This window comes from Chiloscyllium punctatum, chromosome 27 (genome assembly GCF_047496795.1).
Source record: "Chiloscyllium punctatum isolate Juve2018m chromosome 27, sChiPun1.3, whole genome shotgun sequence".
NCBI classification, from domain to species: domain Eukaryota; kingdom Metazoa; phylum Chordata; class Chondrichthyes; order Orectolobiformes; family Hemiscylliidae; genus Chiloscyllium; species Chiloscyllium punctatum.
The window spans coordinates 10,436,664-10,497,611 of record NC_092765.1 but is presented as its reverse complement, the minus strand read 5'-3'; the positions used below and the strand labels follow the sequence as shown (position 1 = coordinate 10,497,611).

Here is a 60,948-nt window from a genome sequence, read left to right as displayed (position 1 = left end):
TCAGCATATATCTCTGCTCTAGTCATAGAATCCCTACAGTGTGGAAACAGGCCATTTGGTCCAACAAGACCATACCAACCCTCCAAAGAGTAACCCACCCAGATCCATTCCCCTACCCTACTGTTCTACATTTTCCCTGACTAATGTACCTAACGTACACAGCGCTGAACACTATGGGCAATTTAACATGGCCAATTCACCCAATGCTGTCTAGGGAGCCTCACTGAATTTCATCAGCGCATCTTGTTCATGGCACACACTGCTGCCTTGAGTGTTAATGGTGGTGTGACTGAATGCTGATGGATGCGGTGCCGATCAAGTGGGCTGCTTTGTCCTGGATGGTGTCATGCTCCTTGAGTATTGTTGGAACTGTGCCCATTCAGGCAAGTGGGGAGTACTCCATCACATTCCTGATGTGAACCTTGTGGACAGTGGACAGGCTCTGGGGAGTCAGAAGGATGACCAAGCCCTGACTGATGCCATGGCTAATTTTTGCTGTGTTTTTGGAAAAAGGAGACTTTGTACTCATGAACAAAATGTGCAATATGCCAGAAATTGATTCTTTTCTCTTTAAAGGCCATAAGTCTTCTGCCTCCCCCCCCCCCCCGCCACCTTTCTGAACCCTACTAAACCTGAAAGAATTATCTGTGAAAAGTTCAGAGTGGGAGGCCCATGTGAAGAAAAATACAACAGCAAGATATCACAGTGGCTTTATTGACAGTTCCGTAATTAAATCCATTCTTATAAAATTAACAATTTCTGAAAAACATTCACGATGTGTGTGAAATGCTGCCTGATTTACTCAGTATGTGTTACTCAGTTTGTTTTAATTTCAGATTTCAACATTCATAATATGTTATATTATTGGTAATTATTAGGTTTATGAGAATTACTCCATGTGACAGCCTTTAAACGCCAATCACTGAGCGAATGAAAGATTTCTAGGATGCAGCTAAAAATAGGAAAATGCATTTTATGTGTAGGATTTCAGATGTAAAAGCTGTACTTTATTATCTGTTTGGCTTTTGTTGCTTGACGACCAGGTTGTCATAGTTCCTTTCGCCATGGGAAATTAATGCCTACAGAACATTTCTTTTGAGACTCATGAAATTATTCTGAGCTATTTCTGCAATCATGTAAATGAAATAAATTCTAGTAATGATGGAAGACCATTCATGGCAGAATAATTTCCCCAGCCCAGATGAAATTGGCTAACGGCAAGGGGTTCAATATGTAAAAAACTGTAAGAAATAGGAAGAGAAGGAAGTCATTCAGCCCCTCAAGCCTGCTGTGCCATTCAGTAGGTTCACAGCTGATTCGGTATTCCTAATTTTTCTGTCCTTTACCATTAACCTTTTGGATCCCTGACTGATCAAGAATCTCTATCTTATTTTAAATATACAGAAGGATTCCACTTCCACAGCTCTTTATGGCAAGGAATTCAAAAGACTCACACCCTCAGAGAGTAAATTCCTCATCTAAATCTAACATTGGCACCACTTTATTCTGAGACTGCCTCTCATCCTAAACTCTCCCATGAGAGGCAACATTTACCATGTCAAGCCCCTTAAGACTCCTTTACATTTCAATGAGATCACCCCTCTCATTCGTCTTAACTCTAACAAGAAGAGCTGAAGCGTCTTCAATCCTTTGTAACATTTCCTCAATTCTCGGGATCATCTATATCCAAAAGTCAACCATATTGCTGAGGTTCTGCAATCACAGACCAAGTAAGGAGTGTCCTTTTCTGAAGGACATCAGTGAACCAGATGGATTTTTTCTGATAATTATTACTGGATTCTTAATTCCAGATAATTTATTGAATACAAATTCCAACATCTGCCATGGTAGGGTTCAAGCCTAGAATACGATGTTGGTCTCTGGGTTAATAATCCAATGATTATATCACTAAGCCATTGCCTTACCTTGCTGTTGCTTCTAGTGGGTTAAGGAGGACAAATTCAGAAATAGTTTCTGTATCTGGCGCAGAAAGGGATTTGTTTTTGCCTGAATGCATATTTGTGTGACGTGTGGGTACCTTCAATTAAGATATTGTTGCCTTATCTTGAATGGTTTGCACATAAACAACCTTGCAACAAACTTAGCATCGTCAGTCAAACATCTCAGACATATGTGAACTTAACTACTGTTTGAAAGGGAAAAGGAAGCAAACCATTAATTGATCACCTGTACCAGTGATGACTCCTGCTGACAAGCTGTTATACACCAGGCAAGACCCCCTCAAAATATTTTAAGAAGGTAGCCTAGACCCTAACCTTTTCTTTCTTTAAAGGCAGATGTGAAGTGGGTGTCCCAGGTGTGGTGCAACTGGTCAAACCACTTGGCATAAACTAAACACAATTTATTTAAACACTGCAGTTAAAATACAAGCATAAGAAAGAGGAATTTAGAATAACAACTACTGGAAAACTTAACCAAACACTAGATATGGTACCTATTACTAATTAACTATGCCAGTATAGTAACAGCACATAAACACATCCCTTGGTGAAAAAGTACATTACAACACAGATTCTTACAGGCAGCTTTCCAATCCAGGAGAGTGCCACATCAAGAGAGATTTCAGAGAAAGTCACAGCTTGGAAACATTTACTGAAGCTTCTGATCCTTCTGGGAGCCAAATACCTTGTAACTGCTACACCTAAAGAAAAACTAGAAAGCCTGATCTGGGAGAACTGGACACCCCCTTTTCATTGTACAACTGCTTTAAAAAAGCTAAAGGCCTCTTACATTATTGACTTCGGCTGACTCTCTTGCTACTTCAGCACCTGTACCTTTCCAATCTCTCTTCAAAGAACCAAGGGCAAAACAACCTTTTTAAAGTAGCAGCATTGTCACAATCCAGCTTTAACTCATCCCAAATATAATGGAATGGTTAAAGATTGGCACACAAAGAACCTCCCTGGTAATTGTGGAACTAATTTGATTACAGGTCTATCATTGCAAACATACTTTACATCTATTCAGCCTCAAGTAATTCTCTCAATTTTTGTTTGTCATTGCTTGATCTTCAAAGCATCAAGAAGGACATAATCAAGGTTGGTGTTCTAGGTTCATTAATTGATTTCAATTTCCTTGTTAGCTATAATCTGGTATTACTGGAAAACCTGAAGATATCCAGTTTTTCATTTCAACTTTTTCTTACCATCACTTTTACCAAGATCTTTGAAACATTTATTGTTTTTCAACAGCTTTTGTAAGTTAAAGAACCCAATGTGACTTTTACACAGTGTTATTTGATTTTTTAAAATAATACTTTTATTTATTACCTATAACCTAAAATGTATATTCTCACAGCATTTAATTTGACTAAAGAGGTCAGCAGTGTATGATAAAACCAATAATTTTTGTTTGTTCAAGTATGTTTCCTTTCAGTTCAAGAAAGCCTGGGCTTAGCTTTGCAAGCAGTTTGTTGCAAAGATACTAAAACTTGGTGAATTTTAGTGTCCACCATGTCTGAATGCCAATCGAGAACTACCAAAATACAACAAAAGTTGCCTTACTAACCCTGCAAACCAAACTAGAACTATCAACTGAACAGTTTCCTGTATCTGGAGCCTAAATTCGAAAGTCATTTTTATCAATACTTTTTTTAAATGCCATGTTTTCTATGTCAATTAGATATATGTTAGAAATATTCTTCCTAAAAGAATAAAAAGGTTTAATTTTCATATTATTTCCAAACACATTTCATAAAAATATAAGTTATGATTTCATAATCCAAATAAAAATGAGTCCAAATGAAAATGATGGGATGTAGCTGCAATACAAAACTGAGTGCACTTAATTTTTCAATCACCTTTAATGCAGTTTGAAGTATCCTACAATGTTCTGAAAATTATGAGAAATAAAACTAATGAAAACCTTGAACTTTCAGATATGGATTGATCTGATATACATTTTTACATATTCCATTTCATCTACTTCAGTTATTTATATTTCAGTCCTGCAAACACATGTAAAAGAAAATGAAAGTGCAATGGAAGATGTCCCTTATTTAACATTAAAACATCCAGATGACTCTCAAATACAACAGTGAATGAGCATCCAGTTTTTCCAGTCCGGAGTCCTGTATGTCTGCACAAGACATTCTATAAATTGGATGACAGCAGTAAAAGAGAATATTGTTTAAATATCAACTACTGAGCACCTCCCCCATCCCCACAATTGATATTTAAGTGATAAACCAACAATTAAAAAAATCTTTAGGACAAATAAAGGCTAAGATAATCAGTCGACATGCAACATTACTAAAGACAGCTAAAACTTGGTGAATTCTACAATATACTGTGGCAGAATGCCAAAGCAAGAACTACCAAAACATAATGATAAACTGCCAGTTTGCTAACTCTACAAAACTAAACTAGAACTTATAACTGAACAGTTTCCTGTGTCTGTGACAGTGATAGAGTCTCTAACTCTGGGCCAGAAGGTGAGGATTTGAGTTCCACCTGCCTTGGACATTTCATTTTTTCAAACAGTTTCACCAGAAATAATTTATTTTACAATGTTGAGGAGATAATAAAAAAAACTCAACAGACAAGGTAGAGTTGTCAATCTGTGGCAGTATAGGAATCAATCGCATTAAATCCAGAATATGGTAATAACCTTTCAACTTGAAGGGGATTTTTATGTATTAAAATTGAATTTGTTGAAACTCCATATATTACCTATTAACATTTTAAAAGTAAAGGAAGCCACTGATAGTGGAAGGATATAATATTGAATGCAATAAAAAATGCATGGTCATTCCCCTCCAAAAGGTAAATATTAAACATTTTAACCTTTTGAGGGTAGACGATTTCTTTACCTAGTGGGAAAATATCAGATTGTAGTTTTCATGTTTTATATGAATACTGTGAATTAGTATTTTTGGGAGTTCTTAGATTCTACTTTAAGCCTATTTATTATTTACAATGCATGTACTTTTTATTTTGGCATATAGGAAATTTGATTCTGAGTTATCTTTAAAGAAATCCTTCAATTCTCAAATATTTATTTAAGTTGGTGTACTATATTCTCTTCTGGTTTTTATTTTAATATTGTACGATTGGATTACTCATATAAAGATCTGATCAGACATGTTTTAAGAGTTCCCAATTACTTCCTGACATATTACTGCTGCAGCAGTTCTGATGCTTTACTGTGCAGGGCAGGTTAGACACCACATTCTCCAAGCAGATCTAATGCACACATAATTGGATAAAATTAAAATTATCTCTGTTTGGTGTCTTCTATGGAATTACCTTTGCAAAGCAACAAATATCAAAATTCAAAGGGGAATAGAGAAAGTTCCGGTTTTAAAATCACATTAGTCTTTCTGTTAAGCTGCCCATGATCCACTTGACTTTTGTGTGAAAAACAGATCTTTTCTGGTTACATATAAAATACAAGCTGTGATTTCCAAACATTTAACACGAATTATTTCTGAGGAAGGATGCAGTTTCTCTGCTCACTAAAATCAATGCAGGTATGTTAGATGGGGGAATTATCCTGAACTTTTGATTTTTGTGGCCTTGTTTCATCATTTTCTCTCAGAGGTTACTTGAAGAGTAAGCAGGATTATTTTGGCAAACACAATGTGCCACCAGCTGTCCATTACAGATCATCATCAACAAGCCGCCCCCTGTAGAAAAAGCAAAATGTTATTAAAACATTTATTCTTGTCACTTTTCCAAATATGATATTTCTAATTCACAAATAGTGATAGTCGTTTGAGTTCAATATGCTTCAATAACACACCTCACAACTAATAGTACAGAAAGTAGGCTGTGTTATTTTATAGGATGACACCAAAATTGATGGTGTAATGGACAATAAAGAAGGTAATCTAACATAACAAAGAAATTGTGGGTCAATGGGCAGAAGAGTGCCAGATAGAGTTTAATTTGGATAAATGCAAGGCATTGCACTTTGGTTAAAAAAACACAAGCAAGACTTATAGTGCCTTGGGTGGTGTTGAAATATAGAGAGACCTAGGGGTTCAGGTTCATAATTCTTTAAAGTTTGCAACACATGTTAATGGGTGGTTAAGAAGGCATTTAGTATGCTTGCCTTCATTGCTCAGACCTTTGAGTATAGGAGTTGGGATGTCATGTTGAGGTTGTACGGGACCTTGTTAAGGCCTCTTCTGGAACACTGTATCCAATTCTGGTCACCATGTAAAGGAAGGATTTTATTAACTGGAGAGGGTTCACGAAAGATTTGCCAGAATGGAGGGTTTGAGTTGTAAGGAGAGGCTAGATAGACTAAGACTTTCTTCACTGGTGCGAAGGAGATTGAGGGCTGACCTTACAGAGGTTTATAAAATCATGAGGGGTATAGATAATGTGAATGGTGGGTGTCTTATCCCTAGGTGGGGAATTTCAATACTCTGGAGTGTATTTTTAAAGTGAAAGGAGAAGGATGATTAAAAAAAACATGAGGAGCATCTTTTTTAAACAGAGAGTAGTTTGTGTGTGGAATGAACTTCCAGAGGATGAGGTGTATGCGAGTACAGTTACAATGTTTAAAAAATAATTGGCTAAGTACATGAAAAAGAAATGTTTGGAAGAATATGCACCAAACACAGACAGGTAGGACTAATTTAGTTTAGGATTATGGTCAGCATGGACTTGTTGGACCAAAGGGCCTGTTTCCATGCTGTATGACCACAATGACTCCTTAACACAAACACAGTTTAAGAAGGAGGTAGATATTAAACCATAATACTCAGAAGAGACTGTGAAACTTCTGTTTCTAAGTGATAGCTGGTGAGGTTGCTGATCTCTGCAAATCAGTAGCAGAATACGAGCAAGGTTAATACAACTGCTCTGGCTGATTCTCCTCATAAGTAATTCACACTGGGCCTTTCCTAATGATTTTATCACAATCAAGGAAATCCCATGAAAAGTGGAACTTCGAGTCACTCCGAGATGGATGACAATCAGCCAATCTCCCCCTCCATTCCTCTTTCAGATTTACATTTCTGTTAGGACTTAACAGAGCCTGGCGAAACATCCAGGCGAACCTGGAATTCTTCACACCCACAAGATAAGTTCAAAAGAATACTTTACTAATTAAGGCTTAAATTTAGTGCTTTTTATTGGTTCCATGTTAAATTTCATTTGAGACCTGATTTGGGTTTTTTTTATTTTAGTGGCTCTAAATAAATGCAAGTTGTTGTCAAACACAGAACAGTACAGCACAGTACAGGCCCTTTCGCTCTCGATGTTGTGCTGACCTTTTATCCTACTCTAAAATCAAACTAACCTACATACGCTTCATTTTACTATCATCCATGTGCCTATCCAAAGTTGCTTAAATATCCCTAATGTATCTGACTCTATTACCACTGCTGGCAGTGCATTCCATGCACCCACCATTCTCTGTGTCTGACATCTCCCCTAAACCTTCCTCCAATTAGCTTAAAATTATGCCCCAAAATGAATCAATTTTTCACACTTCTTCAGGTGAACTTCATCTGCCACTTCATAACCCAATTCCGCATCCTGTCAATGTCCCATTGCAACCTACAACAGCCCTCCACACTATCCACAACTCCACCAACCTTTGTGCCATCGGCAAACTTACTATCCCACCCCTCCACTTACTCATCCAAAAGTTATTTATAAAAATCACAAAGAGCAGAGGTCCCAGAACAGATGTCTGTGGAATGTCCCTGAGCTCCAGGCTGAATACTTTTCATCTACAACCATCCTGTGTCTTCTATGGGGCAGCCAATGCTGTAACCAGACAGCCAAATTTCCCTGTATCCCATGCCTCCTTACTTTCTAAATGAGCCTACCTGGGGAATCTTATCAAATGCCTTGCTAAACTTCATGTACACCATGTCCACTCCTCTACCTCCATTAATATATTTGGTCACACCATCAAAGAATTCAATAAGGCTTGTGAGGCATGACCTGTCCCTCACAAAGTCATTCTGGCTATCTCTAATCAAACTATAGTTTTCCAAGTAATAATAACTCCTGTGTCTCAGAATCCTCTCCAATAATTTGTCCACCACAGACAGAAGACTGACTGGTCTGTAACTTCCAGGATAATCCATATTCCCTTTCTTGAACAAGGGAATAACATTTGCCACGCTCCAATCATCCGAGACTACTCCAATGGACAGTGAGGATGCAAAGATCAATGCCAAAGACACAGCACTCTGTTTCCTCACTTCCTGTAGTAACCTTGGTATATCCTGTCTGGCCAGGGGATTTAACTATCTTTATGTTTTTCAAAATTTTCAGCACATCCTCTTTCTTACCATCAACTTGTTTGAGCATATCAGCCTGTTTCACTCTGTCCTCTCAAATGTCAAGGTCCCTCTCAGTAGTGAATATTGAGGCAAAGTATTCATTAAGGACTTTCCCCACTCTGCCTCCAGGCACAAGTTCCCCCCGCTATCCCTGATTGACCCAACCCTCACTCTGGCCATCCTCTTGTTTCTCACATAAGCGTAGAATGCCTTAGGGTTTTCCTTAATCATACCCACTAAAGCTTTTAATGTCCCCTTCTTGCTTTCCTAAGTCCATTCTTCAGTTCCTGACTACCTTGTAACCCTCTCGAGACTTGTCTGATCTTTGCCTTCTCAACTTTAAGTAAGCTTCCTTCTTCCTCTTAACTAGATGTTCGACATCCCTTGTCACTCAGGGTTCCTTCACCTTACCATCCTGTCCTTTCCTCATGGAGACAAACTTATCCAGCACTATCAGCAAGTCCTCCCTATACAAACTCCACATTTCTGTCATGCATTTCCCTGAGAACATCTGTTCCCAATTTAGACACCCAGTTCCTGCCTAATAGCATTATAATTCCCCCTCCCCCAATTAAATACCTTTCCCATACCATCTGCTGATATCCATTTCCATGATTACAGTAAAGGTCAGGGAGTTGTGATCACTATTATCTAAATGCTCTCCCACCGAAAGATTTGACACCTGGCCTGGCTCCAAGTCCAATAAGGCCTCTCCTCTCGTCAGCCTATCTAAATATTACAAGCGGAATCTTTCCTGGACACACTTGACAAAAACTGATCCATTCAAGCTATTTGAACTAAGGCAGTTCCAATCAATATTAGGAAAGTTAAAGTCACCCATGACAACAACTCTTAGTTCTGCACCTTTCCAAAAATGTACCTCCCAGTCTGCTCCTCTGTGTCTCTGTTGCTGTGGGGGGTGGAGGAGATGCCCAATAAAGTGACTGCTCCTTTCCTGTTTCTGACTTCTACCTATACTGAATCTGTCGACAAACCCTCCTTGATGACCTCCCTTCCTGCAGCTGTAATACCATCCCTGATTAGCAATGCCCCCCCCCCCACACCCCCCGACCACCATTGCTTTTGAAATATCTGAACCCTGGAACATCTCACAACTATTCATACCCTTGTGATATCCATGTCTCTGTGATGGGCCACAATATCACAGTTCCAAGTACTGATCCATGCTCTGAGTTCATCACCGTTATTCCTGATACTTCATGCATTTAAAAAAGAGACACACTTCAACCCATCACACAGACTGCAACTTTGCCCTATCAACTGTCTATCCCTTCTCTCAGATTCTCTGCACGCTGTATCTGGCTGTACGTCATACTCCATCCTCAGCTAGAGCTCAGGTTCCCACCCCCTGCCATACTAGTTTAAACTCTCCCGCAGAGCTCTAGCAAGCCTCCAGCCCAAGATATTGATGCCCTCAGCGAGGTTTTAGAAGATTTGTAGTTCAGGTTGAGGTTCTGGATATAGGTTTGCTCACTGAGCTGGAAAGTTCATTTCCAGATGTTTCGTTACCCTACTAGGTAACATCTTCAGTGGGCCTCCAGGCTGTTTTAGTGTGTTGGTGGGTTTGTGGGCGACCATGATGCCAAGGGGCCTGAGTAGTCTGGCAGTCATTTCCAAGATGTCTTTGATGTAGGGGAGAATGACTAGGGTTTCTGGATGGGTTTTGTCTGCTTGTTTGGGTTTGTTGCTGAGAAATCGGCGGACTGTGTTCATTGGGTACCTTTTTTTTTAAATATACCGTATTGATGATTTTCCTCTGCTCTGCGTAGTTCCTCTGTGCTGCAACATGTGGTGGCTCATTGGAATAATGTTCTAATGCAGCTTTGTGTGTGGGTGTTGGGATGATTGCTTCTGTAGTTCAGTATTTGTCCGTACGTATTGTTTTCCATAGACGCTGGTTTGAAGTTTCCCATTGGCTGTTCGTTCTACTGTGACATCTAGGAATGGCAGTTTGTTGTTGTTTTCCTCCTCTTTAATGAATTTTATGCCAGTAAGGGTATTCCTGATGCTCTTGAAGGTTTCCTCTAATTTGTTTCATTTAGTGATGACAAAGGTGTCATCCACGTACTGGACCCAAATCTTGGGTTGGATGGTTGGCAGAGCTGTTTGTTCGAGTCTCTGTATTACTGCCTCTGCTAAGAACCCTGATAACGGAGATCCCATGGGTGTTCCATTGGTTTGTCTGTTAAGTTTTAATGTTGAAGGTGAAATAGGTGGTAAAGCATAGGACCACTAGCTTGATGATACTGTCCTTGCTGATGAAGTTGGTGGTGTTTGGTGTATGTGTCTTTGGGTCTTCTAGTAGTGTAATAAATGTTTCCTTGGCCAGGTTAATGTTGATTGATGTAAACAGGGCTGTTACATCAAAGGACACCATTATTTCATCCTCTTCTATCTTAGTGCCTTTGATAGTCTTCAGGAATTCTTGGGTGGAGTGGATGGAGTGGCGTGAGTCTTCTACTCAGTATTTTAGTCTTTGGTGTCGCTCCTTGGCCAGTCTGTAAGTTGGTGTTCCAGGCAGTGAGACTATGAGTCTGAGCGGGGCTCCTGGTTTGTGAATTTTGGGTAATCCCTAGAAGCGTGGTGTGTTGGATCCGTCTGGCTTCATTTTTTAGAAATCAATCTTATTTATTTCTCCAGATTTCTGAAGTTTTTTTTGTAAATATATTTATTAGCAAATTTTTTAACTTTACAAACATAAAAAATTACTGAAAAATACAATCAATAACAAATATCAGTATAATAAAAGGAAAACAAAACACAATTACAATACAACTACTGTCTACTAACCACCAGGTAAAAACAAGGACTGCAGATGCTGAAAACCAAATACTGGATTAGTGGTGCTGGAAGAGCACAGCAGTTCAGGCAGCATCCAACGAGCAGCAAAATCGACATTTCGGGCAAAAGCCGAAGGGCTTTTGCCCGAAACGTCGATTTCGCTGCTCGTTGGATGCTGCCTGAACTGCTGTGCTCTTCCAGCACCACTAATCCAGTATCTACTAACTACCAGCCTACCCTATAATACAAAACAAACCCTAACACTGTGCAAAGCAACACCAATAAATAAGTAATTAACTAATAGATTAAAAAAAAGCAAAACAAAACAAAAAAAAAACACAAAAAAACAGAACAGCTATACTCAGCACAAAAACTCCCAAACAAAGGAATGGAAGCACTGTATATATATCCGTATTAACTCAGCAAACCCCTTTCAGGGCCCAGGGCTTGACAAAGCTAACCATTCTGGTTAAACAAACGCCCTAGTTAAGATAACTGACAAATCTATATCCAAATAACTCAAGTAGGGCTGCCATGTCTTATAAAAATGGTCTGTTGTGTGGTGCACCATGGTTGTAAAAAAAAAGTCCAAGGGTCGCTGTGATTCGGTTCTCTCGCTGTGGGGTCGGGTCTACTGCCACCTGTTGGTAAGTGTTGGTATCTGTAAGTAGCGCATTCACTTTCATCAATGTCGTCTCTTTGATTTAGAATGACTGTCAAGCATTCTTTGTTTGCAGGTAGGATAACAATGTTTCTATCTTTTTTTCATCTTTTCAGTGCTTTCCTTTCTTGTGTATTAAGTGTGTTACCCTCCTTTTTCTGCTTAATGTTGGTGCAACTACCTGTCTGACAGTTTGCTGGGTTTCTTCTGTGAGTTGGTTGTCTTTTAGTGTTGTTTCTAATGCTGCTAAGAAATCTTTCTTGTCCGCATCCTGGCAGTTGTAATTTAATCCTCTTACTAAGACAGCTTTTTCAGTTAAAAATCACAGAACACCAGGTTATAGTCCAACAGGTTTACTTGAAGCACACTAGTTTTCGGAGTGTCGCTCCTTCATCAGGTGGTAGTGGAGGGCTCAATCCTAACACACAGAATTTATAGCAAAGATGTCTGTGTCGATATGTGCAATCTTCTTGGAGATCCTCTCCACTTTAAGCCGGCGGTTAGGATTGTTAGGATTGAGCCCTCCACTACCACCTGATGAAGGAGCGACGCTCCAAAAGCTAGTGTGCTTCCAATTAAACCTGTTGGACTATAACCTGCTGTTGTGTGATTTTTAACTTGGTACACCCCAGTCCAACACCGGCATCTCCAAATCATGAGCTTTCTCAGTGTCTGTTAAGGGTCGGTCAGACAATCCATGCTTCTGTGTTGTCAGTGTTGCTACTTTGTGTAAGTTTATCTAGTTTTTTTCTGCAGGTCTAGTTTTTTCATTTTCTGTGTTTGTCGCTGTCTAATATCTATGGCTTGCTGTACTCTGTCTGTTCATTCATGGTCTGTTGCAGGAGTGAGTAAAGATTTTTGGGTGTGTTTATGGAGTCTGTTGTGGGCATCATTAATCGTGTGGGCATCATTAATCAGCAAGCAAAACTAATGTCATTTACAAAATACCTTGCAAGAACTGTAACAAACACTACATTGGACAAACAGGCAGAAAACTAGCCACCAGGATTCATGAACATCAACTAGCCACAAAACGACATGACCCTGTCTCATTAATATCCTTACATGCAGATGAGGAAGGACACCACTTCAACTGGGACAACACATCCATCCTAGGACAAGCCAAACAGAGACACGCATGAGAATTCCTAGAAACGTGGCATTCCAACTGGAACTTTATCAACAAACATATTGAGTTAGATCCCATCTACCACCCCCAAAGAAAAAGACCAGGAAATGACTTCACCACAGGAAATGATGTCACCACAGGAAGTGACATCACCAACCAAAAGAAACCCAAACATATAAATACAAAGCAAGAATTATCAACAGTGCTTCGCCCAGAGGCCCACTGAAGATGTTACCTAGTAGGGCGACGAAATGTCTGGAAATGAACCTTTCAGCTCAGCGAGCAAACCTACATCCATATTGGTACCCCTCCAGTTCCGGTGCAACCCATCCTTCTTGTACAGGTCCCATCTTCCCCAGAAGGTATCCCAAGAATCCACATACCTGAAGCCCTCCTTCTTACACCAGCCCTGCAGCCACATGTTCATCTGCATTTGCTCTCTGTTCCTAGCCTCACTAGAATGTGGCACCGATAGCAATCCTGAGATTACTACTCTGCTCATCCTGCCTTTATCTTCCAACCTAACTCCCTATATTCTCTTTTCAGGTCCTCCTCCCTCTCCCTGCCTATGTCATTAGTACCAATGTGTACAGTGACTTTGGCTACTCTCCCTCCCCCTTAAGAATCCTGTAGATTGAATCTGAGACATCCCTGACCCTGACACTCAGGAGGCAACATACCATCTGGGAGTCTTGCTCACAACCACAGAATCTCCTGTCTGTTCCCCTCACAATTGAATGTCCTATCACTATCACTCTCCTATTCTCCCCCCTTTCCTACTGAGCCACCAAGCCAAGCACAGTACCAGAGACCTGGCCACCGAGGCTTTCCTCTATAGGTCCACCCCCCTACCTCACCCAACAGTATTCAAATGATATACTTATTATTGAGGGGAATGGTCACAGGGGATCCCTGCACTGTCTGCCTATTCCCTTTACCTCTCTTGGTGGTCACCCAGCTACCATTATCCTGTAACTTAGGTGTGATGGCCTACCTATAATTCCTCTCCATCACCCCCTCAGCCCCTCGAATGATCCGAAGTTCATCCAGCTCCAGTTCCCTAATGCAGTCTGTGAGGAGCTGGACTTGGGTGCGCTTCTTGCAGGCGAAGTCAGCAGGGACACCATTGGTGACCCTTACCTCCCTCATCCTGCTAGAGGAGATGCAACTGCCTGAGCTTCAATCCCCTCTGCTCAAAGTTGCCAAGAGAGATTGAATAAGTTTAAACAAAAGCCCTATCTTACCTTTAGTTAGAGGAAAAGGGCAGGTCAGCCGCAGCCCGAATATATCAGTTCACGTACCCAGCAATCCCTGTGTCCACTTGCACTCCTGTTGCGCCTTCGCTCTGCCTAGTTATGAATTTAGTATTTAACAGGAAAAATTTACCTTCCTGGCAGCCCCAAGTCCACATTTTCACCGCTCCCATTGTTGTTGCTGCTCCCTTCATATTTGGTGCTTCTTTCAGTTTTAACAGTAAAATTAACAGATCAATTTATGTAAATGTGCACTTCATCTCTTTACAGTTATAAAGAGAAATTCAGCCCCAGAAGCTGACTCACTGCTTATAGGTTGGAAGTTTGGCTAAAGACTCCATCACAGGTTTGTAAAGTTCCAAAGAAAAAGTTGCTTAAACTTACCCAAAGCCAACCACCACTGCCACGCTAAAGGAAACTCAGTCATCACTGCAAATGAAATAAAACCCAGGAGTTACTGAAAAGATGGGACTTGCCAATGTGGGAGACAGATACAAAAGGGCATCAGACCTTGACAGAATGGAAGATCAGCAAAATTACTAATGAAGGCTGGCCTAGAATTAATTATTGGTATTTAAAGTTCAGCACTGGTTCCAACACTACTGAGCTTTTATTGTAAAGAGGGTTTTATTAGAAATAAAATCAGGAAATTTCATTAAACCCCATGTAATTCTTAATGAAGACTGTGTTAGCACAGTAATGTGTACCACAACAGAGTAAAGGTAAAGTCATCATAGGGTTATTCTCTCTCTCAGAGAGAGATGATTGATGCTGGTTTAATCTGAGATCACCACACCTCAGATGAGGGGAGAGTTTGAGAAGAAGAGTCCTTCCTGATAATCTCAGCCAGTACAGGAGTTGAACTCATGCTGTTGGCATCACTCAAACATGCTATCCATCTGACTGAGCTAACCAACACCCACAACACAACGTAGCACATCCTGTTTATTTTAGACAAAGGAGAACTTACATTACACTTTTTCATGGAAGCAAAAAGGTCTTGGAGACAGTCAACCAAAGCTGCATTTCCACAACAACACCCTGACCAATCAGAGCGTACTTGCCTAAGAACTAAGGTTAGAAGAAAGTGAGGAAGAACTAAGATTGATAGCTATACTGCATCACCATGCCAACAATGGCCAAAACAATTAGCATCTTCCTTTTATACTGTATAGAAGATGAGATCCCTTTGTTCCAGTCCATTTCTTATGTCGTGGTTCTGAGATGTACAATTTTAAATTCTATACTATTGAACAATTATTTCATCATGCTTTATCAGAAAGCCAAGTGTGTTTGTCCAGGTTTATTCAGTACTCACCTGCAGAGCTCAGTATGACATGGATGAGTGTAACTGTGATTGAATAGTCCCACACCCACTTCTTAACTATTATTGCAAACAGGATTCCACTGGTGAAATACGTAAGTTCCATAGACAGCAGATTCACTAGGAGAATCAGAACAGAATGCAAATAGACTTTAAAACAAGGCTAATATTAATTATATAGCAGGATTAATAAACACACCAATAGATAAATCAAAGATGCATTACAAATTCTTTACATTTGTTTTTTTTTCTTAAATTACTTGGGTTTTTATTGTTCTTAAAGAATATAAATAAATCATCAGCTTATCTGCTACTGAAAATTTTATCCACGTCTTTGTATATAAGGAGTTCATTGTTCCAAGATTCTTCTGAAGAGTCTCCTATCTTATAATGTCTGTTAAATTGAATTCATCCAGAATGCTAGTACTTGTATCCTAGCTTGACCACATCCCATTTACCCATCACTCTTTGCTTGCTGATGTACACTGGCTTCCATCCAGAAATGCTTCCAAAATTAAAATGTACATCTTTGTTGTCAAATCCTTCCATGGCCTCTGTTATCATCATCTCTGTGACCTCTTTCAGCACCAGAACCCTCCAAGTTGCCTGCACATCACCATCCTGCATGTCCCCAGTGTAAATTACTCCAACACTGGCCGCTATGCCTTCAGCTGTATAGCCCTAGAGCCCTGGAATTCTTTTCATAACAAGAGATTTAAATATATGGATGGCTTGCTTGCTGAGCTGGAAGGTTCATTTTCAGACGTTTCGTCACCATACTAGGTAACATCTTCAGTGAGCCTCCGGCTGAAGCACTGGTGGTATAGTCCACTTTCTGTTTATGTATTTGTGTTTCCTTGGGTCGGTGACGTCACTTCCTGTGCGGACATCATTTCCTGTGGTGATGTCATTTTCTGTACTTTTTCTCAGAGGGGTGGTAAATGGGATCCAAGTCAATGTGTTTGTTGATAGAGTTCTGGTTGGAATGCCATACTTCTAGGAATTCTCATTCGTGTTTCTGTTTGGCTTGTCCTAGGATGGATGCATTGTACTCAGCCCACAAACCCACCAGCATGCTAAAACAGCAGCTAATGAACTTGAAAGACCCTATACAGACAACAAGCAAAACTAATGTCATTTACAAAATACCATGCAAGAACTGCAACAAACACTACATTGGACAAACAGGCAGAAAACTAACCACCAGGATACATGAACATCAACTAGCCACAAAAAGACATGACCCACTCTCACTAGTATCCTTACATACGGATGAGGAAGGACACCACTTCGACTGGGACGACACATCCATCCTCGGACAAGTCAAACAGACACATGCATGGGAATTCCTAGAAGCATGCTATTCCAACTGGAACTCTATCAACAAACACATTAACTTGGATCCCGTTTACCACCCCCTGAGAAAAACCGGAAATGACATCAGCATAGGAAATGATATATCACCATAGGAGATGACATCACCAACCCAAGGAAACCCAAACACATAAATAGAAAGTGGACTATACCACAAGTGCTTCATCCAGAGCTCACTGAAGATATTACCTAGTATGGTGACAAAATGTCAGAAAATGAAGTTTCCAGCTCAGCGAGCAAACCTACATCCAGAATCTCAATCTGAGCTACAAATCAAAACTCGTTAACATGGATGGTCCAAATATCATTATGCAGAGCTTCTTTATTCCCCTGACACCAGGAAGGGAAATTAAGGGCAAACTTGGGACTAATTACACTATATACATGGAATGACTCTGTGGATTACATTGGGATAAGAAATTGCTTGGTCTGACTTCTCTTCCTTTTATGATCCTTCTCCCCGACCCCATAAAGAATCCATTCATCTACTCTAGCTGTTCCACTTGCTGTGGAAGTCTCAGAGAACTGTTCAGTCCCTTCATTCAGTGCCTCCATCATAACACCACTTGCTGCCAGAGGTCATGTTATACACTTCCCTACCTGAGACTTGCTGTCCCAGCAACTACACACAGCTCACGGTGACCATATGCTAAGCAGTTGTGCGATGAACAGATTCAATTGAGCTATGAGGCAAAAATGTTTGACTCCATATTAATATAAGCATTGTCTTCATGATCATTGATCTGGCCAAATGGTAAGAGTTGGAGTGAGACTGAGCTTTTACTGCAGAAGACATTCTCAGTTTCTTATCTATAACCACCTTCCAAAGGATCCAGGCTTTGTGGAGGACCACCCATGTTAGGGATCCAGGTTAATTGGGGCCTTGTGTGTTGTATGGTTGGCATAGTTTATTGCTTCAGTCCCTCCCCCCTAGCAGGTCCTCCCTATGCCATTTCCAAGGCAGGATTAGGTCTTCCCACAATGAATGCACCCCTGGATTCACAACACAAGTCTGTCCAGGATTCCTCATCATTATCTAACTGCCCTCGAACAATCACTCACTGACATTTCAGATTCTGCAATACCATTGAAGGAGCAACTTGCCTCCACATCAGACACCTGGATTTAAGCAACTCCCCTTGGTAAACCATTTATTCCCACCCCCAGCACACAATCAGCCAAGCTCCAGGTTCAACAGTATAGGCATGGCCACCTGTGTATACAGACTTGCTGATTCTGTGCAGTTCAGTATCCAACACTTTCTGAATCCTGTTCTAGTCCCTGATGTTCAGACTTTGGAGGAATACCCACATTTTGTTCATGGAAATGGCCATCCCCATCAGAAGATGTGATGAGCTGAAGGAGATGGTCTACAGGAAGCTTTGCACCTTGTCCAAAGAAAACAAAACATGAAGGTTAGCCTCTGGGTGACTGCAGAGTCTATAACCAGCTCCAGGAGGTACACACACCAATTTTGTTTACTCTCAGGCAGCAAGGTATTCAGAGGTCATGCATAGTATGGTTAAATCTTTCCTACTATCTATTACCCTCTAGATGATTGCCATTGTCCTTTTAAAGCTCCTTCAGAACTTTGCTCTCAAAGTTGCTCCCCTGCTCATGTGATGGAACACCGAAATGAACAAACCCATCACGCTCTAACACTCTGGCTATAGTTAGATATTTTGGTCATGGGTGGTAAAAGCCTGTGTGAACTTGGTGAAGACACTCATCAGAATGAGAACATGTTCTGTTCTGTTACAGGCATGGTGGCACAGTGGCTAGCACTGCTGCCTCATAGCACCAGAGACCTGGGTTCAATTCCTGCCTCAGGCAACTGTCTGTGTGGAGTTTGCACATTCTCCCAGTGTCTGCGTGGGTTTCCTCCAGGTGCTCTGATTTTCTCCCACAGTCCAAATATGTGCAGGTTAGGTGAATTGCCTGTAGTGTTAGGTGAAGGAGTAAATGTAGAGGAATGGGTTTGGGTGGGTTGCTCTTTGGAGGATCGGTGTGGACTTGTTGGGCCGAAGGGCCTGTTTCCACACTCTAAGTAATCTAATCTAATCTGGAGTCCAGGACCATAAACTCCATTGCAAATGCTTCTAGAGGTCTCTTGGTATCTCGGGATTCCACATTGAGGTGAAGCTGCTTTCCAGCTTTGACTAAAGTACACCTCTCACAATTGTGACAGTATTAGTCCTCGGGCAGTAATCCTCAGTCAGTGCAGTCATCTTCATACATCACATGCTGTCTTGCTTGATCATGAACTGCTAACAACACTAGGCTGAGACTGTTGGGAAGGATGGGTTGCTTAACTTCTCTGTTTTTGTCCATTCTCCTCCCTGATCCTCTTCCACCTTCTCAACAGTTTCTATCATAACTTGAATTTCTCATTAGCTGGCATTGGGTTGGAGGATATGCAATCTACTGATCAATCAGCTTTTTCATTAGATTACTCCGAAGAGCAACCCACCCAGACCCATTCCCCTACATTCACCCCTTCACCTAACACTACAGGCCAATTCACCTAACCTGCATATTTTTTGGACTGTGCCGCCGTGCTGCTGGAGCAATCTGAAGTCCTCTCTCAAGGTACATGGCAGAAGGTGAAACCACGACTAGGTCTATCTGTCTTAAAGTGTACCAGGTGCACTCTGTCGAAATTTAATTCAAATGTCTAAGTGAGTTAGGAGCATGGCATTAGCCACATCCCCCTCATGGTGTCTTCTAAGGACATCAACATTTGTATTACGTTTACTTGACTTGGACTGGATCTGGAATCAAAACTGTGGAAGTTCAGTGGCCCATTGGGTGTGTACTAAACCTAATTTGGCAGTCATTTGAAAATAGAATAATGGGTTGTTGTTAAACTCTTCAAACCCTGCCCCAATCTGAATGTCTCTAAATTTCTGGAAAATAGCCTACCTCAAGGGTCATCGAGAATGTTCCATTCCTCTCAGTTAGCTTGAGACTCTGACTGACATCAGTGATAGCCCACTCTTGTCTGCCCTTGAACCTGTGACAGCACTGCCCCGAGGCCAAGGAAACTTCATCAGTTCGTACTCTGAAAGGAAGGGGAAATCTGCGTGACTGAGGACAGGTGATGTGACAAGCTTCTGCTCGAGGGTGGAGCGTCCACATACTGGAGTTCATGTGAGGGTCCATGAAGTATCAAACCTTGAACAGCCTTTCTCAACCACTCCTGCAGTGTCTGATCTCTTCAGCAAATATGGAGTGGAGCAGCCAAATGTGCAGGGCCTTTCACAAACCTCATATAGAATGCCACCTGACCAAGGTACCCACATAGTTTCCTCCCTGTCTTAGGCCAGGGCCACTCCTCTGCCGCTTGGAAGTAATGCCCCCTTCAATACAAAGTGTCCAGTATCCTGCACTTTCAGCTGGAAAAGTTGGCATTTGACTTTCAAAGTTAAACTGTGATAGTAGATAAGATAGTGACTAGTTTGCAAGCATCTCCTTGACTGTTGAAGTTGAAGTGTTGAGCCACGGGGTGGTTGGGTTGGTTGATCCGGGTGTCCCAGAGGTGTTCTCTGAAACGTTCTGCAAGTAGGACTTCAACTCCCTCACCCACTCCACCAAGGACATGCAGGTCCTTGGACTCCTCCATCGCCAGACCATAGCAACACGATGGCTGGAGGAAGAGTGCCTCATCTTCCGCCTAGGAACCCTCCAACCACAAGGGATGAACTCAGATTTCTCCAGTTTCCTCATTTCCCCTCCCCCCACCTTGTCTCAATCCCAACCCTTGAACTCAGCACCACCTTCCTAACCTGCAATCTTCTTCCTGACCTCTCCACCCCCACCCCCACTCCGGCCTATCACCCTCACCTTAACCTCCTTCCACCTATCGCATTCCCAACACCTCTCTCCCAAGTCCCTCCTCCCTACCTTTTATCTTAGCCTGCTTGGCACACTTTGCTCATTCCTGAAGAAGGGCTCATGCCCGAAACGTCGATTCTCCTGCTCCTTGGATGCTGCCTGACCTGCTGCGCTTTTGCAGCAACACATTTTCAGCGCATTACAGAATCTAAACAATATAAAACTTCTGCAGTTGATTCTGGATTTCCAGCGATTGGGTGGGATCCAATAGTAAGGTATCTTTACTGGATAGCCATCTTGAATCATAATCCCGTAACGTGCCAGGTTATCATAGCCAATCTCATTGTCACCTTTGCTGAATGTTGCCCCGTATTTCCTGAGAGTGGAAACAGACTACCTTATCTGGGTTTCCAACTCACCAATTTCCATCTTTGAAATGAGGTTTGAGATATCTCCTCCAGTCTATCCACTATCTGCAACAGTGGAAGCTTAAGGATATTTATGGTGTTCCCGGCTGTATGTAAAATTTTATTTTACTGAAATTGCACAATTAGCATGGGTACCCTCCCCTTTTCTCTCACAGTGACAGAGGCAGCTCCCAGAGTGAAACTAAGTGAGAAAACTGCTGCATGTGATATCTAACATTCTAGCAAGGCCTGATGCTGACCAGTTTGAGACAGCTGGAATGAGCCTTCAAGAACAGGGATGGTGTGAGCAGGTTTAAAAAAAAGCCCAATTCTCAGTGACTCAAACAGTTCTGCCCACCATTGCTGTCAAACCCAGAGACCCCATTCAGTACAGTGGCCTTCTCTTCTCACCTGATGTTTAACTAGTGGAGCGTCCCACTGGAAGCCAGGTGGGGGCAAGGTTCCTTCAGGAAGAGATTTAAGTGAAGTGATTGGAACTTGGCCCACAGTGTGCATGAAATTTGTCAATGGAGAAGCAATAGTGACCAGAAATATAACAAAAGGTTTGAACACACTTGGACAGCTCAAAGATCATGAAGCAAGGATTCTTTAACTCACTGGCACTAGGTCATTACAAACAGGAAGGGAAATTAAGAATAAACAATAAATTATTGACAATTATGAAATTACAGTGTGGGTTACTTTCTGTTGTGGAATTCCTTTGTCTGACTCCTCTTCATTCCCATCAGCCCACTTTCTAAAGACACACTTCCTTTTCCAGCAAGAGTCTATTCATCTATTCTAGCTTCCCTTGCTCTGCAGCACTACTTGCCAGTAGAGGTCTCAGAGAACATTTCAGTTCCCTCACTCAATTCCCACTATCACCATCACCACCACTGCTCAAGATCCCACGGTACTCAAACTCTCCCCATTCTACCTTCAGTCCTTCTTTAAGACACTCTTCAAATCCTGTCTCTTTGACCAACATTTTGGTCACCTGTCCTAAAAACACCTTATCTGGTTCAGTGTCTTGTTTTGTCTAATAATTCTTCTGAGAAGGTACTTGAAATGTTTCCTATATTAAAGTACTATTTAAATGCCAATTGTTCCCTTGCTATCAATTTAATGTTGTGGAATGGAATGTCTTCCTGATATGAATACACACTGTCAACATTGGATATCTGCAGTAAAGCACAGTTGAGGAATTAAGCCCCGAGCTTGTAGTTTTCATTCGCAGATAGCGCCTTTTACCAGTGTCCCACGCTGTTCTACTCCACTTACATTCCAACTTATTCTATTTGTTTGGCAATGTCAAAAACACCAATCATGTGGTATTTTTATATTACCCATGAAAGATTTGGTTTTGATTTGATTTATTGTTGTCACATGTTCCTAAGTACAGTGAAAAGTTTTGTTTTGCAAGCATCTAATACTATTTAAAATAATTTATAAATCAGTTTCAATAATGGTTTACACAAGCAAATTCCTAGAAAACTATGTTGAGATGTAAATTGTGGGATCAATAATTTAATTTATAATAAGGCTAGGTTTCCAGTTTATGAGTTAGTAACATGAATATTTTCTGTGTCTGAAGTTAATAATTAACTTTTCATTTCTGTGGCCATGGTAATTACCTGAAAACAATTTTTGAGGCATGGCTTTAGAGTGAATGGGTTTGTGCACGTCACTGATGGATTTTTTTTAATCTTAGATTTATATGTGACCAAGCAAGGTAGATAATGGAGCCCTAAGGTTTGTTGGAAGCTTTGGGAATTTAGGTTTTTTTAATTCATTCACAGGACATTGCCATCAGTGGTATGCCTAACATTTATTGCCCATCTCTAATAAGCCAGAGGGTAGTTAAGAGTCAATCAAATTGCTGTAGGTCTGGAGTCACATATAGACAGTTGTCCTTCCCTAAAAAACATGAGTGAACCAGATGAGGTTTTCTGACAATCAGCAATGTTTTAATGGTCATCTTTAGACTTTTAATATTACACTAACCTTCACTGAATTTAAATTCTACCATCTGCCATGTGGGATTCATAGAACCAAGGTTCATCAAACCATTACCTGTGATTCTGGATTAACAATGTAGTGATAATACCACTAATAGCGTCATCTCTTTTCCCCTATATGTTTAAGCTTAAGGAAGATACCCTTAGCTTAAAGAGGGAGACCTTTGGTTTCAGTTTTACATTGCATTTTGGAGAGTCCTGTGAAGTCATTGGAACAGGATGACTGTAAAAAAAAACTCAAGCTCCTGCGAAGGGAAGGATTACAGTGAAGTAGGTTACCTTAGAGTGAAGCATTATTGTTAGTTCCAGACTAGCGGTGTTAAAGAGGTTCCTTAAAGCTGAGTATATTTAAGCTCAGCTGTACAATAGATCCAGGAAGAAGCTACCTGCAGGTCCAGTCTGAAAATTAGATGCAGAGACTCTGGTAAAATTACAAGTTGTGTTTTGGGTACTGTTCCAGGACAGGCCAGGCAGCAACAGGAAGTGGAGAAGTCAATGTTTTGGGTGTAACCCTTCATCAGGACTCAGTCTGTTACACCTGAAACACTGACTTCTCCACCTCCTGATGCTGCCTGGCCTGCTGTGTTCTTCCAGCTTCCTGCCTGTGTATTTTGGATTCCAACATTGTTGCAGTTTTTTTGTCTCCTCTCAAAGCAAAATCTGCAGCATTACATGGTTTTTGTTTCAGCAAGTGGCCACTTTGATAAAACCAAAACAAATCAAAACATAATCTCTCACACTATGTTTCCTTCTGGCATCTGACTTTGCCAGTAATAATATCAGCTGGGATCATAGCAATCACTCCCTGCCTATGTGTATACGAGTTGCTTAAAAATCCCAGGGTAAAGCTATTGTGTTGTGAAATAATCAAACTATTAAAGCTTCAAGTATGAATAGAAAACAAAGACAAACAATTGTTATAAATGCACAGCATCATCAGCATTTGTAAACAAAAAAGATAAGTTGCTGTTTGGAATATTTTTTAATTGTTAGTCTGAACACTGTGTCCAGTTTTATCAGATGGTCTATTTCTGGTATTTACTTGTCTTTCCTCAACGGATGCTAATGAACAGATCCACTTGTATTTTCAACACTTTGATTCAATTTCTGATTATTTTCAAAGATTTTCTTTTCCCTCATAAAAGATTGTTGAATTATGTTTAAAATTATTTTTTTCAAAGTTCATAGTCTATTTTTGACGTCTCTGCAGGCTAAGTGAAAAGCATAATTGCTGAGATTAATCAGCCATCAGCACAAATAATCCTTTTAAATTGACAGTTTCAGAAATGGAGTTTTGAAAAGAAAATTTTCAAAGATACAGCTGGACAGCATTTTGGCACTTTCTTTAAAGGTAACACACAGCAGAATTAACATGGTCACCACCCGGAAATTATGTAGTAGCTTAACCAAATTAGAAACATTTTTTTGTTATTCTTGTCACAGCATGTAATCTAAAATAATTCACTGAACAAATTATCCAGCAAAATTAATAAACTCCTTTTAAAAAAAAATCAGCTGGTCAATTCGTGTTGAATCTATGTAGAGAGAGAAAAACAAAATTAATAACCCAGAGGCTTTGGTCAGGCAGCTTTAGCCCTTGCTGATTGCAAAGGTGCACCGTTTCCTTTCTCACCAGAGCACTAAGTGGTCTTTAATTGGCAGCTTCAGACCTGCAGTTAAGGTTGAGTGCTAGGGCACTTTTCTACTGGTAAAATTCACACGACACTGGGATGTTATTTTACATATCCCATATTCACATTCAATTCGGTATTTCAGTACTCACCTAGATATTTAGAGTTAGATTTTGCTGCTTGAGTTTTAAAGTCAAATGGAATCAACCCATCAAATGAATTAAGTCTGCAAAAATAATTAACAGAAACAATCATCAGCAGGGACAATCAAACCAAATATTTACAGATTCATCATAGAATCATACAGTGCCGAAGAGGCCCTTTGGCTCATTGAATCAACACCGACAAAAAAAACATTAAATTTGTATTAGTCCCACTTTCCAGCACTTGGCCCATAGCTTTGAATGTTGTGACATTTCAAGTGCTCGTTCAATATTTTTTAAATTTATGAGGTTTTTCACTTCAACTACCCTCCCAGGCAGACCCCCCACCGCCCTCTGGGTGAAAACTTCCATCCATTCCCCTCGAAACCTCCTGCCATTCACCTTAAAATTATGCCTGCTTTTTATTGACCATACGCTAAGGGAAACAAATGTTTTCTATCTAGTCTATCCATGCCCCACGTAACCTTATACATTTCAATCAAATAGCTTCCTCAGCATTTGCTGTTCTAAAGAAAACAACCCAAGCCTATCCAGCGTCACTTCATAGCTGAAATGTTCCATCCCAGACAATATCCTGGTGAATCTCCTCTGCACTCCCTCCAATGCAATCACATTCTTCCAATAGTGACCAGAACTCAAGCTGTAGTCTGACAAAACTCCTGTACAGTTTTGACATAATCTCCTGGTCCTTATAATCAAAGCAATGATTGATAAAGGCAGGTGAAGATTAGAGTGGTGCTGGAAAAGCACAGCAGGTCAGGCAGCATCCGAGGAGCAGGAAAATCAACATTTTTAGCAAAAGCCCTTCATCAGGAAATGATGAGGGGCTTTCCTGATGAAGGGCTTTTGCCAGAAATGTTGATTTTCCTGCTCCTCGGATGCTGCCTGACCTGCTGTGCTTTACTAGCACCACTCTAACCTTGACTCTGATATCTCCAGCATTTGCTGTACTCACTTTCGCCTAATAAAGGCAGGTGTCTAGTATGCCTTCTTAACTACCATGTTAATCTAGCCTGTCACCTTTAGGAATCTGTGGACAAGTACCTCAAGCTGTTCATCACAGTTTCCTAGTGTCCTACCATTCATTGATTAGAGTCATAGAGATGCACACCATGGAAACAGACCTTTTGGTTCAACTTATCCATGCCAACCAGATAGCCTAAAAAAGTCTATTCCCATTTGCAAGCATTTGGCCAATATCCTCCTCCACCCATCCTATTCATAATTCCATCCAAATGCCTTTTAAATGTTGTAATTATTCAAGCCTCCACCACTTCCTCTGGCACTCATTCCATACACGCACCACCCTCTGCATAAAACAGTTACCCCTGCGGCCCCTTTTAAATCTTTCCCCTCTCACCTTAAATGTATACCCTCTAGTTTTGGACTCCCCTACCCTGGATAAAAGACCTTGGCTATTCACCTTATCCATGCAAGACATGATTTTCTAAATCTCTTTAAGGTCACCCCTCAGCCTCCAGCACTCTGGGGAAATAGCCCCAGCTTATTCAGCCTCTCCCTATCACTCAAACCCTCCAGCTCTGGCAACATCCTTGTAAATCTTTTCTGACCCCTAGAATTGAATGCAGTATTCCAAAAATTGCCTAACCAATGTCCTGAACAGCCGCTACATAACCTCCCAACTCCTATATTCTATGCACTAAAGGCCAGCGTACCAAATGTCTTCACTACCCTGTCTATTTGCAACTCTCAACTTCCAATGAACCTGCACTCCAAGGTCTCTTTGTTCGCACTACTCCCCAAGACCTTACCATTAAATGGATAAATCATGCTCTGGTTTGCCTTTCCAAAATGCAGCACCTCACATTTATCAAAATTAAATTCCATCTGCCACTCCTCGGCCCATCAGCCCATCTAATCAAGGTTTCATTGTACCCTGAGATAACCTTCTTCACTGTCCACTACACCGCCAATTTTGGTGTAATCTGCAAACTTACTAACCATTCCTCCTATGTTCACATCCAAATCATTTATATAAGTGTCAAAAAGTAGTGCAACTACATCAATCCTTGCTGCACACTGCTGATCACAGGCCTCCAGTCCAAAAAGCAACTCTCTGTCTCCTATCTTTGATCCAGTTATGTATCCAAATGGCTAGTTCTCCCTGTGATTCCATGTGATTTAAACTTGTTAACCACACTACCATCCAGAACCTTGTCGAATGCCTTACTGACGTCCAAATAGACCATATCCACTGCTCTGCCTTCATTTATCCTCTTTGTTACTCCTTCAAAAACTCAAACAAGTTATTGATGTACAATTTCCCATGCACAAAGCCAAGCTGACTATCTCTAATCAAAGTTAAAAATCACACAACACCATGTTATAGTCCAGCAGGTTTATTTGTAAGTACAGGTACACAACCCTTTATCTGAAACACTCGAGACCAGCTGTTTTTCGAAATTCAGAATTTTTTGAATTTTGGAATAAGTGACAGTTCAACGGTGAAATTTTAAAAAATCTTATAAACAGCCAACTCACTGTGAGTAACGGTCCCTGAGGCAGAATTGAGGCCTGTCAGTGCTGGGTCACGCTCACCCACATCACATTTGAGTGACACGCATCAAGTGGGTGTAGAGCTGGATTGATTGTTTGGTGGGCAAACAATCCTGTTAATGAGATTACAAACTTCACCAAAAAAACATTCGGATTTTGGAGCTTTACAGATTTTGGGATTTTGGATAAAGGGTTGTCTACCTTTACTAGTTTTTGGAGCGCTGCTCCTTTGTCAGGTAGTTAGTGGGGCAGATTCATAAGATACAGTTTATAGCACAAGGTCATAGTGTCACACAACTGATACGATTATATTGAACAAACCTAGATTGCTGTTAAGTCTTTCATATTTTAGAATGGATTGCAAGTTTTGAAACTGCAATCTAATCTAGAACATGAAAGACTTAACAGCAATCTAGGTTTGTTCAATATATATCAGCTGCATGACACTATGATCTTGTGCTATGAATTGTGTCTTATGATCCTGCCCCACTAACTACCTGACAAAGAAGCATAGTTCTGAAAGCAAGTGATTCCAAATAAACCTGTTGGACTATAACCTGGTGTTGTGTGATTTTTAACTTTGTCCACCCCAGTCCAACACCGGCACCTCTTCATTATCCCTAATCAATTCTTGCCTTTCCAAATACATTTAAATCCTGTCCCTCAAGAATCCACTCCAACAATGTGTCCACCACTGATGTCAGGCTCACCAGTCTATAGTTCCCTGGCTTTTCCTTACCACCTTTCTTAAATAATGGCACCACGTTAGCCAACCTCAAGTCTTCCGACACCTCAGCTGAGGCTATCAATGAAACAAATATCTCATCAAGGGGCCCAACAATCACTTCCCTAGCTTTGCTCAAAGTTCTAGGGTATACATGATCCCCTCCCTGGGATTTATCCACCTTTATGCACTTTAAGATATCCAGCACCTCCTCCTCTATAATATGGACATATTTCAAGATATTGCTGTTTTTTCCCTCAAGTTCTCTAGATTCCATATCCTTCCCCACAGTAAACACTGATGCAAAATACCCATTCAGTATCTCCCCCACTTTCTACGGCTCCACAAATAGGCAGCCTTGCTGAAATATTAAGGGGCCCTATTCTCTCCCTAGTTACTCTTTTGTCCTTAGTGTATTTGTTGAATCCCTCTGGATTCTCCTTAGCCTTCTCTCAGATCTCCTTATTGCCCTCCTGATTTCCCTCTAAAGTTTACTTTCACTGCCCTTGTACTCTTTTAGGGATTTATTCATTTCCTGCTGTCTATACTCAACATATGCTTCCTTCTTTTTCTTGACCAGAACCTCAACTACTATAATCATCTAGCATTTACCAGTTTTACGCTTCACCCTTAGAAGAACATACTGTCTCTGGACTCTCATTATCGTAGTTTTAAAGGCTTCCTGTTTTTCAGCTGCAAATATCCTTTCCCAATCAACTTTTGAAAGTTCCTGCCTAATACTGTCAAAATTGGCATTCCTCAAATTTAGAACTTTAACTTTTAGCTCAGGTCCATATTTTTCCATCACTATTTTAAAACTAATAGAATTATGATCACTGGCTCCAACATGTGTCCCCCTCCTCCACCACCGACACTTCTTCACTGACACCAACCAACCTTATTTCTCAAGAGATGGTCAGTTTTGCTCAATCTCTAGTAGGTACATTCACACAGTGAATAAGAAAATTTCCTTGTCCACACTTAACAAATTCCTCTCCATCTAAGCCCTTAACACTATGGCGCTACTAACTTGTTACTTCCTCCAAGGTGCATCACCTCCCACTTATCAGGGATAAAAATCTACAATAGCAAGATTAAATTGATTTAAAGTTGCACATGAAGACATGGAAGATGGAATGTAATGTGAATCAATGTGAAATTAGCCACAGAAAAAAGAAAAAAACAGAAGATGGTTTAAAAGGTGAAAAATTGAGAAAGGTTGGCGTCCGGGGGACCTGGGTATTGTCAAACATTAGCATGCAGGTCTAACAAGAAAGAAGGTAAGTGAAATGTTGGCCTTCATTGCATGGAGTATGGAAGTAGAGATGTTTTGTTGTAATTGTATGGAGTCTTGGTGGGACATCAGCTTGAATATTGTGTGTAGTTGAAGTCTCCTTATCTTATACTTTCCATTAGAGGATGTGCAAAGGAGGTTCACCAGAGCAATCCCTGGGATGATGGGACAGATTGAGGAAATTGGGCCTGTACTTTCGAGACTGTTGAAAAATGAGAGGTGATTTCATTGAAAGTTACAAAACTCTCACAGGGCATGGCAGGATGGACGTTGATATGATGTTTTCCTTGGTTGGTAGGTCTATAGTCAGGGACATAGGCTCAAACTACTGTATAGTGTTTGCCATTTTGGATTGGGAAGAGGAGGAAAGTCTGTATGGGAATCCTGCAAGAGCAGACAGTGGAATTTGAAGTGACTAAAATATGTGGAAATAGAATCTAATGTTGACCATGAAACCAGTGCTGATTGTCAGAAAAAAAAACCATCTGGTTCATTAATGCCCATTAGGAAAAGAAATCTACAATTCTAATCTGTTCTAGTGTACATGTAATAAAGCACATGGTTGACTCCCTGGCCCTCTGAAATAGCCTAGCAAACTACTCAGTTGGATCAATTGCTTCAAATTCTCAACAAAGAAATGAAACAGGACAGACCACCTGGTATCAACTAAGTCACCAGAAACAACAACAGCAAAAACAGCTGTAATGGTGCTGCAAAGTCCTCCTTATGGACATTTGGGACTTGTACCAAAATTGGGAGACCTGTCTCACAGACTAGTCAAGCAACAGCCTGACACAGTCAAACTTATAATGTCTCAGATGTCACCATCACCATCTCTCAGTATGTCCTCTCCCACTGGCAGGACAGACCCAGCAGAGGTGGCAGCACAGTGGTAGACAGTCAAGAAGCAGTTACCCAGGGAGTCCTCAACATTGATCCCGGACTCCATGAAGTCTCATGGCATCAGGTTTAATTAAAACAAGGAAACTTCCTGCTTATTACCACATACCATCCTCCCTTAGCTGTTGAATCAGCTGTTCTCCATGCTGAACATTAGGAAGCATTGAGGGTGGCAAGGGCACACAATGTACTCTGGATGAGGGATTTCAATGTCCACCACTAAGAATGGCTCAGCAGCAGCTATACTGTTCGAGCTGGTTGGGTCCTAAAGGAACATTGCAGCTAGACTGGGTTTGCAACAGGTGATGAGAGAACCAACAAGAGGGAAAAACATATTTGGCCTCATTCACACCGATGTGCCGCTTCAGATGCATCTGTCCATGACAGTATTGGTAAGACTGACTATTGCACAGTCCTTGTGGAGACAAGGTCTCACCTTTGCATTGAGAATACCCTCCATCGTATTGTGTGGCACTATCACCATGATCAATGGGACAGACTTGAACAGGTCTAGCAACTCAAGAATGGGCATCCATGAGGTGCTGTAGGCCATCAACGGCAGCAGAATTGTATTCAAGTACAATTTGTAACCTCATGGTCCCAGAATATCCCCAAATCAACCGTTACAATCAAGCCAGGGGATCAGCCCTAGTTCAATGAGGAGTGCAGGAGGGCATGCCAGGAGCAGCACTAGGCATATTGTCACAAAGCTGGTCCCTTGTGGTTGGAGGGTTCCTAGGCAGAAGATGAGGCGCTCTTCCTCTAGGCGTCGTGTTGCCATGGTCTGGCGATGGAGGAGGCCAAGGACCTACATGTCCTCCAAACAAACCCCACCACCAAGAATGTATTTCCCTCCCCTCCCCTATCAGCGTTCCAGGAAGACCACTCCCTCCGCGACTCCTTCGTCAGGTCCACACCCCCCCACCAACCCAAACTCTACTCCCGGCATCATCCCCTGCAACCGCAAGAAATGCAAAACTTCCGCCCACACCTCCCCCTTCACTTCCCTCCAAGGCCCCAAGGAATCCTTCCATATCAGTCACAAATTCACCTGCACCTCCACACACATCATTTACTGCATCCGCTGCACCGATGTGGCCTCCTCTATATTGGGGAGACAGGCCGCCTACTTGCGGAATGTTTCAGAGAACACCTCTGGGACACCCGGTCCAACCAACCCAACCGCCCCGTGACTGAACACTTTAACTCCCCCTCCCACTCCGCCAAGGACATGCAGGTCCTTGGCCTCCTCCATCGCCAGACCATGGCAACACGATGCCTGGAGGAAGAGCGCCTCATCTTCCGCCTAGGAACCCTCCAACCAAAAGGGATGAATACAGATTTCTCCAGCTACCTCATTTTCCCTCCCCCCACCTTATCTCAGTCCCAACCCTCGGACTCAGCACCACCTTCTTGACCTGCAATCTTCTTCCCGACCTCTCCGCTCCCACCCCCTCTCCGGCCGATCACCCTCACCTTAACGTCCTTCCACCTATCACATTCCCAACGCCCCTCCCCCAAGTCCCTCCTCCCTACCTTTTATCTTAGCCTGCTTAGCACACCCTCCTCATTCCTGAAGAAGGGCTTATGCCCAAAACATCAATTCTCCTGCTTCTTGGATGCTGCCTGACCTGCTGTGCTTTTCCAGCAACACATTTTTCAGTTCTTTATTCTGTTCTTTGTGTGTCATTGTGTAATTTTGTGAATACATTTCTGTCTGTTTTAAATCCTAGTAGTCAATCGAGCTATCTTACTTCAGGTAGTTTTCATTGCACACTTACCAAACTAAATTGCAAAGTTATGGTCTGGGATACCTGCTCAAGAATGTTTTGAGTGGTCTGGCCTAGTCTATAAAAGACTGGGGGCTCTTTGCCGGATTTTAAACAGTGAGTGGTAGGTGCTGGTGTCTTTATTTTGGGTGTTGGTTTGGTTGAGTAGGCAAAGCTTGGGGTATTAATGGCTCTTCCAATCACTCTTTCTGGATATGGATGTGGTGACTTTGGAAGTTTTGCAAAAGGTGAATAAGACCAAGCTGCAGGAATTAGCAGAGAAGCTGGGGTTGGAACTACCTGCTTCTGTGAGGATAGGAGAGATAATTACAGCAGTAGCTCAGCATTTAAACTTGCTGGAGAAACCATCAGAATCTGTAGAGATGGCAAAGTTCAATTGCAAATGAAGCAGCTTGAGTTAGAGGCCAGAGATAAGGTCAGAGCCGCAGAAATGAAATAGATTGAGTTACAATTAAAAGCAGAAGAGAGGGAAAAAGAGAGCAGAGAAATATAAAGAGAGAGCTTTGAACTTCAAAAGCTGACACTTAAAGAGGAAGGTCAGCTTAAAAAGCTAGAGATAAAGGCTGAGGGTAGGCTTAGTGAGGAAAAGAGTGAGAATGAGCAAGCCCCTGGTAGTCAGAAGCCGAGTGAGAAACTGTTTAAGTATATTCAAGCATTGCCTAAATTTGATGAGAAGGATGTGGAAGCCTTTTTCATTTAATTTGAAAAGATGGCTAAACAAATGAAGTGGCCAGTGGCAATCTGGGTTTTGTTGATCCAAACAAAACGTGTAGGTAGGACTAGTGAGGTATTCGCATCACTGTCAGAGGAGGTATCTGGGGAGTATGAGGAGGTGAAAAAAGCCATTTTAAGAGCATATGAGCTTGTACCAGAAGTCTATAGACAACGCTTCAGGAATCTAAGGAGGGACCCAGGTCAAGCCTACATTGAGTTTGAAAGGATCAAACAGAGTAATTTTGATAGCTGGATAAGAGCTTTAAAAATTGAGTAAACCTGTGATGCCCTTAGAGAGGGAATTATTTCGGAGGAATTTAAAAATTCCCTGCCTGAAGTAGTGCGAACTCATATGGAAGATCAGAGAATTAAAAACAGCAAGGTTAGCAGCTGAAGTGGCTGACGATTATGAGCTGATCCACAAAACACAGGTTGGCTTCCAGAATCAATTTCAGTCCATAAGGGATAGAAATTGGGGCAAAGAGGAATCCTCATGTGGAAAGGCAAAGATAGATCTCAGTGAAGGTCATAAGGAAAACTTACCACAGAGTGAAAAAAAAAGAAACCCTTGAGGGGGACAAAGAAGTTAAAAAGCTCCGGTGTTTTCATTGTAATAAAGTGGGCCACACAAAATCACAGTGTTGGTGGGCTAGGAGAAAGCCAGATGTAGGAAATCCAGATAAATCTGGGAGCTTTGTTGGACTAGTGACAAAAAACACAAGGCATGTTAGACAATTACCTCAGAGTATACAAGATGATCTGCTTAAAAAGTATACATGCAAAGTTAAATTTTATTAACATAAGCCAGGAGTAGCAGGTAAAGAGGTTACAATATTAAGGGACACAGCATCCTCTCTGTCTGTGATGCTGAAGGATGAGGAGATATGTACTCCTGAGGGACTATTGCCAGAAGAGGTACTGGTAACAGGAATTCATGGTGAGACAAAAAGTGCTCAATTATGTAAAGTAAGGCTAGAGAGAGGAGTAGAGAATTTGTGGTAGGAGTACTGGACAAACTCTCAGCTCCAGGAATATAATTTGTTCTTGCAAATGATATAGCTGATTCATCAGTAGGCATGCTGCCTACTCTAGTTGAAAAGCCAGTGGAGATGCAGGCAACTGAAGAAATGAAGGATGTTTTTCCAGGAATTTTCCCAGATTGTATGATCACAGGTCACAGAGGCACAAGCTGAAGCAAGAGAGATCAAAATGGACAGAAAAGGAAGCTGGCATAGCTGTATCCGAGACTTTTTTGATCAGAGAAGTGGGACAGAGAAGAAGCAAATAGGTAAACATGCAATTTTCTTTAGCTCTGCTAAGCTGATTCAGTTACAGCACAAAGATGAGAACTTAAAACAGTTATATTAAAAGGCATATGCAGAGGGGAGTGAATACCTTCCTGTGTGTTATTATGCAACAAATGATGACTTAATGAGGAAATGAAGACCATCACATATTGAAGGAGATGAGAAATAGGCAGAGATTCATTAAATTGTTTTGCCAGTAGGGTATAGAAAAGAGGTGCTGCAAGTAGCACAAGCTACCACTTGGAGGTCATTTAGGGGTAAGGAAAACACAGGCTGAAATACAACAACATTTCACTGGCCTGGACTGCACAAAGATGTCATTGAATTTTGCCAAACATGTCATTCATGTCAGCTAATTGGAAAACCACAGGCAGTAATAAAACCTGCACTTTTAATACCTATTCCAGCATTTGAGGAATCTTTCACAAGAGATTGATTGCATAGGTCCCCGACCTCAAACAAAAAATGGGAATAAGTATTTATTGACAATAATAGATATGGAGATCAGAGCTGAAAAATGTGTTGCTGGAAAAGCGCAGCAGGTCAGGCAGCATCAAAGGAGCAGGAGAATCGACATTTCGGGCATAAGCCCTTCTTTAGGAATGAGGAAGGTGTGCCAAGCAGGCTAAGATAAAAGGTAGGGAGGATGGACTTGGGGGAGGGGCATTGGGAATGACGGTGATAGGCCGAGAGGGGGTGGGGGCAGAGAGGTCGGGAAGAAGATTGCAGGCCAAGAAGGCGGTGCTGAGTCCGAGGATTGGGACTGAGATAAGGTGGGGGGAGGGGAAATGAGGAAGCTGGAGAAATCTGCATTCATCCCTTGTTGGAGGGTTCCTTGGCGGAAGATGAGGCACTCTTCCTCCAGACGTCGTATTGCCATGGTCTGGCGATGGAGGAGGCCAAGGACCTGCATGTCCTTGGCGGAGTGGGAGGGGGAGTTAAAGTGTTCAGCCACGGGGCAGTTGGGTTGGTTGGTGCGGGTGTCCCAGAGGTGTTCTCTGAAACGTTCCACAAGTAGGCGGCCTGTCTTCCCAATGTAGAGGAGGCCACATTGGATGCAGCAGATGCAGTAAATGATGTGCGTAGAGGTGCAGGTGAATTTGTGACGGATATGGAAGGATCCCTTGGGACCTTGGAGGGAAGTGAGGGGGAGGTGTGTGCGCAAGTTTTGCATTTCTTAGCGGTTGCAGGGGAAGGTGCCGGGAGTGGAGTTTGGGTTGGTGGGGGGTGTGGACCTGACGAGGGTCGCGGAGGGAGTGGTCTTTCCGGAATGCTGATAGGGGAGGGGAGGGAAATATATCCTTGGTGGTGGGGTCTGTTTGGAGGTGGCGGAAATGACGAAGGATGATACGATGTATCTGGAGGTTGGTGGGGTGGTAGGTGAGGACCAGTGGTGTTCTGTCCTGATGTCGATTGGAGGGGCGGGGCTCAAGGGCAGAGGAGTGGGAAGTGGAGGAGATGCGATGGAGAGCATCATCAACCACGTCTGAGGGGAAATTGCGGTCTTTGAAGAAGGAGGCCATCTGGATTGTTCGGTATTGGAACTGGTCCTCCTGGGAGCAGATGCGGCGGAGGCGAAGGAATTGGGAATATGGGATGGCGTTTTTACAGGGGGTAGGGCGGGAGGAGGTGTAATCTAGGTAGCTATGGGAGTTGGTCAGTTTATAGTAAATGTCTGTGTTGAGTTGGTCACCCAAGATAGAAATGGAGAGGTCTAGGAAGGGGAGGGGGAGTCTGAGACAGTCCAGGTAAATTTGAGGTCGGGGTGGAAGGTGTTAGTAAAGTGGATGAACTGTTCAACCTCCTTGTGGGAGCACGAGGCAGCGCCGATACAGTCATCAATGTAGCGGAGGAAAAGATAGGCGGTGGTGCCAATGTAGCTGCAGAAGATGGACTGTTCCACATATCCTATGAAGAGGCAGGCATAGCTGGGGCCCATGCGGGTGCCCATGGCTACTCCTTTGTTTGGAGGAAGTGGGAGGATTGGAAAGAGAAGTTGTTCAGAGTGAGGACCAGTTCTGTCAGTCAAAGGAGGGTGTCAGTGGAAGGGTCTGGTTGGGTCGGCAGGAAAGGAAGAAGCGGAGGGCTTTGAGGCCTTTGTGATGAGGGTTGGAGGTGTATAGGGACTGGATGTCCATGGTGAAGATAAGGTGTTGGGGGCTGGGGAAGCGAAAATCATGGAGGAGGTGGAGGGCGTGGGTGGTGCCCCAAACGTAGATGGGGAGTTCTTGGACTAAGGGGAACAGGACCGTATCAAGGTATGCAGAGATGAGTTTGGTGGGGCAGGAGCAGGCTGAGACAATGGGTCTGCCAGGGCAGTCAGGTTTGTGGATTTTAGGCAGGAGGTAGAAACGGGCGGAGCGGGGTTGTGGGACTGTAAGGTTGGAGGCGGTGGATGGGAGATCCCCTGAGGTGATGAGGTTATGGATGGTCTGGGAGATGATGGTTTGGTGGTGGGAGGTGGGGTCATGGTCAAGGGGGCAGTAGGAGGAGGTGTCCGCGAGCTGGCGTTTAGCCTCAGCAATATAAAGATCGGTGCGCCAAACTACTACCGCGCCTCCCTCGTCTGCCGGTTTGAAGGTGAGGTTGGAGTTGGAGCGGATGGAGTGGAGGGCTGCACGCTGTGAGGGTGAGAGGTTGGAGTGGGTGAGAGGGGTGGACAAGTTGAGACGGTTAATGTCGCGGCGGCAGTCGACTATGAAGAGATCGAGGGCAGGTAAGAGGCCAGCACGGGGTGTCCAGGTGGATGGGGTGTGTTGGAGGTGGGAGAAGGGGTTGTCAGAGGGTGGGCGAGAGTCTTGGTTGAAGAAGTAGGCGCGGAGGCGAAGGCGGCGGAAGAATTGTTCAATGTCTCGCCGCGTGTTGAACTCGTTAATCCGGGAGCGTAGGGGGGATGAAGATGAGGCCTCTGCTGAGGACTGATCTTCCATCCTCAGAGAGGGGGAGGTCTGGAGGGATGGTGAAAATACGGCAGGGCTGGGAGCTAGGACCCGGTGTGCGGCTGGAGCTGGGAGAGGGGGCGAGGTTAGTTGTGGTGGCAGAGTTGGGCGTGGGGGCGGTGTTTGGGCGTGGGGGTGGAGATCGGTGTGGGGGCGGGTTAGGCGTGGGGGCAGAGATCGGCATGGGGGCGGGGTTAGGTGTGGGGTCGGAGATCAGCGTGGGGGCGGAGATGCATGTGGCATGGTTGTTGTGCAGGTGAGTGACATCACTGGGGGCGGAAGTAGATGCGGCGACGGCAGAAACGGTGTTGTTCCCGGTGGCTGTGGACTCCGCGGAGGCCGTGAATCTCTCGGCAATGGTTTTCCTGGCGACCGTGGAGGCGGTTGTCTTGGCGGTGATCACGGAAACTGTGTGTTAACCTTAAGAGAATCCTGAACTAAGACTCCCAAGTCACTTTGTACTTTAAACTGCTGAAGCCTTTCCCCATTTAGAAAATAGTCTACACCTCTATCCTTCCTACGGAAGTGCATAAGCTTACACTTTGTCACATTGTATTCCAACTGGCACTTCTTTGCCCACTCACCTATCCAAGTATTTCCGCAACCTCATTTCCTCAATACTATCTGTCCCTCAACCTATCTTTGTCTCCTAAATGTCAAATGGTTAAAAAATGATCATGGTGACCATGAAATAATTGATGTAAACACACACCTGGTTTATTAATGCTCTTCAGGAAAGGATATCTGCTATCTTTACTCTGTCTGGCCTACATGTGACTCCAAACAACAGCAATATGAATGAAATGGCCTTGTGTGACACCCACATCCCATAGAAGAATATAAAACAGTGTTTTCAAATGCTTTTCTAGTAGGGCTAGTGATCAGAGGAACTCTGCCCTGTTCAACTTACCTGAATGCACCAAAGCAAACACTTCCAATCATGTAGTACAGAGTGTAGAATACCAACAAACATTGCAACAAATTTAAGAGAACAATCTGAAAAAAAAAATGTAAAGCCAAGTTGGTTAGGTCATAGAGTCATAGAGATGTACAGCATGGAAACAAACCCTTCGGTCCAACCCGTCCATGCCGACCAGATATCCCAACCCAATCTAGTCCCACCTGCCAGCACTCGGCCCATATCCCTCCAAACCCTTCCTATTCATATACCCATCCAAATGCCTCTTAAATGTTGCAATTGTACCAGACACGAATTCAAACAGCAAAGGTAACTGTGCAGGTTTTCTCTCTCTCCTGCACTGTCCTCACCATATGCTTCCATTGTCTGCTCTTCTCCCTTTTAAACTGCTGTTGTTTTGACTCTTTTTTTTCCAAAGTTCCAAAACAATGCAACAGCATATAAAACAGTAAATGCAGCTCCTGGAATTTGAGGAAATCACCACCAACACCTAAAATACCTCAAAAAAAGGAGCAGCTCTTACAGCCAGAAATTTTTCCCATCCTCCATCTTGGATTACCCAGAATCCTTAGTGTTTATACACTTTGTCTGATCTTCAGTTGTGTGTGACAATGACAGCAATATTAATTTAAATCCCCTGTCAGGAAACTGATGGAATCAGGAGGAACAATGACTTATTAGTGATGATAAGTTTTGAAGTTTGCAGAAAATAAGGAGGTGTGATTAACATTTTTAAAATACTGGTTTGGCTTCAACTGGAGACAGTCTATTCTGATATAATGCAATAGTTCCATTCCCATGCAATCTCGCGTTATAGGAAAATCGCGTAATAGCAGCACCATTTACACCAATGGGACCAAAATGGTGTTTTAGTGAATAAAGATAAGGAAAGTTCACGTTCTGCAAACAATGATCTAAATTCTTCAATCATGTTGCATTGTGCTTCAGTGGGTCGGTGTGGACTTGTTGAGCTGAAGGGCCTGTTTCCACACTATAAGTAATCTAATCTAAAATAAATGTTATAGCCAACTCACATTGAAGAAACATGCGTTATGGCAGAACCGACTGTGCAATCCAAACTTAACTTAGAAAACAGTTGCCTATGATCATACCTGATGCTGCATCATTTAACTCTGTCTCAGTCTTTATGCACTTTGTTTCCATTTTTTCAATACTACTATTGGGCGGCATGGTGGCTCAGTGGTTAGCACGGTTACCTCACAGCACCAGGGACCTGGGTTTGATTCCAGCCTCAGGCATCTGTGTGGTGTTTGCACATTTTCCTTGTGTCTGCATGAGTTTCCCCGGTTCTCCAGTTTCCTCCCACAATCCAAAGATGTGCAGGTTAGGTGAATCGGCTGTGCTAAATTGTCCACAGTGTTCAGGGATGTACAGGTTAGGTGCATGAGTGAAGGGTAATGTAGGGGAATGGGTTTGAGTGGGATGCTATTCAGTGGATTGGTGTGGACTTGTTGGGCCAAACAGCCTGTTTCCACACAATAGGAATTCTAATTCTATACCTAGATGCCTAACCATCTGCCAAATTAGTTAAAATACTCCCTTGTAGCACTAAGTTCCCAATTTGGATCTAGCCCTGATTGTGTTTAAATGTAAACCAGTGGTGAACAGATTATTAGAAGCCACAGAACGGTCTCTAGAACTGCAGAATTCAAAACCCTTTTTCTAATGTCAAAAGTTACACATGTCAAAAGCACTGCTGCCTCACAGCACCAGAGACCGGGCTTCAATTCCCGCCTCAGGCAACTGTCTGTGTGGAGTTTGCATATTCTCCCCGTCTCTGCGTGGGTTTTCTCCCATAGTCCAAAAATGTGCAGATTAGGTGAATGCTAAATTGCCTGTCATGTTAGATGTAGGGGAATGGGTCTGGGTGAGTTGTTCTTCGGAAGGTCCGTGTGGGCTTGTTGGCCCGAAGGGCCTGTTTCCACACTGTAAGTAATCTAAAAAAAAGTAATGACCTGAATCCTGTTTCTATTCAGTAATTCACAGCACTAGGACCAATTCACAGATAATTATCCTCTCCCACAAGACTATCAAGTCCCTAGTTAGTACTCTCATATGGAGAAAAAGAGCAAGATTTACACTCAGCAGAAGGAGCTTTGTGCCTATGCTTCTTGAAAGGCAGCTATCCAGTTTAATAACATTTTCCATCTCAGTCTGTAACCCTGTAGGTTACAGTACTCCTAGTGAATATCTAAGTTTTATATATGACAAGGCTTTCCGCCACTACCATTAATTTTAGTTATAGTTAATTCACCTATAACACGCTTTTGTTAAATGCAATTTCTCTGTAAAGCGATCTGTGAATTGCCGGCCTTTTCATAATAAAGCGAATTCCCGTTCATTTTTACGCAATTCTCATCCCTGGCACGAGGTGTTGGGGAACTGGGCTCCGCGACGGCATCACGTGATCAGCCAGCTCATGCAAAGCTTCACGAAAGCTATTGTACAATGTTTGTGCTCATGGACCTGGAAAAGCATCGTGAAAATGTCTGTACAGCCTGAGGACAAGAAGCTGGGAGCAATCTGTTAATTTAAAAACTAAAAGAGTTAAGAGTGAAGTTTCACTGGAATTGACTAACAGTAAAAAGACAATATTGAGGAGCAGTTTGAAAGTTGGCTTTGTTGTTTGTATTAACAGCTATTTCTTTTTCTTGAAAAAATGTTTAGATGTTAAAGAATATCTGCAGACTCAAGTGAATATGTTTCAGTGACTAATCACTACAGTAACCCAACAGCAAAAACAAAATACTAGTACAGGGGCTTAGGCATGGTCAGTCAGTTGTTCAGGGTGGTCAGAGTCATGAAACTCTGCACACAGTGGGTGAGGGAGAGAAAGGTGGGTGGAATGCTGTTACTTTTGGTGCATGTGTGGAGATATCCTGAGGGGTGAGTAGACTGTGCAGAAGAAATTCAGGGTTAGTCAGGGTCACATGTTGGTGAGGAAGAGAGTGCAGGAAGATGTTGCAGGAAATAGTGGGTTCAATAGCAGAGATATCAATGAGAAGATGGTGGCACTTTCACTGGCAGAATGGCCAGGATTTTTCTATAACATGCCATTTCATGGGAATACAACAACGGTGTTATCAGAGAACTACCTGTATGTGTATAAATGCACAAAATAAGGTTGGTTAGCTGAAAGTAGACAAGAGGGAATATAGTGGCAAATACAGAGACCTAATCTAAAAAAAGAGAACTGGATTTGTAATATTCTTAGGTAAATGATATTCAGGAAAGATAGAGACGATAAAAGTGAGAAGGCAGTGGGTAGCAAAGGTTTTGAAGAAGGAAAACATTAGCGTTGGAGAGAATGTCCTTGAAGGATCAAAGATAAAATAAGGCACTGTTAATAAGGTGTGGATGCAGCTGCACTAGTAGCCTTCAAAAGGGAATTGGATAAATACTGGGAAAAGAAACTTGCAGGTTTATGGGGAAAGAGCAGATGAGTGGGACCAAATGGATTGCTCTTTGAAAGAGGTTGTACAGTCATGATGGGCCAAATAGCCACCTTTTGAACTGCATTATTCTAAACTTTTATGATACTGGCTCTAACTCAGAGTCCAATGATCATTTCCCTCATTATAAATGATATAGAGATCAAAATGGCCTGCTAATATTCACTGTTAATAGCTGTTTAGGCAAGTTAGCAGGCAGCTACTGGTGTCTTTGGAAGTAAACCACTGTATGAGTTACAGCATTTAGGATTGTAGGGTGGAAAACTATGTAAATTAAAATATGGTGCAGCATATATGTACACATTCCAGCTAATGGACATTTGTGCAAAATGCTTTGGCGATCAATGTACACAATTAATTCCATAGAAATAAAAATTTAAATTTCATCCTTCTAAAAGCAACATTTTATTTTCGTCTTGTTGCTTCAGTTGCCCCAAAACTAGTTTGATTTTATTCACACTTGAAATATTAGTTTTTCAGAATATCAGAGCAAGTCAGCTGCAAAACTGTCTCTCCAGTGACTTTTTTTAAAAAAGTAATTCATTGTAATAGTCTGACATATCTGAAGTGTTCTTAATATTTATTTTGTTCTTATCAACCAGCAACATGGAAGAACAGAATCATATAAATTATGGTGCATTACTGAATTAATTGATTGCTTTGAAACTTTTATTGTTATTTAATCATTTTTAGTAAATGCAATCTGCAATGAAGAATCGCATATCTAATTTACATGTGTGATGGTTAGAAGAGCGTTCATGTTCACCATTTTATTGATTAATTCTGTAGCTATTTTCTATCTTTTTTAAAAATGTAGTCATGGTAATCTTGAACATCCACTGCAGAAAATTGCCTCTTTTGGAGTTAAAGGGGAAATCAAAAAGAAAGTCATCCCACAGTCACCGTCATATGCTTTTGGATCATCATCTCAGAGTGGCATTTTCAGAGATCTGATTTTCACAAATCCATCGGTAGTAATCATGATCTGATTGAAATTAAATAGAAAGATTCATTCTCTCTTTTAATAAAAGTGGTTTTGTCAAGTATATCTTAAATTAAAAATCAGCTTGTTTGGCTTTGAAGCATATTTAAAGATATTATCCTGACATTCATGCCAAAAAATGACAACAATTGTTCTGTTTTAATTGGTAGCAATATTATGTACTGTGGTATTGAACCACATGGGCGAAACGCTCCCAGATTCTAATTCTGGTTGATGATGAGTTAACACATGTCACCTGTAATCTTAACAGGATTGCTAGAACTCGCATCAATGGTCCTAGGAGGATAAAAATCATCCACAATTCTAGCTCTCATGACCTCACCAAAGCTCTGCCCCAGCTGCAAAATTGAATGTGTTAATTGAATGAAAAGAGAACTGGGCTTGTGTGATGACTTCTGTGCAGGACTAGCCTATTGGTGTAAGATAAACAAGGAGAAAGTGAGAATTGCAGATGCTGGAGAGTCAGAGTCGAAGAGTATGGTGCTGTTTCGGGCATAAACACTTCACCAGGAAATTAGGCTTGTTCCTGATGAAGGGCTTACGCCCATAATGTCGAGTCTCCTGCTCCTTGAATGCTGCCTTGACTGGCTGTGCTTTTCCAGCACCACACTCTTCGACATTGGTGTAAGATGAATAACATACATATGAGTAGGTACAAAAGAATTATCAATCCATGGCAAATTTGATCACAGCAATTGTTAGTATATTCAAAATAGTTAGGAAGGGGAGTCTGTCTGCAGTGAAAGTGTTGTGGTGTTATGCTGAAGGCAGTGGAAATATTCCTCCCTTAACTAATTGTACTTAAAAAATTAGAACAAGTTCAAATTGGAAAGAGCTCACGATAGTTAGCTCCCGATAAACAGCTAGTACTGGGCTCAAATGGTGTCTGTACTCAATATTAATGTCACACAAAAAGATTTGGAATTTCTAGATTATTCATTATTTATTATCATCAGTCATTATTGATTGTAGTAAAACTCTGAAGTTCTTGAGGGAAAACAATCCACCATCCTTACTCTGTTGCATGGCATGTGACACCAGACCCAGAGCAGTGTGATTTATGACACTGTGCACTTCAGAACTTTAATAACTGTTCATGGATTGAAAGAATCTGCATTAATGTTTCTGGAATAAACTGTTTCTGAGATAAAAGAGAAGCTCAAAGTGTTAGAAAGGAATTAAAAGCAACAAGCCAAGTAATCATTCCTGGGGGGGGAAGAAATTGTAGCAGCGTAGACAAACTGTGAGATAGGAAGTAACACCTACTTGACAACCAGCTGCCTTGTGACAAATGGGAAACTAAGATTGCCTGCAGAAGAATTTAAGGACTTAATGTCAGGCAGGCTGTATTTCGAAATGACAGCTAATATCGAATATAACAGGGAACAGAGAAGCTAAATTGAGAGCATCTGGCTTTCACTCCAGATAAGAAAGCAAGCCACAGATTTGGTGACTTCAGGAGTGTCATAAGTCATGTCACACGACAAGCTTAACAAGACAGAAAATCCTAAAGATTCAACTTCAGGATTTTTCAACAGCAGAACTGTGGAGAACCAAACTGCACAAGAATTGAACCCCGGACACATCCAGAGCCAGACGCTCTTGCTTCAATCATTACTAGATTCCACCAATAAATGGGTAATGGCTAAATTGTGTTGTGAGGCTTAACTTGCTTAGTTGAGGGGTTTAAATGATTGTTTCAGTATTTGAATCTGTGGAATTATTTACTGCAGAAAGCCATAGAGATCTGGTCATTCAGTTTATTCACTGAATAAACTGAGACAAAGAGGTTTTTAAGGCTGAAGCATATGCAGCAATCTTCAGCCAGAAATGCTAAGTGAATGATCCATCTCAGCCCCCTCCAGTGAGCTCCAGCATCACAGATATCACTCTTCAGTCAATTTAATGTTTCTTTCAGAACAGGGTAAAGCCAATATTAAAAATCTGTACTGTTGCAACTCCAGCTCTGACAATAATTGGAGGTGCTGGATAAGAACTAGGAGCAGGAGTAAACCGTCTGGCCCTTCGAGCCTGCTCCACTGTTCAATAAGATCACGGCTGATCTTCTTGTGGCCTCAGCTCCACTTACCTGCCCGCTCACCATAACCCTTAATTCCTTTATTGTTAAAAAAAATCTATCTTAGCTTTAAAAACATTTACTGAAGTACCATCAACAACTTCAGTGGGCAAGAAATTCCATAGATTTACAACCCTCTGGGTGAAAGAAGTACCTTCTCAATTCAGTCCTAAATCTGCTCCCTTCATCTTGAGGCAATGCCCTCTTGTGCTATTTTCATCTGCCAGTGGAAACATTCTCTCTATGCCAATTTCATCTATTCCCTTCATAATTTTATATGTTTCTATAAGATGCCCCCTCATTCTTTTGAATTCCAGTGAATATAATCCCAATCTATCCAGTCTCTCCTTATAAGCCAACTCCCTCAACTCCAGAATCAACCTCATGAACCTCCCCTGTACCCCGGGGATTCAGGAAAAGTCGATTTGAACCCACTGCCCTATGAATTCTCAACTCTGTTCCTTTGGTGAACATCATAAAAGAGTCATGATTTGGAGATGCTGGTGTTGGACTGGGGTGTACAAAGTTAAAAATCACACAACACCAGGTTATAGTCCAACAGGTTTAATTGGAAGCACATTAGCTTTTGGAGCGCCGCTCCTTCATCAGGTGATTGTGGAGGGCTCAATCCTAGCACGCAGAATTTATAGCAAAAACTTAGTGTAATGTAACTGAAATTATACAATGAAAAATTGATTGTCTGTTGAGTCTTTCATCTGTTTGAATACCATGATAGTTTCACTTCTTTCATGTGTAAATCACAAAATCTTTTTTTTAAAGTTGCATTCTCAGGTTAGCTGTTAGCAATGGGTGATAGCCTTCCACTATCACCTGATGAAGGAGCAACGCTCTGAAACCTAGTGTGCTTCGAATTAAACCTGTTGGACTATACGAATACCTTCAACATATTGCCCATTGTTAACCTGAGAATGCAACTTTTGAAAAAAAGGTTTTGTGACTTACACATGAAAGAAGTGAAACTATCACTGTATTCTAACAGATGAAAGACTCAACAATCAATTTTTCAATGTATAATTTCAGTTACATCACACTGTAAGCTTTTGCTATAAATTCTGCGTGTTAGGATTGAGCCCTTTACTACCACCTGATGAAGGAGCGACGCTCTGAAAGTTAGTGTGCTTCCAATTAAACCTGTTGGACTATAACCTGGTGATGTGTGATTTTTAACATCATAAAAGAGAAAACGACTCAGGGAGACTATAATTTCAGTTCACTCGCAGTCTACACAGTTTTACAATTTACAGCACAGAAACAGGCCATTCGAGTTAATAGTTCAGTGGCTTCCTCCAACCCTTTTCACTTCAATTCCTCTGTTGTTTCTTTCAGAACAGGGTAAAGCCAATATTAAAAATCTGTACTGTTGCAACTCCAGCTCTGATAAATACAATCAGTTCCTGCCATCAACGGATTTGATTGGTGGGTTGAACGTGTTACTAAAACTTCCCGTGTTTGTTCAACGACAAAATGTCAAAGGGTAAAAACATTGTTCATAGATCAAATTAATTCTTAAAGTATGTATTGTCATTACTAAAACAACAAAATTAGAGCATTGCAATTTCCCATTCTTCATCAGATACAAAGCTACAGCTCATCCCCAGGCAGTATCTACATTTTATGTCTAAAGTAAATCGGTTTTGCAAGCTTCTGATCTTGAATGTCTGAATAACTAGCTGTGTGTGCTGGTGAGGAAGTACAATATGGAATTTGCTAAGTGCATCATAATCAAGAGGTGAACGCTGGTTTCAAAATCCTGTATTAACGTCATGCGTATATTCCCTCATCTGTCATTACGGCCAATGTTGGAAACAATGGCGTTTCCATGCTTTTAAAAATAATATTGTTTGTATTTGCATTTAATTACGATTATTAACGGAATAACAAACCCCAAGACGGCGTCTCATTAATGCACTTGGGGAGAGGGCACCTTATTTATTTGTCCAGCTGTTGTGTTGCTCGGGCCAGGGAAATGGACGCTTACTTCCGTTTCTGAGAGCGAGGACTGTGTTTCACCAATGAATCCTCAACCTCTCAAAATGGACTGTTAATCTCCTACTATCTCCCAATGTCCATACCTTAGTGCCTGCGGTTTTGCTTTTGAAGGCCATGTAAATATCACATCGATTTCGAAGAGTCTGGGTAGTGTCCCATGCTCATTTCTTTCCATCTCTTTTCACTTCTTTTCCATGTCTCTATCGGATGTCCTTGATGTAAAGAATGAAACAGCGCCTACCGCAGATCAAGTGGATAACAATTCGCCTAATTCCGAGAGCGCCCATCTCCACTGTCGCAAATTTCGTTTTAGTTTTTGCAAATCATATAACTTGGCTTTTTAATTGAAGTTTTCTGCATGAAATATCGGGATCCCAATTTAGTTAAAAATCGAAAGAAGGGTCACTCGACCTGGAACATTAACTGATTTCTCTCCACAGATGCTGCCAGACCTGCTGAGCTTTTCCAGCAATTTCTGTTTTCGGTGCTACTTTTGTTATTTGATTCGTTCAGGTTACACCGTTTAGGGCTGGAAATAGTGAAGTGGACGTCAGCACGTACGAGAACAATCTGCATTAAAATAGCCCTTTTCACGTCCTCAGCATGTCCAAAAGCGCTTTGCAAAAGTTTTGGAACGTAAGAAAGGGAGAGATAACAACTCACAAATAGCAATGTAATAAATCTGTTTCAGTGGTGTTGATTGAGAAATAAATATTCGCCAGCGAGTCACTTGGGAGAACTTAACCCCTACGTGGCTCTGCTGTTCTTTATAATAACGCCATGGGATCTTTTCTGCGAGAAGATGCTGGTATATTGTTTAAGATTTCAGCTGAAAGACCGCACTTCCAATTGTGCATGTATGCATGCACTGATATGTCGTCCTCAATTGTGTACAGAAAACTGTGAGTGGTAAACCCACAATCTTTTGACTCAGAGTCAAGAGCACAACTCCCACTGTGCCAAATCTGACTCCTAATCTACATGGAGTCCATTGTAGCGTGGTACCAGAAAAGAACTGCATTTCCAAAGGGAAGAGCCAATAGTACTGGCACCAGTAGAAAACCAATATATTATGGTAGGAGCAAATTACTGCAGATGCCGGAATCTGTACTGAAAACAAAAAAAAAATTGGAAGTCAGCGGGTCAGACAACACACATGAAGTGACCAAGCTAATACGGGTATTTCAAGTCTAGATGACTCTTTATCAGAGCTGACATGAAGTATGGAGGGGGCAGCATTAATGCAATAGTGGAGGGGGGTGGTGAGGAGAGGCATGGATGCCACCTGACCCACTGTGATTTCCAGCATGCTATGTTACTTGCCTCCAATATAATTCAAAATAATATTCCAGCTGCAGTACTTTAGATAAAGCTGTCTATTTCAATGAAAATGAAAAATCCCCAGGTAAGATTCAGAGAGGCGAGAGTAATGCCAACCAATAAGCCTTTTCTCCACCCAAAAATGCACCAGTTGGTTATTTGTGAGATTTGACTGTACTGAATTTCCCTACATGATAATTGAATTGTCAGCTCACTGTAGGTGTGTAAGGTAGATTTTCATGGGCACACAATTTCACAATGATTGTTGAATGTTGCTTTAGAGGGAGTGAAGTTAGGCAAGTTAGTTCTTGATTATAAAAAGAAGTTTAAAACAAAAGATCTAAACCATAAATTTTGAAACTGTGGACATTGGAGATCTGGATTTATTAAGTCTTCAAATTTCAATCCCTACCTAATCAGAAATTTTGCACTGTCTATAATTAATCACATATGAACACACTTCCTTCTGTATCCCAGTGTACATTGCTGGCAAATATGAGGGGGGGAGGTGGGGAGGGGGTGTTAAAAAGTAGCCAAGGCTCCTTAGGCAGCACCAAAGGATGGCACAGTGGCTCAGTGGTTCACATTGCTGCCTCACAGTGCCAGGGATCCAGATTCGATTCCAGCCTCAGGCAGACTGTGTGGAGTTTGCACATTATCCCCGTGTCTGTATGGGTTTCCTCCCACAATTCAAAGATGTGCAGGTTAGGTGAATTGGCCATGCTAAATTGTCCTTAGTGTAGTTTACGTGCATTAGTCAGGGGTAAATGTAAAGTAATAGGAGAGGGGGAATGAATATGGGTGGATTATGTTTTGGAGGGTTGGTGTGGACTTGTTGGGCCAAAGGGCCTGTTTCCACATTGTAGGGATTCTATGATTCTGTTCTACCTTCACCACCCATGCCTCTGTATCACCTAGAAGGTCAAGGGCAGCAAATAATGAGAACACCACCACCTGCAAGTTCCCCTCCAAATCACTCATCAAACCATCTCAGAAATTGAATGACTGTTTCTGGATCAAAATCCTGGAACTCCTTCCCTACCAGCATTGTGGGTCTACCATACCAAATGGACTAGGAGAAAGTGAGGACTGCAGATGCTGGAGGCATCTTTCAGCTCCCTGGCCCACAAGCCTCATTCCCGAGAAAGGGCTTATGCCTGAAACATCAATTCTCCAGCTCCTCGGATGCTGCCTGACCTGCTGTGCTTTTCCAGCACCACACTTTCAATACCAAATGGACTGAGCAGTTCAAGAAAGCAGCTCATCGCCACTTTCTTAATGGCAACAAAGCTGGCCCAGCCATAAAGCCCAATTCCCTTGAATTTCTTTTTTAAACAACACCTCTTATTTTAGGTAAATTTTATTAGCTAGTATAGTCTGTACAAAGTTGTACCACAGTTGTTTAATGATCTCTTCAATGACTTGAATATGGCAGGACTGCTGAACTCTGACCTGATCCATTGCTTGTGAATTGTTTAGCTCTGTCCATCATATGCTGTTTGGCATGCAAGTAATACTGTCTTTCACCAGGTTGATACCTCATTGTACTGCTCCTGGTATGCCCTCCAAGCTGTATCATAAGAATAAAACATTAGATGTAGAAGAGTGACATACTGTTCATTGATTGGGTATGAAATTGTGTTGCTGGAAAAGCGCAGCAGGTCAGGCAGCATCCAAGGACAGGAGAATCGATGTTTCGGGCATAAGCCCTTCTTCAGGAATCCCCGGGCTTATGCCCGAAATATCGATTCTCCTGTTCCTTGGATGCTGTCTGACCTGCTGCACTTTTCCAGCAACACATTTTCAGCTCTGATCTCCAGCATCTGCAGTCCTCACTTTCTCCTCATTGATTGGGTATGCCATTACTTGATAAGAGTCAAATCCATAAATTAAATATTCTACTGTGAATAAAAAAAATAAACTAAATATCATAATTCTCATGATGTCCTTTCAGGTTAGGCACAAATCCCTTTTCCACACCAGCTCTCACTATTTACACACTGCGGTACTTTAAATTCCCTCTCTGTTGCCATGACATTCATTTTATGGTTTCTCAAAACCATTGACTACTTGTGTCATTTCAGTCTTTTCTACCATAAGAAAAATTGTTATCATTGCTTCCTTTCTTTCCTAAGATCTGAATTCGTATTTGTTGCCATTTTAATTTGCTCACAATGCTATCAATTATTTTGTAAATCCAATCAATAAAAGAGAATATCATGCTGTAACTCCATCTCGCTACACTTTACAGAATGCCAGTAATTTGAACAAATAAAATGTAGCTCTGCATCAATACTCTCTTTAATATGGCAATCATCGGTATTCAATGTGATGGTTCAAAATCTGACAAATTCTCATAATTTAAGACCTTCCTAATTTCTTTGTCATACCGAATACCCTAATAATTGTTGTGTATTTTGTTATTTGGGCATCTCATATTCATTGATTAAAAAGTACATATGTCATTTCTTATCCATAAGAACAAAGGAACAGGAGCCAGCCATTTATTCTTTTGAATCTGTTCAATTGCTGTAAATCCTTCTGTAAAAACCTTTTCTGTTCAATGGTGCCTATAAAACTGTTGTTTATAATATTTTCACTGAGTTAATACCAAACAGAATAAGCAATACAAAACATAGAATGTGCCCATAATTGAAGCTGTATTGCAAGTCAATCATAAAGCTGTTCATTATCTCTAACATATTTACATCAATTCTAATGTGACATCTCTAGTATATATATAAGGCAATGTCAGAAATCATTTTTGTGTTTACTGTACTTTAAAATCCTATCCGGCCAAGTTTTTGTTCACATCTCATAACAGTTAATTCTTTGGCTCACTTAGGAATGTTTTTCCATTGTAAAGTCACTATACAAATGCAGGTTGTTGTCTAAATAGAAATCCCTCTCAACCTTATTGCCTGTCTCCTCCCTGATAAGCCTCCTCAAAAACTGCTTCTTTGTCTTTATTTTTAATCACCTAAATAGAGTATTCTCCTATAGTTTTTTTGTCATCTCTTTTCTGAGTAATTCAAGCAAGTCAAAGTTCAACCTTCATTTCCAGATTTTGAACAATTCCAAACCCACATTCAGAATCTTTAGGTGATCTAAAATCTCCCCTTGCTTGGAGATGGTGTTCTATTACACAAGACTGTCTCTGATGCTGCTTGACCTCTAATTGAGCCTTCAATTAGCCAAATACATCTATTTCCCCGTTAAATTGACCAAATTCAAATGTTGGTACCTTTGTCTTCATGGTGTGCTATGCAATAAGGACACAACATGCAAGGGTCTTGTGGCACAATGGTAGTGTCCCTACCTCTGTGACAAGAGGCCTGCGTTCAAGTCCCGCCTGCTCCAGAGACACTTCATAATAACATCTTGAACAGATTGATTGGAAAATATGCAGGTTTAGAATGCTCTAGCACGATGTCACAATAAACTACAATGGCCAATTATGAGCAACCACAATAACTGGTTACTTAAACAGACTAGAAAATGTTTATTTCCAATTTAATGCCCTACTGTCCTGAAAGCTGTAACATTTTATTGACTCCAATTGCTATCTTGCCCAAGCAAGCACATGATTTGTCACATATTTGCATCATAACTTTAGGTTTGTGACCACAGACTTTGAGGGGAATCATAACTATGTCTGATTGTTTTCTCGACTCCCAAACACACTCTAGGACAGAATTCCATCTCAAAGACCTGACATTTAAGTTTATTGACTGCAATGAAACTTAATTTCAGGTGCTGTACATAGGGGTGACTGATCTGATAACAAACTTCTACATCATCACCCGAGACAAATTTCTGCTCCTTGAACTGTAAGACCATGAAGGGAAGGTGAAGGCCTAGTGGTAACATTGCTAGACTACTATTCCAGAAACTCAACTAATCTTTTGCAGACCCAGGTTTGAATCCCATCATGGCAAATGGTAGAATTTGAATTCAATTTTTAAAAATTGGAATTAAGTATCTGATGATGACCGTGAAATCATTGTCATAGAATTCCTACATTGTGGAAACAGGCCCTTCGGCCCAACAAGTCCACATCAACCCTCTGAAGAGTATCCCACCCAAACCCATTCCTCTACATTTACCCCTGACTAATGCATCTATCCTATGCATCCCTGAATATCAAGGGCAATTTAGCATGGCCAATTCACCTACCTGCACATCTTTGGATTGTGGGAGGAAACAAGAGCACCTGGAGGAAACCCACACAGACAATCTCTACACAGACAGTCGCCCAAGGATGGAAACAAACCCAGGCCCCTCGCACTGTGAGGCAGCAGAGCTAACCACTGAGCCACCGTGCTGCCCTACAGGTCTGTAGCTTTTCCAAATGAAAGTGTATATCCCAAAATTTGGCAATTTTTCCATAAGAATTAATCCATGGTTGATCTGTGGAAATTAGTTGGAGCAAGTATTTCTATATTTGTGTGTGAACATTCTATCAGAAGACTATTTATTTAAAAGGACAGCAGCATTGTGCTATCTAACACACAACATATTTCACTATTACAGAAGTCAACCTAAATATAATGTGGCCTGTTCTTTGTAAAGCTGAAAACCTAAGTGCTATAAATGGGTACACCCTGAGGTAAGGTTACTTTGCAATTGGATATTTTGAAATATACATCACCAATTTGTAGGTAAATCTGCCAACATGTCTACCGATAATATAATCTCTCAGAAAGTGAGAGTCAAATAACTGGATAACTTGGTGGGGCTGTTAATTGAGGGATACAGGTTAGCCAAGAATTTGTAATACTCCTTTTGCTCTTTCAAGGCAGCCTAGATTATATGCTCAATCTTCTGGACTGGGACTTGACCTTTAACGTCATGGTCAAATGCTGAATGCAAGTGAAATGTGAGGGGGATGTTATAAGAATTCAGAGTGATTTGGACAAGTTAAGTGAGTAGATTGACGCATGGAAGATGCAGTTTAATGTGGTAGAGTGTGTAGTTATCCACTTTGGTGGCCAGAACAGGAAGGCAGTTTACTATCTAAATGGAGTCAAGTAAGGTAAAAGGGAAGTACAATGAGATCTAGGTGTGCTTGTACATCAGGCTGATTTCTTCTGATTTCCCAGTGCTCTTGGCCACTTTATAGGCTCTCTTTTTCTTTGATACATTTCCTGACTTTCTTTGTTAGTCATGACTGTCTAATCTGCCCCAGGATAATCTTTCTTTTCTTTGGGATGAACCTTTGTACTGTGTCCTCAATTACACCCAGAAACTCCTGCCATTTTTGCTCTACTGTTTTCCCCACTAGACTCTGCTTCCAGTCAATTTTCATCAGTTCCTCTCTCATGACCCTGTAATTACCTTTATTTAACTGTAACAGCATTATATCCAATTTTGCCTTCTCTCTTTCAGACTGAAGATTGAACTCTACCATATTATGGTCTCTGCCTCCTAAGTGTTCCACTACTTTAAGGTCTTTTATAAAGTCTGGCTCATTACATACATAACACTAAGTCCTGAATAGCCTGCTCTCTTGTGGGCTCCATAACAAGCTGTTTCAAAAAGCCATCCTGTAAGCATTCCATGAATTCCCTTTCTTTGGATCCACCTGCAACATAATTCACTCAGTCCACCTGCATATTGAAATCTCCCATGATCACCCTGACCTTGCCTTTCTGACATACCCTGTTTATTTCCCAGTACGTCTTGCACCCCTGGGCCTGACCAATGTTAGGAGATCTGGACATATATCCCATCATGGGTTTTTTTGCCTTTGTGGTTCCTCAACTCCCCCCACATAGATTCCAAATCATCTGACCTTATGTAATTCAGTGCTATAGATTTAATTTCATTCTTAACTAACAAGGCAACCCCACCCCCCTCTGTCTACCTCCCTGTTTTGTCGATAAGTTGTAAATCCTTGGATATTTAACTGCCAGTCCTGAACCCCCTGTAACCGTGTCTCTGTGATGCCTACCACATCATCATTATTCACAACGATTTGAGTTATTAATTCATCTACTTTGTTATGAATACTACGAGCATTCAGGTAAAGTGCCTTAATGTTAATTTTCTTATCCTTATTATTTCCAACATTTCTAGTAATATGTCCTAAGTTATCCTTCCTTTTTGCTTCATTCTTGGTCTGCCTCGAATTTAAACCCTGCAGATGTGCTAACCTGCTGCTTATCTTTCTACCTGACTCCATCCTCCCTGTTGCTTTCCCTTTCCCTTCCCCTGACTCACAAGTTTCAAGTCCTAGTGACCACCCTATTTATCCTTTTAACCAGAACACTGATTCCAGATCAGTTCAGGTGGGGACCATCCCATCGGTACAGATCCCCCAATTCCAAAACTGATGCCAATGTCCCTTGAAATGGATTACTCTTTCCAAACCAATCTCTTAACCATGTGTTTACTTCTCTAATTTTCTTATCCCTATGCCAATTAGCACATGGCTCAGGCAGTAATTCAGAGATTATGATCCTCGAGGACCTGTTCTTCAATTTCCTCCTAGTACTCTTTACTCCCCAAACAGTTCCTCCTTCTTAGACCTGCCTATGTTGTTAGTGCCAGCGTGGACCACAACAACTGGATCTTCTCCCTCCCGCTCCAATATCCTTTCAAGCCGATCAGCAACACACCATGCGGTACTCCCAATCAGGCTCACAAAAGTTGTATCTGTCCCCCTAATTATAGAATCCCTATAACAACTACTTTTAGGATAATGGAGGGAAACATAACAGTTTCCAATTCTAACTCATGATCAGGACAGGTTGACTGTGTGAACGAAAACACTGCACATTTGCCTTCAATACAGTCACCAAAAACAACTTTTACCATATCAAAAATGCTGATGAGGTTAATTTCTTTGGAAAATGCAGAAATGGGGAGAAATCATAGAATGCATGTCAACAGTTGTAATTTCAGGGCAGAAACTCTCAAAGCTGTTTGTTCAGTAATTTGTAATAAGCCTCAAAAAAATCATTTAAATTCTGGAAATGAAAGGGGTAAGAGCATCATTGCATACTGCCAGAGAATTGAATTATGAGAAGAGTCTAAGAAAAGTCTAGCTTTGTAGGCTTTGAAAATAAGGTGGAATGGGAGTTATCAGAGCTACATGCAAGAGACAACAATAAAGAGAAGGCAAATGCAGTACACCGGATCTATAATACACCACAAATTAGCTCAAGGTTCAAACTGGTGGAAGAGAAATTCAGGTTTTAAATTCTTCCAAAGTAGTCAGCATTTGAATTTAACTTTTTAGGGTAATGAAAAATGTAATAGTTTCCAATTCTGAAACATATAATGAAAACAAGTTGATCTTTTCTGACTGCATGAATGACAGGAAATCAAATACCCTTTTTCATCTGCCTCTGTCTTTTCATTTTACATAGTGCAAAATTTGTGCTACATTCTTGTACAGAACATTGGTCATTGTCACTTTCAAAGATGTTTTAACACTTAATAAATGCCATTTATTGCTCAAGATTAAGATATCGCTTAGTGATCTCTGCTGGTTTGCATTTTCTGTTTCTTGAACACAAGAAATTTTACAACAAACTGTTTGGCCCAGTCATAGCACTTTCAAATCTGGGTTAAAGTGTTATCATTTCAAGCCCTGCTTGAACAATGGGCCGAAGGGCCTGTTTCCACACTGTAGGGAATCTAATCTAATCTAATGTAGGCATATAATCCTAGCCCAAAGTTCAAAGTTAAAATGTTTCTTTGAGGGAATTCAAGATGGTGGCAATCTAGGAAGATTACTTTCCAGAGCTCCACACTGCATCGCAGGCAGGACAAAGCCTTAACCCACCCTACCCAGGTCATCACAATATTCTAGGACTCAGTCGCAGAGTCCTACAAATTTCTAAGAAGGCACTTATTGCGTTTTCACCATCCAGGTATGCCTAAGAAGGGAGCAGGCTTGCCCAACCTACAGGATCCTCGCACTCAATTTTTTACCAGGCCCTGATATGCAAGCTCAAAAAATCTCACGGAATGTTGGGTAAGCAAATTGAAGAGAAGCTTCCCCAATCTCTATTACAGTGCGGAAGGACGAACAGCAGCTGGGAGACCTCAGAAAAAGGTTGGATGCAGGATCCCAGTGGTAGAAGCTGAGACTGATTCCTCCAAGGATAAGACCCAGGCCGTGGATACGTAAGTCCGTAATTTGCATGACCAGGTTGATGATCTCAAGAACAGGGGCTGGAGAAAAATATTGGATCATTGGTCTACTGGAGGATAAGGAAGGTGAGCGACTAGTGGAATTTATTGAGGATTGGCTGCCAAAATTTCTGAACTTGGAGGCTGGAATGAGAAATCTGAAGATTGAGAGGGCTCACTGGGTCACGGCATGGAGGCCAGGTCTTGACCAACATCCTCGCCCTATTCTGGTGTGGCTCCATAAGTACAGAGACAAGTAGAGAATTATGGAAGCTTCCAGAATCCAGGGAAAGGATCCAAAAGCCTTCATTTATGAGGGCTCTTGGATCATGTTTTTACAGGGCTTCTCAGTGGCAGTGATCCAGGAAAAGAAATCCTATGATGGCATTAAGAAAGGACTGAGGGAGCTTGGGATTCAGTACTGTCTTAGGTACCCAGTGGTGCTTCAGATTACCTTTAACGAATACGTACACTTTTACTCATCAGAGAAGGCAAGAGACTTTGTGGTCTTATGTACCAGGCCAGACCACTCAAAACCTTCTTAAGTAGGCAGCCCAGACCATAACTTTGCAATTTGTTTCAGTAAGTATACAGTGAAAATTACCCGGAGAAAGTTAGTTAGGTTGACTACCAGATTTTAAAACAGACAAAAATTTATTCACAAAATTTTGGAATGAAACACCAAGAACAGAATAAAGAGCATCCACAGAGCTCAGTTTGTCCCAAACTAGACTTAATTATGCTGTTCCGATTATGCACAGACCATAACTATGCAATTTGTTTCAATAAATGTACATTAGTAAGAGTACAAAGTAAATTAGCTATACCAGGTTTTAAAACAGGCAGAAATGTATTCACAAAACTACACAATGAAACATAAAGAACACAATAAAGAATACCCACAGAATTCAGACTATCCCAAATTAGACTTAATTATGCTGTTCCGAATATGCACAAGACTCCCAATAAATAAACCCTCCTTGAACACAGTAACAATGAAACAAAGGCTTACAGATTGAAGTTAGAAGGGCAGAAGGAGAGAGAGTCGAGCAGCCTGTTTCCACATAGCCCACTGCTGAACTCCCAATAGTACTGGACTGAACTGCTCAGCTAGAGAGCTGGCCACGCTCCATTGACTTATACAGGTTACTTCTAAAAACACATAAAAGCTTTGACCTAAAGACTCATCTGTTTAAATATAAACAAAAAGGCCTTTCATCTCTGTACCAAACCCAGCTGCTTCAGAGTCTGGCCTGTTTACGACCCCTCTGAAACAAACCAAGGACACGGTAGCCTTGAAAAAAGGAACAGCTTTTAGGAAAAAAGGACCAGCTTTGTGGCACCTTCCCCCTTAAAAAAAGAACCATCAACATGAAAAGATGGCATTACTTTTAAAACCATTTTTAAAAAATGGTTAATAGTCTAAAACACACCAATACACTATATTAACTATACACATGCAATCATGCACAACCACATGCAAACTCACACCGTGGCACACCCGCCACCGAATGCCCTTGTATCTCATTTGAGTCTTGATAATGCATCGGCAATCACGTTTTTGTCACCTGTCATGTGCACAATTGAATGGCTGCAACCACAAACTCCATCTAAACAGTCTGGCATTTTGTCCATAATTTTTCCACAGATGTGAATGGTTATGATCAATGTATACGATTGTCTCAGATGCATTGTTGGTAATATAAACACTGAAATGTTGTAAGTCAGCACCAAGTCTCTTCCTCCACTGTTGAATATTTCCCTTGATGAACTTCCTGGAAAAAAATACCCGACGGGTCTGTCAATTCCCTCATCATCCTCCCGCAAGAGCATCACACCACCACTCACATTACTAGCATTGATAGCCACCTTGAAAGGCTTTGTGTAACCAGGTGTTGCTAATACTGCGGCAGTGGTTAACACAGTTTTAGGCTGTCAAATGCCTTTTGACAGTCCGCTGTCCACTAAAACTTGCCATTTTTTTTAACAATTCTGTGAGTGGAGCAGCCACACTGCTAAAATTCAGCATAAACTTTCGGTAAAATCCACTTAATTATAGGAATCTTCTTCGTCAACGGTGAGGGAAATTTCTCAATCACTTTCATTTTCGTATCTCGTGGGGCCATTTGTCCATGTCCAATAACATGGCCCAGGAAGGTGACTTGGGCTTTGGCAAATTCACTTTTAGCTTGGTTTACCACCAAGCCTACATTCCGAAGTCAATCAAACAAGTTGGATAAATGCTGTAAATGTTCCTTCCATGAGTGACTAAAAATCATCAGATCATCAGTGTAAGCAACACTGTTGGGTAATCCAGCAATGACCTTATTAGTCAGTCTCTGAAATGTGGCTGGAGCGTTTTTCATACCAAATGGCATGACATTGAACTGACATAGTCCAGTTGGTGTTATGAAAGCCGAAATTGCCTTTACTCTCTCTGACAAAGTTGCCTCTGAGCAAGACAAACTTAGAAATGTAAGTTGCTTGTCCCACCTTTTCAATACAGTCCTCCAACCGCAAATGTGGATATGCATCAGTCTTTGTAACTGCATTGACTTTGCAGTAGTCCACACATAACCATTGTGTACCAGCTGGCTTGGGTGCCATGACAATGGGTGAGCTCCAATCACTGTAACTCATTTCGATTATGCCATCTTGGAGCATGTGCTCTATCTCCTTCTGAACCTGTGCCAACTTTAGAGGATTATGCCTGTAAGGATGTTACTTAATCGGAACAGCATCTCCTATATCTACGTCATGCAGAATTAGGTCAGTACTTCCCAGTTTATTTCCGCATATCTCCCCATGTGATAGCAATAACTCTTTCAGGTCATTTTGATTTTCTTGTGGAAGGTAACACAATAATTTATTCCAATTTCTGACAACTTCCTCATTGTCCAATTTGATTTGAGGAATGTCCAATTCAGAATCATTTGACTTTGGTTCTTCCTTCTGTGCTGTAATCATGAACACCTTCTCCTCTTGCTTTCCTTCCCTCTCAAAATACCTTTTGAGCATATTCACATGGCACACTCTGTGAGATTTCTTCCTGTCTGGAGTCCTTATCAAATCAATTTCCTCTCAATCCAATAAGGTCCACTAAATCTGGCTTTTAAAAGCTCACCTGTTACTGGAAGTAACACGAGTACTTTATCCCCAATTGCAAAATTGCAAATTTATTATCCGCTTCCTGTTTCATTGTATACTACAATACTTTTAAATGCTGTCTAGCCAACTCTCCAGCTCTATTTAATTGTTCTCTCAAATTTGACACATAGTCCAAATGGGTCGTCTCTGAATTCTGACTTATTAATTTCCCCTTAATCAATCATAATGGTCCTTTTATCTAATGCCTAAAAATTAATTCAAATGAACTGAATTTAGTTGATTCATTTAGTGTAACTGTGATGGCAAAAAGTACAAATGGAACTCCCTTATCCCAATCATCTGGATAATCGTGACCATAAGCCCTTAACATGGTCTTTAGTGTTTGATGCCATCTCTCTCGCGCTCCCTGCGATTCTGCGTGGTACGCAGTAGATATCAATTGCTTTACTCCCAAGTTATCCATAACCTCCTTGAATAGTTTGGATGTGAAGTTTGGTTCTTGATCTGATTAGATCTCTATTGGTAATCTGTATCTACTAAAAAATTTAAGTATTTCTTCTACAGCCCTTTTTAGCTGTGATGTTGCATAATGGGATTGCCTCTGGAAATCTAGTTGACACATCTATTATTGTCAGTAAATACTTATTCCCATTTTTGTTTGAGGTTAGGGACCTATGCAATCAATAAAGACTCTTGTGAAAGATTCCTCAAATGCTGGAAGAGGTATTAAAGGTGCAGGTTTTATTACTGCCTATGGTTTTCCAATTAGCTGACATATATGACACGTCTGGCAAAATTCAACCACATCCTTGTGCAGACCAGGCCAGTAATAATGCCTTTGTATTTTAGACTGTATTTTCCTCAATCCTAAATGACCTCCAAGTGGTAGCTCATGCGCCAATCACAACACCTCCTTTCCAGATCCTACTTGGAAAACAATTTGATGAATCTCTGCCCATCTCTCGTTTGCTTGAATGTGTGATGGTCTCCATTTCCTCATTTAAGACATTATTTGTTAAGTAATAACACACAGGGATGCATTCGGTCTCCTTCTCTGCATATGCCTTTTTATATAACTGTTTTAAGTTCTCACCTTTGTGCTGTAACTCGATCAGCTTAGCAGAGCTAAAGATACTTGCATGTTTACCTATTTGCACCTGCTCTGTCCCACTTCTCTGATCAAAAAATGTCTTGGAGAAAACAATGTCAGCTTCCTTTTCTGTGCATTTTGATCTCTCTCTTGCTTCAGCTTGTGCCTCTGTGATCTGCGATCATACAATCTCGGAAAATTCCTGGAAAAACATCCTTCATTTCTTCAGTTGCCTGCATCACCACTGGCTTTTCAACTAAAGTAGGCAGCATGCCTACTGATGAATCAGCTATATCATTTGCAAGAGCAAATTATATTCCTGGAGCTGAGAGTTTGTCCAGTCCTCCTACCACAAATTCTCCACTCTTCTCTCTAGCCTTACTTTACATAATTGAGCACTTTTTGTCTCACCATGAATTCCTGTTACCAGTACCTTTTCTGGCAATAGTCCCTCAGGAGTACATATCTCCTCATCCTTCAGCATCACAGACTTGTATACTCTGAGACAGTTGTCTAACTTCCCTTATGTTTATTGGTTACTAAGCCAACAAAAACTCCCAGGCTTGTCTGGTTTTCCTACATCTGGCTTTCTCCCAGCACACCAACACTGTAATAAAGTGGGTCACACGAAATCACAATGAAAACACCGGAGCTTTTTAACTTTTTTGTCCCCCTCATGGGTTTCTTTTTTACCCTGTGGTAAGTTATCCTTGTGATCTTCACTGAGACCTACCTTTGTCTTTCCACGTGAGGAT

General features: G+C 41.4%; 1 protein-coding gene across 2 annotated transcripts; it reads right to left on the bottom strand.

Moving 5' to 3' along the window:
• Positions 1 to 698: 698 nt before the first annotated feature.
• LOC140453408 (putative transmembrane protein 244) lies at positions 699 to 46,830 on the bottom strand. 2 transcript variants are annotated; one of them, XM_072548055.1, is made up of 6 exons: positions 46,617 to 46,802; positions 37,962 to 38,047; positions 24,855 to 24,928; positions 15,433 to 15,558; positions 14,499 to 14,543; positions 699 to 5,647 (listed from the first exon to the last, which is right to left on the bottom strand). In XM_072548055.1, the coding sequence occupies exons 1-6, from the start codon at positions 46,647 to 46,649 to the stop codon at positions 5,556 to 5,558; spliced, it is 456 nt and encodes a 151-aa protein (XP_072404156.1). In that variant the 5' UTR covers positions 46,650 to 46,802; the 3' UTR covers positions 699 to 5,555. The 2 variants fall into 2 exon arrangements, with proteins under 2 accessions (XP_072404156.1, XP_072404157.1); XM_072548056.1 differs by lacking the exon at positions 37,962 to 38,047 and having other exon boundaries at positions 46,617 to 46,830.
• Between the last annotated feature and the right edge of the window lie 14,118 nt (positions 46,831 to 60,948).

Bases quoted from the DNA above. Each gene is read 5' to 3' on its own strand.
- LOC140453408 (XM_072548055.1), bottom strand. From the start codon at position 46,649: ATGGCCTTCAAAAGCAAAACCGCAGGCACTAAG. The intron at 24,929-37,961 runs GTAAGTTGAACA...TTATTTTTGCAG, and splicing joins GTTTGCTTTGGTGCATTCAG to ACTTAATTCATTTGATGGGT. The intron at 15,559-24,854 runs GTGAGTACTGAA...TGATTCTCCTAG, and splicing joins ATCTAACTCTAAATATCTAG to TGAATCTGCTGTCTATGGAA.